At 42.9% G+C, this 62,227-nt stretch overlaps 1 protein-coding gene across 1 annotated transcript; it reads left to right on the forward strand.

Annotated features, from left to right (window-relative positions):
• The first annotated feature begins 19,909 nt into the window (after positions 1–19,909).
• LOC130272939 (serum paraoxonase/arylesterase 2-like) lies at positions 19,910–42,061 on the forward strand. The gene is made up of 9 exons (XM_056518978.1): positions 19,910–19,983; positions 22,509–22,579; positions 23,318–23,373; positions 25,648–25,816; positions 29,495–29,621; positions 35,271–35,471; positions 37,718–37,799; positions 39,107–39,235; positions 41,344–42,061. The coding sequence occupies exons 1-9, from the start codon at positions 19,910–19,912 to the stop codon at positions 41,503–41,505; spliced, it is 1,071 nt and encodes a 356-aa protein (XP_056374953.1). The 3' UTR covers positions 41,506–42,061.
• Positions 42,062–62,227: the final 20,166 nt, after the last annotated feature.

Genomic DNA, 62,227 nt, shown 5'->3' on the forward strand with positions numbered 1-62,227 from the left:
ACAGTTTAAGCAGTTTGGAATGTGAATTGAAGCTGACAGATTAACCCCTTAAGGACTTAGCCCTTTTTCACCTTAAGGACTCCGTTTTTTGATAACTTTAATAACTCTGGAATGCGTTTACTTAGCATTCTGATTCTGAGATTGTTTTTTCATGACATATTCTACTTTAACATAGTGGTAAAATTTTATGGTAACTTGCATCCTTTCTTGGTGAAAAATCCCAACATTTGATGAAAAAAATGAAAATTTTGCATTTTTCTAACTTTGAAGCTCTCTGCTTGTAAGGAAAATGGATATTCAAAATAATTTTTTTTGTTCACATATACAATATGTCTACTTTATGTTTGCATCATAAAATTTATGAGTTTTTACTTTTGGAAGACACCAGAGGGCTTCAAAGTTCAGCAGCAATTTTCCAATTTTTCACAAAATTTTCAAACTCGATATTTTTCAGGGACCAGTTCAGTTTTGAAGTGGATTTGAAGGGTCTTCATGTTAGAAATACCCCACAAATGACCGCATAATAAAAACTGCACCCCCCAAAGTATTCAAAATGACATTCAGTCAGTGTTTTAACCCTTTAGGTGTTTCACAGGAATAGCAGCAAAGTGAAGGAGAAAATTCAAAATCTAAATTTTTTTTACACTCGCATGTTCTTGTAGACCCAATTTTAGAATTTTTGCAAGTGGTAAAAGGAGAAAATTTTTACTCGAGTAAGCACATACCTCATATGTCTATGTAAAGTGTTCGGCGCGTGCAGTAGAGGGCTCAGAAGGGAAGGAGCGACAAGGGGATTTTGGAGAGAACATTTTTCTGAAATGGTTTTTGGGGGGCATGTCGCATTTAGGAAGCCCCTATGGTGCCAGAACAGCAAAAAAAAAACACATGGCATACCATTTTGAAAACTAGACCCCTTGGGGAACATAACAAGGGGTAAAGTGAACCTTAATACCCCACAGGGGTTTCACGACTTTGGCATATGTAAAAAAAAAAAAAAACATTTTACCTAAAATGCTTGGTTTCCCCAAAATTTTAAATTTTTACAAAGGGTTAAAGCAGAAAATATCCCCCAAAATTTGAAGCCCAATTTCGCCCGATTCAGAAAAAAACCCATATGGATGTGAAAAGTGCTCTGCTGGCGCACTACAGGTCTCAGAAGAGAAGGAGTCACATTTGGCTTTTTGGAAGCAAATTTTGCTCTGGGGCATGCCGCATTTAGGAAGCCCCTATGGTGCCAGGACAGCAAAAAAAAACACATGGCATACCATTTTGGAAACTAGACCCCTTGGGGAATGTAACAAGGGGTAAAGTGAACCTTAATACCCCACAGGGGTTTCACGACTTTAACCCTTTGTAAAAATGTGAAATTTTTGGGACAAAGCAGAAAATACCCCCCAAAATTTGAAGCCCAATTTCTCCCGATTCAGAAAACACCCCATATGGGGGTGAAAAGTGCTCTTCTGGCGCACTACAGGTCTCAGAAGAGAAGGAGTCACATTTGGCTTTTTGGAAGCAAATTTTGCTCTGGGGCATGCCGCATTTAGGAAGCCCCTATGGTGCCAGGACAACAAAAAAAAAAACACATGACATACCATTTTGGAAACTAGACCCCTTGGGGAATGTAACAAGGGGTAAAGTGAACCTTAATACCCCACAGGGGTTTCACGACTTTAACCCTTTGTAAAAATGTGAAATTTTTGGGACAAAGCAGAAAATACCCCCCAAAATTTGAAGCCCAATTTCTCCCGATTCAGAAAACACCCCATATGGGGGTGAAAAGTGCTCTTCTGGCGCACTACAGGTCTCAGAAGAGAAGGAGTCACATTTGGCTTTTTGGAAGCAAATTTTGCTCTGGGGGCATGTCACATTTAGGAAACCCCTATGGTGCCAGGACAGCAAAAAAAAAAACACATGGCATACCATTTTGCAAACTAGACCCCTTGGGGAACGTAACAAGGTGTAAAGTGAACCTTAATACCACACAGGGGTTTCACGACTTTGGCATATGTAAAAAAAAAAAAATATTTTTACCTGAAATGCTTGGTTTCGCAAACATTTTACATTTTTACAAAGGGTTAAAGTAGAAAATACCCCCCAACATTTGAAGCCCAATTTCTCCCGATTCAGAAAACACCCCATATGGATGTGAAAAGTGCTCTGCTGGCGCACTACAGGTCTCAGAAGAGAAGGAGTCACATTTGGCTTTTTGGAAGCAAATTTTGCTCTGGGGGCATGCCGCATTTAGGAAGCCCCTATGGTGCCAGGACAGCAAAAAAAAAAACACATGGCATTACCTTTTAGAAACTAGAGCCCTCGGGGACTGTAACAGTGTTACAGTGAGTACTTACAACTCACAGGTTTTTTGAACAGTGGGCCGTAAAAGTGAAAAATTAGATTTTTTTGCACTATATTGATAGTGTTACCCCAAATGTTTCATTTTCACATTGGGTAATAGGGCAAAAAGGACCCCAAAATTTGTAGAACAATTTTGTCTGAGAAAAAAAATACCCCATATGTGGATGTAAATTGCTCTGTGGACGCACTACAATGCTCAGAATAGAAGGAGTGAAATTTTGTTGAAATTGAAGTCGGGGGTCATGTGCATTTATAAAGCCCCCAACAGCAAAAAAAAAAAACAAACGCATGTGACACCATTTTAGAAACTACACCCCTCAATGAACGTAACAAGGGGTACAGTGGGAAATAACACCTTACAAGTTTTTTGAAAAATGGGCCATAAATTGAAAAATTAGATTTTTTTTTACACTAAAATGCTAGGGTTACCCAATTTTTAACATTTTCACAAGGGGTAATATGAGATATTGGGTTACAAATTTTTGAGGGCTTTTTCTCCTGACTATAAAAATACATCCACATATGGGGTAACATGCTGGGCGGGCGCACAACAAGGCTCAGTTTGTATTTGTGGCCTATGGCATATCAGTAGCTGATGGTTACATACATTCCGAGGAAAATACAAAAATGAATCACCCACATGTGACACCATTACAGAAAATACCCACCCTGAGGAATGGGTATAGGGGTAAAGAGGACATTTTGAACGCACAGGTGTTTCCTAAATTTATTTTCCAGGAGTGGATGAAGGGTAGCTTTTGAAAATTGCAATTTTCAACCTATGCTCTGCTTCATCTGGGAACAACTAACATGTGACTCCGAATTGTCGCCTGGAAATGCAACAGAGCTCAGCGAGAACTCTTCGCATTTGAGGCGGATGTTTGTTACGGACCTAACAGTTACATACATTCAGAGGAAAATACAAGAAAGGAGCACCCACATGTGAGAATATTACAAACAGTACACCCCCTAGGGAAGGTGTATAGGGTGAAGTGGAGATTTGGAACAGACGGGTGTTCCCTTCATTTATTTTCCAGGAATGGATGAAGTGTACTATGGGGGGAAAGAAAATTGCAATTTTACTGATATGCCAATTATTTTCCCAGAATGATGACCCAGAGTACAGCCAAAAGTAAAAATGATGCCCGCCCCAAACCCTATACTCTCCAAACCTCCAATGCTGTTGACTCTGTGTCCCATGAGCCATTTTTTAGGGGGAAGAAAAAAAAAAGATATTGGGGTATTGGGAAAAGGTTTTTTTTTTTTTTGTTTTTTTTTGGGGGGGGGGGGGGGGTAGGGTATTTTGGTATAAAATTTGGAAGTCAATGTACCCTGGACTGGTACATTGGAGCCGAATTCTTGGGAATGAAAATTAGGGCAAAGGATGGAAAATTTAGTACTCCATGGAAGTGTGATACTCCCTGAAGCAGCCTATGCAGAGCCCCGGATTATCTGGGCAAGTGTAACACTGAATGGTGGTGTCCCTCCGTCTCCCCTTCCTGTGACACACTCTGCATTTCTTCTGGGTTCGTCCCGACCTTCCAGTGTTGGGGATCACACCTGGAAAGTGTTGGCCCGGGACGATCCGGGGACCTAAAGTTCCAGATGTGCTCTGACCCGCTCCTTGGCGGTCACCAAAGATGAGGGCCCTTAGAACTACCTCTTGGAACTGCAGGTATGTCCCTGTGTTGCCAGCGTACTTGTACAGTATTAAAGAGTTGTACATGGCAACCTGTACCATGTAGACTGCAACCTTTTTATACCATACACATGGCATTTTATGGCTTGAGGACTTGATCAGAAAGATCAACTCCCCCCATATACCGATTGTAGTCCAGAATACAATCGGGCTTGAGGACCGGTCCCACGGTACCTCGCACAGGGACAGGGGTGCTGCGGTTCCCATGAATAGTGGTGAGCATAAGGTCATCCCTCTTGTCCTTATACCGGACCAACAACAGGTTCTCATGGGAAAAGGCACGGGACTCACCCCGGGGGATAGGAGCATGTAGGGGATGGGGCGGAAGACCTCTTTGATTCTTCCGGACTGTCCCACAAGCAACCGTGGATCTGGCGGCGAGGGATGTGAAGAGAGGGATACTAGTATAAAAGTTATCCACGTAAAGGTGGTAACCTTTATCTAGCAATGGGTGCAAAAGGCCCCAAACGATTTTCCCGCTAACACCCAGAGTGGGGGACATTCTGGGGGTTCAAAATGGGAATCTCGTTCCCTCATACACTGTAAACTTCCAAGTGTACCCGGAGGTACTCTCGCAAAGTTTATACATCTTCACGCCATACCGCGCTCGCTTGGTAGGGATGTATTGCCGGAAGCTGAGTCTCCCCTTGAAGCTGATGAGAGACTCCTCAATAGAGACCTCCCGCCCCGGGACTTAGGCCTCCCAAAATCTGGCCCCGAAGTGATTGATGACCGGCCTGATTTTATACAGGCGGTCATACGCAGGATCAGTTCGGAGGGGACATGCCGCATTATTAGCATAATGTAAACATCTCCGAATGGCCTCGAACCGGGGACGTGTCATGGCCATACTGTAGAGGGGTGTCTGGTAAAGGATGTCCCCACTCCAATATTGCCTGACACTGTTTTTTTTAATTAGACCCATATGCAACACGAGGCCCCAAAAGGTCCTCATTTCAGCTGCATCGACTGGAGTCCAGCCACCGGGTCTAGCTAAAAATGAGCCAGGGTTATCGTCGACGAACTGTTGGGCATACAGATTCGTCTGTGTAACCATCAAATTAACAAAGTCGTCACTGAAAAAATGACCGAAAAAGTCCATTTCAGTGAACCCGACAATGTTAATTTTGATTCGCCAACAAACTCAGGAATCACGGGCTCGTGGTCCGCTGGCCGAGTCCAGACAAGTTCACCGGTACGATGTACCAGTGAACGTGGCTGGGGGGCTTCACTAGTATGAGAGCCAGGGGGACTCATACTAGCATGGGGCACAGGGTCAAGGGCAGAGGAGGTTTGCGGCACCGCAACAGTACATGCCTGCTACTGGTGGCACGGACCGCCTATGGGTGCAAAAAAAAAAAAAAAACACGTTAACCGAAAAAAGTGCCTTTACCACAAAAAAAAAAATGCTGATCAGTGATAAATCACTGACAGCGGTGAGGTACGCCGCACACACATAGGTACGGTCGGGCCACACAATACACGCCTGCTACTGGTGGCACGGACCGCCTATGGGTGCAAAAAAGCGCTCGAAAACCCGAAAAAAAGCGCCGGCACCACAAAAAAAAACCGCTGATCAGTACTGTGGGACTGATCAGCGGTGGGCTTTAACAAACGGTGGCTGATCGCTCTTATATAACACGCTTAGGTGAAGAAGAAAAAAAGATCTGCGCCAAAAAAAAAAATGCTGGCGGCAGACCGCAGTGACCCAGCAGGGCCGGGGTCACGCAGCTACAGGTGCTATGGACCCACGGACACCCACTGAGGTACGCTAGGGGGGAAAAAAAAAAACCTTTTTTTTAACCCTAACCTGTCCCTAACTAATCTAAAGCTAGCCCTGGGGGATTTCTGTGCCAAGGGGCCACAGAAAGGGGGCAAGGGGCACTTTTTTCAACTGAGGGGATGGTGGGCAGCACGGGGCTCCGTCCTGCTCGCCAGATCTCTGTGGAATGGCGGGCAGAACGGAGCAACATGCTCCTAGCCCCAACCATACCCTCCCATTACACTGTGATTGGTGTGGCCACTTTGGCCACCCAATCACACTGTAGTGGGGGCGGTGGCAACAATGCCAGCCCCCAGTACAGCACTGATGATGATTGGTGGTGTATATTACACCACCATTCATCATCTATATCCGGGTCACAGGGTCACACGTGACCCTGATGACCCGGAACCGCTGCAGAACGCCGGTTAATACTTAACGGCGTCCTGCAGCGATCGCCGGTATAGGAGGTCCTCCGGACCTCCTCCGGCACACTGCCGGGATGTCTGCTGAATGAAATCAGCAGACATCCGGCTCCGATCCCCGGCCGGCGAGCGGCGGGGAACGGAATCGCAGCACAACGCTCATCTGAATTGACGAGCGATGCACTGCGATTGCCAACATGGGGGGTCATCATGACCCCCCTGGGCAATATGCCGCGATGCCTGCTGAACGATTTCAGCAGGCATCTGGCATCGGGCTAGGCAGCTAGCGGCGGGGGCCGGGATTTGACAGGACGTACTCAAACGTCCTGAGTCCTTAAGGACTCGGAAAAGGGGCCATTTGAGTACGTCCTGCGTCCTTAAGGGGTCAAATGAAGGTTTGAATGTCTTTTGTTGGAGATGATGTGGATAATGGGAGGTCACTTACCTATAGAAGAAGTGCTATTGGGGCTGGGTTGCAGTACCAGACACAGCCCAGGGACAGAGTGGTACTGTTTCTTTAAGAAATAAAATCACACCTTTTGTTTTAACCCCTTAAGGATTGGGGGGGTTTCAGTTTTTGCACTTTCGTTTTTTGCTCCTTGCCTTTAAAAAATCATAACTCTTTCAATTTTGCACCTAAAAATCCATATGATTGCTTATTTTTTGCGCCACCAATTCTACTTTGTAATGACGTCAGTCATTTTGCCCCAAAATCTACTGTGAAACGGGAAAAAAAATCATTGTGCGGCAAAATTTAAAAAAAAAACGCCATTTTGTATGTTTTGGGGGCTTCCGTTTCTACATAGTACATTTTTCGGTAAAAATGAAACCTTATCTTTATTCTGTAGGTCCATACGTATAAAATGATACCCTACTTATATAGGTTTGATTTTGTCGTACTTCTGGAAAAAATCATAACTACATGCAGGAAAATTAATACGTTTAAAATTGTCATATTCTGACCCCTATAACTTTTTTATTTTTCCACGTATGGGGCGGTATGAGTGCTCATTTTTTTGCGCCGTGATCTGAAGTTTTTAACGGTACCATTTTTGCATTGATAGGACTTATTTTGGACTTTGGAATTTTTTTGCGCTCGCCATTAACCGTGCGGTTTAATTAACGATATATTTTTGTAATTCGGACATTTCCACACGCGGTGATACCACATATGTTTATTTTTATTTTTATTTACACTGTGTTTTTTTTATGGGAAAAGGGGGGTGATTCAAACTTTTAATAGGAGAGGGGTTAAATCATCTTCACTTTTTTTTTCCACTTTTTTTTTGCAGTGTTATAGGTCTCATAGGGACCTATAACACTGCACACACTGATTATTGTTATCCCATAGGGACCTATAACACTGCACACACTGATCTATCACATTGATCACTGGTTTCTCATAGGAAACCAGTGATCGATGATTCTGCCGCTTGACTGCTCATGCCTGGATCTCAGGCACTGAGCAGTCATTCGGCGATCGGACAGCGAGGAGGCAGGTAGGGACCCTCCGGCTGTCCTGTAAGCTGTTCGGGATGCCGCGATTTCGCTGCGGCTATCCCGAACAGCCCACTGAGCTAACCGGCAGTTTTTACTTTCACTTTTAGCCGCGTGGCTCAGCTTTATTAGCGGCCGGGTTCCGGCTTTACTATGACGCCGGGCCCGCCGTGATATGATGCGGGGTCACCGTGGGACCCCGCGTTATATCATGGGAGTGGGACCAAGGATGTACTCATATGTCCTTGGTCCTTTAGTGGTTAATGTCATAAACTCCTTCAAATCAATTTAACTAAAGTTGCGATTAAATATTTTCCAGTGTGTAATCTGCTACTTATGTTGGTCACAGACAGATGCAACAGGGCAAAGAAAGTCCAAAAGAATAGCGAGTAGGGTACTAACTTCAACTACTGAACTGCATTGACTAACACAGCCAAGTCCGTGACTTTACAGTCTACCAGTAAGCACCAGAAATTACCTTATTCTGAGGTTCACAGCCATATAAAAGAATATACATGCAATCAAAAAGAAATATATAATATTAAAAAAAATAATGATAATTATAATGGTTCAGCCATTTTTCAAATATATTCGGCAGTAGAGAAGGCAGACCAGGCAGACAAGGGCTCTGAGTGGAGAGAATGAAGCAAAAACCTTCCAGTTAAAATAGGGTATGAGGCCCGGTTAAGACACTTGTATATCACCCAGGTTATAAGTTCCAAGGGTGAATTGGTGACCATTGACTTTGTCCTCCATTCTACTCTCGTCATTCCAACCTGTTCTTCTAGACACAGTAGTCTCGAAACTGTGGCAAAACTACAACTCCCAGCATGCCTGGAGTTGGAGCATGCCTGGATAGCCATTGGAGCCAATTGGAGCTGTGTGCCAGTGTAGTCCTAGGAAGTCCACCAGGCTGACTGGTATGGAACTACAGGTGACATAAACCATAGTATGTAATATTCTACAGAAATGTCTGCATTTTTAAGCCATACAGACTACATCATCTTCAGGAGCTAAAACCAGACAACAAACAAAAACTCTATGACTTTTCCACTGACTTTCAGGACTGATAGAAAGAGGATAAACTTGTTGACAGACTGGTTATCAGCAATGAGATGACCTCTTACCTCGTTGAAAAGGTCATTGGCACAACATTATTTGGGGCTCAGAAAAAACATTCACCCTTATGGAGCACATGAGTGACATTGAAAGTAACCATAATCTGTACAAAGAGCAGGAGCAAAGTCTACAATACCTTCTTTAAAGGGGTACTCCGCCCCTAGACATCTTATCCCCTATCCAGGATAAGATGTCTGATGGCGGGGGTCCCGCTGCTGGGGACCCCCCGCAATCTCGGCTGCGGCAGCGCAGACATCCGATGCACAGAGCAAACTTCACTCCGTGGTGGATGACTGGCGATGCGAGGTAGAGGCTCTTGACATCATGGTCACGCCCCGCTCATGACGTCATGGCCACGCCACCTCAATGCAAGTCTATGGGATGGGGAATATCAGTTTAATATTAAACTCAGCCGGGTAGTAACTCACATTTATGATGTTCTTATGCTCTTGGCGCATCACTAAGCTTGTCACGCATGACTAAGGTGACATGCCCCCGAAACGGCGTTGCATCAAAGGTGTTGAGCAAGAAGGACATCTCAGCTTAGATTCGTCTGTTTTTGCTATCAAGCTCCACTTTGTTTGAGATACTACATGAAGTTTTTGCAATAAAAAGAATAAGAGAAAGTATGAAACGAACATCGTAATCATGAGTTACTACCCGGCTGTGTTTAATATTAAACTGAAGTGCTAACGGTTTCTTGGAGCTGCACCTGGGTAGTATACAGCGTACAGAAAGAGGTGGGACTTGTAGCAGCCCCACAGTCTGTCTAATGAATGGTATCTGGCATAGGAGGTTTAAATTCCACAATCCATGCCTGATTCATTTAAACTAATGTGAGTTTTTCTACATTGCTTGCAGACAATCTTGTTCGCTTAGGGGTGACAAGGCTGCTTGCTGCGCTGAATACTCTCTGATGCTACACACTGTGCTGCACACCAACAACTGCTTGGAGTGGCCCACCCTCTCTGCCACATGATTTTGTAAAGCGGGAACTAATGGTAGCTGTAGCCAGTGAACAGCAGGCAGTGATGGACTAGTGATGCTTGTTTCTAGGCCTTGTGATACCTCTCCATGTGTTTATGTAGAGACTTAATTCCTGAAGTCGGATCCTGGCTGTGCCTTACTTTCTCCCTGCAGATACAGTACTGTGCCTGGTTTCCTGCATGTGGTAATATAGTAAAGAATGTCCACATGGCAGTATACCATAAAGTGCTAGGTAGACCACCACCAAACTGTGTCCATCCTGGCTTTTTTCTTAACCCTGAAGAAGCAACAGCATCACCATCACCTGCTCCTGCTGAGCTTACACCCCCACCACTCGTCTCTGTGAGAACTTTTGATGTCTGATTGTGGGCTCCTATTTCCCCCTCAGCATATCCACCATAATGTCTTACAGTATCCCCACCACGCCTACCACTACCAGTCCCACTAGTGCAATGCCGCACCATGTAACTGTAGAGGAAAAATATTCCACTGACAGTTGGCTCAATGTCATGTTGTCAGACTCTTCTTCTTCCTTCTGAGAAGACTTAGAATTAGGCAATCAGTCCACCAGGGCTGTGTTATCCTTTGAAACCCTACAACCCGTAGAAGACAGTGAGAACTTTTGTTTGCTGATGTGGTTGCTACTTCTACCACCAGACATCTGATTGCTGCTACCGGTACTGGTGCTAGTACTGCTACCAAAATTCTTACTGGAAAAGGACAAGGCAGGTGTGCTCTGTCCTCAACTCCATCCAAAAATTCCTTTACCAGGAATGTCATTTTTATTTTTTTAAAGATTTGGAGGTTATTTTTATTTTTGGGCGGTGATTTGTCACTCACCTACCAGTCAACTTTCACTCTCAATGGTTTAAACTGCATTGTTAAGTTACAACTAGGTAGCTATACTGTGTGTGGGATTAGACTAAGAAAATATATGTCACGGTGCTTTTGATGGCTAATGCCCATTCAATGTACAAACTTTTGATTCCATTGTTATGCTGCAACCAGGTAGGAATACTGTCTGTGCTGTTAAACCAAGATAATACATGTAAAATCGCTTTAAATAGTTAATGCTTGTTTAATTTACACTTGTTTTATTGTGTTGTTATGCTACAACCAGGTAGAAGAACTTTGTGTATGAATAAACCCAGAAGATATACATAAATGCTCTTTAGATGGCTAATGCCTGTTGACTCTGCATGCTTTATACTGCATTGTTATTTTACAACTAGGTAGATACTGTCTGTGTGAAATTAAACCAAGAAAATACACATAAAAGACTTAAGATGGCTAATGCCTTTTCAATTTACACAATTTTTTATTGTGTTGATATGTTACATCCAGGTAGAATAGTTTGTGTGCTAATAAACCCAGAAGATATACTTAAATGTTTTTTAGATGTCTAATGCCTGTTTAAAGTACACACTTTATACTGTGTTGTTATGTTACAACCAGGTAAGAATACTGTTTGTGTGATTAAACCAAGAAAATAAACATAAAAGCGCTTAAGATGGCTAATGCCAGGTGAGTAAAACTGCATTGTTATCTCACAACCAGGTAGAAATACTGTCTGTGCGCGATTAAACCAAGAAAATACACATAAAAGCATTCGATGGCTAGTGCCTGTTCAATGAACATGCTTTAAATTACATTGTTATTACAACCAGGAAGGAATATTGTGTGTGCAATTAAACCCTAAAAATATATGCAAATGCGCTTTAAATGGCTATGCGTGTTCAATTTAAACACTTTTGATTGCAATATGTTACAACCAGGTAGAAATACTAGTGTATGTGTGCGAATATACCCTGAAAATACACAAACATGCACTTAGATGACTAAGCTGCATTCATGGCGCTTTAAATACGTATTGCTTAAATACAGCCCACAGCTTTGCTCTTTGATATCTGTATGTGATCCTATTTATGGGGTGAAACACTGCTTTCTGGGATTTGTAGTGCACGATCAGACTTCTGCAGGAAAGGACAGGAGGTCACTGATATCAGCCCACAGGTTAATGCTGTGCTCCGTTTGCTGTAGAATTGTATAGATTAGGCTTTGTGCTTAGCCTGCTGTAGAGGTTACACTATGAGAAGCCTCTCTGGCTTCAGCAGTGCTTGCTCCCTTTCCCTCTGTCGCTCTCCAGAATGCTGTCAGCATAGCAGTACATGGGACTTTATCTGTGTCTAAAACCCATGCAAGGTAGCCTGTACCCTGATGTCATCTCACTGCCCCAGTAATTTCTGCTTCCTTTAGGTGCCAAAACACGGTTTCGTGAATATTTACAAAATAGCGCTATATATTCGTAATGACGAATATTCATTTTCTTTTTTTGTCTTCACAGTACACATCACAACAATCATGTGTACTATGTAAAATAAAAAGTGATCATCCCTCCCTGCTTCCAACTTGTGGTCCAAAGAAGTCTCCAATATTATTCACTGTGTGAGTCGGTGTGAAGCTTGAATATTTTGTATATGCGAATATGCAAATATTCACAAATATCGGCACTTCCAGAGGACACTGATCCCTCCCTTCTTTTAGCTTTTGGGCCAATAAGAAGGATGCAAATATAGTTGTCAGAGGTTATCAACATCCCTAGAAACCAATAGGTAAGTTGCCCACCCTTTCACTACATAAGATTCTTCCCAGCAGCGTTTTGCAGTTTCATGTGGCTGTGAGAGGAGATTAAACACTGTCTATACTGAATTGATATTTAGTGTTAAATAGGGTAGGTTATTTTAGCAGATAGGTTCTAGTGTAGGGTATAGAGTTAGTTAGTTGAAAGATATAATCGCGCATGCACACTATACGAATTTCATTAAGATTTTTGTACAGAAAAAAGTGAACAAATAAATCGAATATGCGAATTTCGCGAACATAGGACAAATATTTGTCCATATATTCCCGAAATATCGCTAATTCGAATATGGCCCATGCCGCTCATCACTAATTCCTATATCTTGCCTTGTATTCAGACCTGTTTGGGTGCTTTGTGCTCCTCCATAGTATAGGTCTTGATACATAGTTTTTTGTTTTGCCCCTGTGCCTGGTGTGTGTTCCTGTGTTTAGTCTTGTGTGATTCGCTACCAGTGTATCCTGATCTGTATAGTGTCCTTACTTCAATTACCTGTTCAATACCTTAATTCCTGGTAATCCTGCCGCTATATCTCCTGGTAACCAGTTTAGTCATTATTTCATACCTGATGTATATTGCTTTGGTCCTGAAGCTGTTAGTCAGTACGCTATATACCATCCCCAGATATCTTATCATTAACTGTTACTACTTTGCATTCCTGCTGTTAAACGATATATAATCCTGGTTCCCTGTTAACCCTTTGTGTCCTGAGCTGGTTTTCCTGACCTTTGTACAGTTGTTATTTGTTTTGACTTGAAGACCCTGTCCAGCGGAGGATGTGGATGTGCTATATAGGCGGATATGCAAGGGGTTTCTGGGTAAGGTCTGGGTGAACCAAGGGTCACACTTTCCCTGCCCAATGTGAGAGAAATACTGTGAGAATATAATGAGGTCACATGCGAGCAAAATGGAATCGTAGGGATGCCATAATACACACCATATTTGGAGGATAAATTGCACTGCACATCACCCTAAAACATCATACGAATAGTAAAGTTTAGAGATGGGAACATCATGGTGTGGGGCAGCTTTTCAGCTAATGATACTGGCAAACTTCACATTGTTGAAGGAAGGATGAATGGACAAATGACCAAGACATTCTTGACAAAAATCTGCTGACATCTACCAGGATAATTAAGATCAAATGAAGACAATGATCCCAAAGACACAGCCAAGGAAACTCTTACATGGTTTCAAAGAAACAAACAGCTGCTAGAGTTGCCCAACCAATCACTTGACTTATATATCATTGAAAATTTATGGAAAGAACTGAAGATCAAGATTCATAGAAGAGGCCAATTGAACAGTGAAGATATGTGTCACGATGCCGGCTGGCAGGTAGTGGATCCTCTGTGCCAGAGAGGGATTGGCGTGGACCGTGCTAGTGGATCGGTTCTAAGTCACTACTGGTTTTCACCAGAGCCCGCCGCAAAGCGGGATGGTCTTGCTGCGGCGGTAGTGACCAGGTCGTATCCACTAGCAACGGCTCAACCTCTCTGACTGCTGAAGATAGGCGCGGTACAAGGGAGTAGACAGAAGCAAGGTCGGACGTAGCAGAAGGTCGGGGCAGGCAGCAAGGATCGTAGTCGGGGGCAACGGCAGGAGGTCTGGAACACAGGCTAGGAACACACAAGGAAACGCTTTCACTGGCACAATGGCAACAAGATCCGGCGAGGGAGTGAAGGGGAAGTGAGGTATAAATAGGGAGTGCACAGGTGAACACACTAATTGGAACCACTGCGCCAATCAGCGGCGCAGTGGCCCTTTAAATCGCAGAGACCCGGCGCGCGCGCGCCCTAGGGAGCGGGGCCGCGCGCGCCGGGACAGGACGGACGGAGAGCGAGTCAGGTACGGGAGCCGGGATGCGCATCGCGAGCGGGCGCTACCCGCATCGCGAATCGCATCCCGGCTGGAGACGGTATCGCAGCGCACCGGGTCAGTGGAGCTGCCCGGAGCGCTGCGGTAGCGAGAGAGAAGCGAGCGCTCCGGGGAGGAGCGGGGACCCGGAGCGCTCGGCGTAACAGTACCCCCCCCCTTGGGTCTCCCCCTCTTCTTAGAGCCTGAGAACCTGAGGAGCAGACTTTTGTCTAGGATGTTGTCCTCAGGTTCCCAGGATCTCTCTTCAGGTCCACAGCCCTCCCAATCCACCAAAAAGAACCTTTTTCCTCTGACCGTCTTGGAGGCCAGTATCTCTTTCACTGAGAAGACGTCAGAAGAACCGGAGACAGGAGTGGGAGAAACTAATTTGGGAGAGAAACGGTTGATGATGAGTGGTTTAAGAAGAGAGACATGAAAGGCATTAGGAATACGGAGAGAAGGAGGAAGAAGAAGTTTGTAAGAGACAGGATTAATTTGGCACAAGACTTTGAAAGGACCAAGATAGCGTGGACCCAGTTTGTAACTGGGGACACGAAAGCGGACATATTTAGCGGAGAGCCATACCTTGTCTCCGGGAGCAAAAATGGGGGGAGCTCTTCTTTTCTTATCGGCAAACTTTTTCATGCGAGATGAAGCCTGTAAAAGAGAATCTTGGGTCTCTTTCCATATGGTGGAAAGATCACGAGTCACTTCATCTACAGCGGGCAAACCAGAGGGCAAGGGAGTAGGGAGGGGGGGAAGAGGGTGACGGCCGTACACCACGAAAAATGGGGATTTGGAGGAAGATTCAGAGACTCTAAAGTTATACGAGAATTCGGCCCATGGTAGAAGATCTGCCCAATCATCCTGGCGGGAGGAAACAAAATGTCGTAAATAATCACCCAAGACCTGGTTAATTCTTTCTACTTGTCCATTGGATTGAGGATGATATGCAGAAGAAAAGTTTAATTTAATCTTGAGTTGTTTACAGAGAGCCCTCCAGAATTTTGACACGAATTGGACGCCTCTATCCGAGACTATCTGTGTGGGCAACCCGTGAAGACGAAAAATGTGTACAAAAAATTGTTTAGCCAACTGAGGCGCTGAAGGAAGACCAGGAAGAGGGATGAAATGTGCCATCTTGGAGAATCGATCAACGACCACCCAAACAACAGTGTTGCCACGGGATGGGGGTAGGTCTGTAATAAAATCCATACCAATCAGAGACCAAGGCTGTTCGGGGACAGGCAGAGGATGAAGAAAACCAGCGGGCTTCTGGCGAGGAGTCTTATCCCGGGCACAGACAGTGCAGGCTCGCACAAAGTCCACGACATCCGTCTCCAGAGTCGGCCACCAATAGAAGCGAGAGATGAGTTGCACAGATTTCTTGATGCCTGCATGACCTGCGAGATGGGAGGAGTGACCCCATTTGAGGATTCCGAGGCGTTGGCGTGGAGAGACGAAGGTCTTTCCTGGAGGAGTTTGCCTGATGGAGGCTGGAGAAGTGGAAATCAGGCAGTCAGGAGGAATGATGTGTTGCGGAGAGAGTTCAACTTCCGAGGCATCCGAGGAACGAGAGAGAGCATCGGCCCTAATGTTCTTATCGGCAGGCCGAAAGTGAATTTCAAAATTAAATCGGGCAAAGAACAGAGACCACCTGGCCTGGCGAGAATTCAGCCGTTGGGCAGACTGGAGATAGGAGAGGTTCTTGTGATCGGTGTAAATAATAACTGGAAATCTTGATCCCTCCAGCAGATGCCTCCATTCCTCAAGTGCTAATTTAATGGCTAGAAGCTCTCGATCCCCGATGGAGTAGTTCCTCTCCGCCGGAGAGAAGGTCCTAGAAAAAAAACCACACGTAACAGCATGCCCGGAAGAATTTTTTTGTAGAAGGACCGCTCCAGCTCCTACAGAGGAGGCATCAACCTCCAATAGGAAGGGTTTAGATGGGTCAGGTCTGGAGAGCACGGGAGCCGAAGAAAAGGCAGACTTGAGCCGTTTAAAGGCGTCTTCCGCTTGAGGAGGCCAAGACTTGGGATTGGCATTTTTTTTGGTTAAAGCCACGATAGGGGCCACAACGGTAGAAAAATGTGGAATAAATTGCCTGTAATAATTGGCGAACCCCAAAAAACGTTGGATAGCACGGAGTCCGGAGGGGCGTGGCCAATCTAAGACGGCAGAGAGTTTGTCTGGATCCATTTGTAGTCCCTGGCCAGAGACCAAGTATCCTAGGAAAGGAAGAGATTGGCATTCAAACAGACATTTCTCCATTTTGGCATAAAGTTGATTGTCACGAAGTCTCTGAAGAACCATGCGGACATGCTGGCGGTGTTCTTCTAGATTGGCAGAAAAAATCAGGATATCGTCCAGATATACAACAACACAGGAGTATAAGAGATCACGAAAAATTTCATTAACAAAGTCTTGGAAGACGGCAGGGGCGTTGCACAGGCCAAAGGGCATGACCAGATACTCAAAGTGTCCATCTCTAGTGTTAAATGCCGTTTTCCATTCATCCCCCTCTCTGATGCGGATGAGATTATAAGCACCTCTTAAGTCCAGTTTGGTAAAGATGTGGGCACCTTGGAGGCGATCAAAGAGTTCAGAGATGAGGGGTAGGGGGTAGCGGTTCTTTACCGTGATTTTATTAAGACCGCGGTAGTCAATGCAAGGACGTAGAGAGCCATCTTTTTTGGACACAAAGAAAAATCCGGCTCCGGCAGGAGAGGAGGATTTACGGATAAAGCCTTTTTTTAAATTTTCCTGGATGTACTCCGACATAGCAAGAGTCTCTGGGGCGGACAGAGGATAGATTCTGCCCCGGGGTGGAGTAGTGCCCGGGAGGAGGTCAATAGGACAATCATAAGGCCTGTGAGGAGGTAGAGTCTCAGCTTGTTTTTTGCAAAAAACATCCGCAAAGTCCATATAGGCCTTAGGGAGACCGGTTACAGGGGGAACCACAGAGTCACGGCAAGGGGTACTGGGAACCGGTTTTAGGCAGTCCTTGAAACAAGAGGGCCCCCAACTCTTGATCTCCCCAGAGGACCAATCCAGGGTTGGGGAATGGAGTTGAAGCCAGGGTAGTCCAAGGAGGATTTCGGAAGTGCAATTGGGGAGGACCAAAAATTCAATCTTCTCGTGATGAGGTCCGATGCACATTAGAAGGGGCTCCGTGCGGAAACGTATGGTACAGTCCAATCTTTCATTGTTTACACAATTGATGTAGAGGGGTCTGGCGAGACTGGTCACTGGGATGTTGAACCTGTTGACGAGAGAGGCCAAAATAAAATTTCCTGCAGATCCGGAATCCAAGAAGGCCATAGTAGAGAAGGAGAAGGCCGAGGCAGATATCCGCACAGGCACAGTAAGACGTGGAGAAGCAGAGTAGACATCAAGGACTGTCTCACCTTTGTGCGGAGTCAGCGTACGTCTTTCCAGGCGGGGAGGACGGATAGGACAATCCTTCAGGAAGTGTTCGGTACTGGCACAGTACAGGCAGAGATTCTCCGTGCGGCGTCGTGTCCTCTCTTGAGGTGTCAGGCGAGACCGGTCGACCTGCATAGCCTCCACGGCGGGAGGCACAGGAACGGATTGCAGGGGACCAGAGGAGAGAGGAGCCGGGGAGAAAAAACGCCTTGTGCGAACAAAGTCCATATCCTGGCGGAGCTCCTGACGCCTTTCGGAAAAACGCATGTCAATGCGATTGGCAAGATGGATGAGTTCATGTAGGTTAGCAGGGATTTCTCGTGCGGCCAGAACATCTTTAATGTTGCTGGATAGGCCTTTTTTAAAGGTCGCGCAGAGGGCCTCATTATTCCAGGATAATTCTGAAGCAAGAGTACGGAATTGTACGGCGTACTCGCCAACGGAAGAATTACCCTGGACCAGGTTCAACAGGGCAGTCTCAGCAGAAGAGGCTCGGGCAGGTTCCTCAAAGACACTTCGAATTTCCGAGAAGAAGGAGTGTATAGAGGCAGTGACGGGGTCATTGCGGTCCCAGAGCGGTGTGGCCCATGACAGAGCTTTTCCAGACAGAAGGCTGACTACGAAAGCCACCTTAGACCTTTCAGTAGGAAACTGGTCCGACATCATCTCCAAGTGCAGGGAACATTGGGAAAGAAAGCCACGGCAGAATTTAGAGTCCCCATCAAATTTATCCGGCAAGGATAGTCGTAGACCAGAAGCGGCCACTCGCTGCGGAGGAGGTGCAGAAGCTGGCGGAGGAGATGATTGCTGAAGCTGTGGTAGTAGCTGCTGTAGCATCACGGTCAGTTGAGACAGCTGTTGGCCTTGTTGCGCTATCTGTTGTGACTGCTGGGCGACCACCGTGGTGAGGTCGGCGACAACTGGCAGAGGAACTTCAGCGGGATCCATGGCCGGATCTACTGTCACGATGCCGGCTGGCAGGTAGTGGATCCTCTGTGCCAGAGAGGGATTGGCGTGGACCGTGCTAGTGGATCGGTTCTAAGTCACTACTGGTTTTCACCAGAGCCCGCCGCAAAGCGGGATGGTCTTGCTGCGGCGGTAGTGACCAGGTCGTATCCACTAGCAACGGCTCAACCTCTCTGACTGCTGAAGATAGGCGCGGTACAAGGGAGTAGACAGAAGCAAGGTCGGACGTAGCAGAAGGTCGGGGCAGGCAGCAAGGATCGTAGTCGGGGGCAACGGCAGGAGGTCTGGAACACAGGCTAGGAACACACAAGGAAACGCTTTCACTGGCACAATGGCAACAAGATCCGGCGAGGGAGTGAAGGGGAAGTGAGGTATAAATAGGGAGTGCACAGGTGAACACACTAATTGGAACCACTGCGCCAATCAGCGGCGCAGTGGCCCTTTAAATCGCAGAGACCCGGCGCGCGCGCGCCCTAGGGAGCGGGGCCGCGCGCGCCGGGACAGGACGGACGGAGAGCGAGTCAGGTACGGGAGCCGGGATGCGCATCGCGAGCGGGCGCTACCCGCATCGCGAATCGCATCCCGGCTGGAGACGGTATCGCAGCGCACCGGGTCAGTGGAGCTGCCCGGAGCGCTGCGGTAGCGAGAGAGAAGCGAGCGCTCCGGGGAGGAGCGGGGACCCGGAGCGCTCGGCGTAACAATATGAAGACTGTTTGTGTTGAATAATTGGTCAAAATCCCTCCTGAGCAATGCATGCCACCAGTTTCTCTCTACAGGAGGTGGATTGAAGCTGTCATTACCAACAAAGACTTTTGTACAAAGTGATAAATAAATCAAAGTAAGAGTGTTCAATAATTTCCCTCTAATTTAACATTTTTACACATAACTTAATTTCTGAGCTTACTTGTTTTATTTTTATTTTTAGATATTGATTACTTGGGTTGTCACCAACATCTGGTGACAATTTCACTACAATAGCCCCTTTGGAAATTGGATATTTAGTAAGAAATACAGTGACGTGTTCAATACTTATTTCACTCGCTGTAGGTATGTATATACAGACAGTGCAAGTTCAGGAGTACAAAGCAGTTTACGCAACTCCTAACTTTCAGTCCCTCTGCTGCTGTGATCCCAGATCTAACCTCATCTGATCCTACAGCCAGGCACAGCCTGCAGACATGGGGGCTCTGCTCAAAATAACCCTTGTTGGGGTGCTCCTGGCTCTCCTGGGGGAGAGGATTACGCATTTTTGGTAAGTGACCTGTTTTTTGTTTTCTTTTTGCTTTTTTTTTTTTTTCATTTTTCCCTAACAATGGCTTTGTGAGTTTTTGGGATTGCATTGTTATATATAGTGACTGGGGTCCCAGAAATCATCCTAGTGAATCATTTGTATAATCTGAATTGCATCTTATAGACATAGTGACAAGACTGTGTATGGGATTCTTAACTGTTTTTATATCCATGGTGCTTCATAGTAACTATAGTGCTGAGGGATGGCATTGGAAATATTATTATGGGTGAAATGGAATCTTTTGCAGATTTCTTTCCCATCTAAAGAGTGAATTTTAGCTATCAATGAATACCTTTTATTTATGTTTTTATTTATTTTATTAAAAGGTCTAAAATGTCAAAAAATTCTTGCATTTTTGCAGAGGTCTTGTTAAAAATAAAAGAAGCGATCTGATTGGTTACAATGGGCAACTCAGCAACGTTTTGATAAATCTCCCCCTTAAGCTCTACCCCCGTGGTCATTATCTTGTATGGCTTGCTCCTGGCTTATAACAACCCATATAATAACCCCCATTGACCCAATTTTATCTTCCTTCGTTAGAGCTGATTGATATTTTTCTATATTACTCTATCACATGCCCACACTTTATATTCTCTCATGAACCCATTCACCAACACCAAGAATGGAGAAGCTACCAGTGAGCCTATAAAAATTATTGTAAAAGCTCATGTGAGCTCATAGAAATCAATGGAGATGCTACTGACCCCAGTTATAATTAAAAATATTGAATAACACTCCATGAATCCAACCCAGATTTTACAAGTGCTAGGTTTGGGACAGATCATGAGACTTCATACAATATTGGTATATGATAAAACATTGTGAAATGTGTACAAATATCTTCACAAACCAAAAGCCGCCTGAGCCCGTGAATCTAACATTGTGTAACACGCTTTGAGGAGAAAATCAATACAATATGGCAATTTAAAGGGCCCACGCACAGTTGTTGATTCACTGGTTGATGATTTTTATGGATTTTCTCTGAGCAATAAGGTACCCATGGCTGTTACAGTGTTATCACCTTTGGACTTGGAAGTGACCGCACCCACGCTGACTTGTGCCAATTATACTGATCCAGGTCATTTCTCAAATTATAAAATTCAACAACTTTAACGCTTCTAAATTTTGAGATTAAATCGCACTGCTCTGGACCATAAGTAGTCATATGTTTCATGTGGGTCCACTATAACTTTTTACAGGGGCCATGAAAAAACACCAAATACCCCTCAGTTTTCTCGTGTCTATTCTTTTTATCAGCTGGTGCCCAAAACTGGGCTGCACCAGTGCCTAATAGAAATATTATTTTTCAATTTCTGATACAAGACAGTATTTTGTGAGCTTTTGTTGCAGCTGACTGGCATTGAGTGCTACAAGTTATATGTTTAATATCAGTCCTTCTACATTGTAATTTCACCCATAACTATATATATCAAGGACCAAAAGGGCGGACAGGGAGAGTGAGCCCTAAACTGACCCTAAAACATCTCTCCCTGCCTACTTGCCCACTCCCCCTAAACGGTGAGTTGGCAGTGGCGTAAAAACAAATAATAAACATAGTCAGTCACAGGCCAGAAACAGAAAACTACTAGGTACTATCCAGATATACCAGACAATACAAATACTAACAAGGCGTAATATAAACTCACAAACAGAGCAGAATATAATGAATTAACAAACAGTTCAGAAAACCGGATATAAGATAAATGGCAAACAGGATAAAAATGAACAAGACTAGGCATGATATGAGTATCCGGCAGAATCCAGGAGATGAAGGGTATAGCGGAAGAACAGAGTCAAAATACTAAAACTGAACGGGTAAAATAGGACACTGTTCACATACAGGTACAAGTACAAAGATCAGATCAACCAAACAGGATATAAATATAGGACACTGTTCACACTGGGACACAGAACATACAAACTAGAACCGGATGAGTCTGAATAGACTCCAGAATACCGAACAAGAATATAACATACAGAGCACAGGGTACAAACTTGACTCAGGTGCAGTGTGAACACCACCAAAGCTGAACAGGCATAATCCTTAAACCGACAAATATGACACATACTAAAATCTACAATGAGCAAAACTATTTAACCATAGCTAAAACTCAGATAATATCACAAGATAAATACAAGGTGCAAGCTCAAGCAAACATGAAAGTGTATTGCACAAACAGACATGGTGGCATTAAACTAACAGACATCATAGTATTGCACTGAATAACCAGAACCAGAATGAAGGATTACTCTGGCTAAATAACTTCACCCGAGCTCTCATTCGCTCAGAGCATTAACTATTCCCTATCCAGGTGGAATAACAAACTGCTCTGAACAAACTAGTGTGTGAATACACACCTAAACAGAAAAATACAAAAGCAAATAAACTGACATTACAATATATCAATCTTCTCAGCTTCTCAGATTTTTTTTCTGTAGAAACTGAAATGTTTACAAAATGTCATTCGTGACTTATTTTTTTGCAGCCATAGATTCTTAGTCTTCAATGAAGTCGTGCCAGTAGAGCTCCCAGGCTGTCAACTAGTGAAAGGGATTGGTAAGTTTTTTCTAAATCTCTCATCTTGTAACGCATCCCAAGACACCATAAGTCTCTACAAACAAATCATTGAGGATCCTGAGTGTTCCAGGCAATGGGTTGGGGTCAGAACCATAGTGGTGGCTTAGACTAGGCTAAGATCCCTACCACTGATAGTTGTCCATAGAGTGAAGATTCGGTGATGGGCCCTCAGCAATATGGCCAAAACTGCTCATCTAGACTTTCAAAACAAGGTCCCCAAACATTTGAAACAGACTAAGTTCACTTGCCCTATTTTGGCCACTGTCCATTCTTAAGGACCCAGGTGAACCCCCAAAAACTAGAATAGGTTAAGATAACTGGAGTTGATCCCAAAGGTCCAACTGCATACAATGATTTCCTTTACTAAGGTTTCCCTTCAACATTTGACTTTATGCAACAATACCAATAATCTATAAGCGAGTCAGCCAAATTCAATATTGTGTACATCCTGCATTATAGTCCATGGAATTTTGCTAATCTTTACCGGAAACAGTCAGCGAGCTTATAGTAAGATGTACCCCTAACAGAGCTCCTATAATCCAAGGGGGCAAATGTTTTTCCTGCATTAGATTATTATGCAGAGCCTAGTGAAAAATAAATAGATCACCAGATCAAGCGCTGTGCAAGCAGGGAATGCTAAAAAAAATATCAGTCAGCAGAATTGTGAATGCAGCTCTGAAGTACAGAATCTCATGTGCTATTTTCTCTTCTACACAGAGGCTGGTTCTGAAGATATCGATGTTCTTCCTAATGGTTTGGCCTTTATAAGTACAGTGAGTAGCTGCAATTTCTAGATAGATGTCACATGGAATGATGTAATCAAACAGAAAAACAACATTATCAAAAGTATGAAAAGAAAAGAAAGAAAAGTGTGAAGCTAAGATATGGATACAATTGTATCCAATGTATACAATGCTCTGTGAGCTGTGCTTTAAGGGGTATTCCAGGCAAAAACATTTTATCCCCTATCCAAAGGATAGGGCATAAGATGTGTGATCGCGGGGGGCCCGCTGCTGAAACCCCCAAGATCTCCCATTCTATGCGGGTGCTGAATCTCCAGTTTCGGAGACCTCCGGGTTTCCGGGACTGGGGACGGGATGTCACTCCACGCCCCCTCCATTCATGTCTATGGGAGGGGGCGTGACGGCCGTCACGCCCCCTCCCATAGACATGAATGGAGGGGGCGTGGTGTGACGTCACGTCCCCAGTCCCGGAAACTCGGAGGTCTCCGAAATTGGAGATTCAGCACCCGCATAGAATGCGGGTGCTGCAGGGAGATTGCAGGGGGTCTAAGTAGCGGGCCCCCCGCGATCAGACATCTTATCCCCCATCCTTTGGAAAGGGGATAAAATGTTTTTGCCCGGAATACCCCTTTAACTGGGAGCATGATTATGATGTCTTTAACTAAGAGGGACTATGTGGAGACTTGACATATATCAAAGTAAACGTGGTCACATAGGACCATAGAGTTGGTCACAGCTGCAACTACAGATAACCACATGACCACATTCATTATCATTAAAGGGTACCTCTCATCAAAAAAACTTTTGATATATTATAGATTAATGTATGCAGAATAACTTTACAATTGCATGTTATTAAAAAATATGCTTCTTTCTATTTAATTTTCCACTTTGAAGAAATGACCACTAGGGGTCTCCCTACCAGTCCTGGCAGCAAGCATTTCAGACTCATGCTGGAGTCCTAAACACTATGAGCTGCCAGTCTGCTTTGTTCACATAGGAGAACACTCAGAGCTGCCAGCCTGCTTTGTTCACAGCATGAGTCAGAAATGCTTGCTGACAGGACTGATCAGGAAAAATACAATAGAAAGAAGCATATTTTTCATTAACATGCTATTGGAAAGTTATTCAACATTCATTAATCTAAAATATATCAAAAGTTTATTTGATGAGAGGTACCCTTTAAAATATCCTAATGGACATAAGTGTCTCCGCAGGGACATCTTCCCCCGAAACTCTGCGATCTCCAGAATGAAGCCCATCTCTTACGTCGAAGTTCTCTGGTCCCCACCATCCGAGACTAACTGGTTTTGGAAGTGACAGCCCCCTCCGTTAATGATTGCCCCCTAGTGATGTCCTGCCTCACCCAGTCATTGTCTTAGATGGTGGAGTCCGGAGCACTCTGAGGTATGAGACAAGCCCTGTTCTGGTGATTGCAGGAGGTTGAATGTGATAAAGCACCATAATACAGTAATCTTGGGTCAAGACATACCTTGTGCACTCAAAGTTGCTGCGTACCCTGTTCTAATCCTTTAAAGGGGTACTCCACTGGAAAACATTTTTTATTTTTTTAAATTGACTGGTGCCAGAAAGTTAAACAGATTTGTAAATTATTCCTATTTAAAAATCTTAATCCTTCCTGTACTTATCAGCTCCTGTATGTTACACAGGAAGTTCTTTTCTTTTTGAATTCCCTTTCTGTCTGACCACAGTGCTCTCTCTCTCTCTCTCTCTCTCTCTCTCTCTCTCTCTCCCTCCCCCTCCCTCCCTCCCTCCCTCCCTCTCCCTCTCCACCTCTCTCTCCACCTCTCTCTACCTCTCTCTCTACCTCTCTCTCTACCTCTCTCTCTACCTCTCTCTCTACCTCTCTCTCTACCTCTCTCTACCTCTCTCTACCTCTCTCTACCTCTGTCCATTTTAGGTACTGTCCAGAGTAGGAGAAAGTCCCCATAGCAAACCTACCCTGCTCTGGACAGTTCCTAAAATGGACAGAGGTGTCAGCAGAGAGCGCTGTGGTCAGACAGAAAGGAAATTCAAAAAGAAAATAACTTCCTGTGGAACAGACAAAAGCTGATAAGTAGTGGAAGGATTAAGATTTTTAAATAGAAGTAATTTACAAATCTGTTTAACTTTCTGGCACCAGTTGATTTAAAAAAAAAAAAATCAAATTGCAGGGGAGTACCCCTTTAAAGTCTCTGTTTTTAATTATTATTATTATTATTTATTTATTTTTTGGGGGGGGAAGAGGGGGGGGGGGGTTGGTATATAAAATATATTTCTGCTTATTCATTTACATCTTTTTAGGGCCTGAAGTTTCCAAATGTAAAGAGCTTTGCACCTGATGACCCTGGAGAGATAGTACTTTTAGACCTGGAAGATGGCGACCTCAGTCCCGTCCCTCTGCGCATCAGTGAAGGGTTTGACGTGTCTTCCTTTAACCCTCATGGGCTGAGCACATACATCGATGAGAAGGGTAAGATGTTTATTATCGGTCCCTTCCTAATAGAAACATCATGGGGGATAGGGAAGGGGATAGGGTTCGGCCCTTTTTTGTTCCAGCTTGACTGCGGCCCAGTGCACAAAAAAGGACTATAAAGACATGGATGGGGAGTCTGGTGAGGAAGAACATGACCGGCTGCACAGAGCCCGGACCTTTACTTCATCCAACACCTTAGGGATGAACTAGAATGGAGATAATGATCCAGGACCTCACAAATGGTCTTCTGGATGAATGGGAAACATTCTTACAGACACCTTCACCATCTTGTAAAAGGTAAACAAAAAACAAATGTTTTCAAATCAACTGGTGCCACAAAGTTATACAGATTTGTAAATTACTCCTATATAAAAATATGAATCCTTCCAGTACTTATCAGCTGCTGTATGCTCCAGAGGAAGTTGTGTAGTTCTTTTCAGTCTGACCACAGTGCACTCTGCTGACACCTCTGTCCGTGTCAGGAACTGTCCAGATTAGAAGCATATACCCATAAAAAACCTCCTGATCTGGACAGTTCCTGACACGGATAGAGGTGTCAGCAGAGAGCACTGTGGTCAGACTGAAAAGAACTTCACAAATTTCTCTCTAGTCTATCTGTAGTATACAGCAGCTAAGTACTGGAAGGGTTAAGATTTTGAAATAGAAGTAATTTACTCTATGGCAAAGAACAAAGAAAAGTCCAGCGTGGTTAGCTCAAGCAATGCAAATGGATTTATTCAGCAATTAGCCAACATAGATGACAGGTGACGCGTTTCGGCCACGGTATGAAGCCTTAGTCATAATTTACTCTCTAGTCTATCTGTAGTAGTCAGCAGCTGATAAATACTGGAAGGGTTAAGATTTTGAAATAGAAGTAATTTACAAATCTGTTTAACTTTCTGGCACCAGTAATTTGTTTTCCATCTGAGTACCCCTTCCAATGCTCCTGTAGCTGTAATCTGGGGGAGGCCCAATATTTTTCTCCATATAGTATACAGTCCTGGAAAGTAGAAGAGTAGATATATTTTAAAGATCCCATATACTGGTATCACAATATTTACTCTGGTTTAACACTTTTTCAAGGTCACACATTAAAGGGATACTCCGCCCCTAGACATCTTATCCCCTATCCAAAGGATAGGGGATAAGATGTCAGATCGCCGCGGTGCCGCTGCTGGGGAGCCCCGGGATCCCTGCTGCTGCACTGTGCTATCATTACAGTCATGGCTCCGCCCCTCGTGACATCACGGCCCGTCCCCTTAATGCAAGTCTATGGCAGGGGGCGTGACGACCGCCACGCCCCCTCCCATAGACTTGTATTGAAAGGGGCGGGCCGTGACGTCACGAGGGGCGGAGCCGTGACGTAACGCTGCTCCGGCCCCTGTATTGCGCGTCATTACGTGCAGAGCGAACTCGCTCTGTGCTGTAATGATAGCGCAGTGCCGCAGCGGGGATCCCGGGGCTCCCCAGCTGCAGCACCGCGGTGATCTGACATCTTATCCCCTATCCTTTGGATAGGGGATAAGATGTCTAGGGGCGGAGTACCCCTTTAAATAAAACATTTTATGTCCTAGGCACAAGGTCACGATTATTACACCATAGGACACATATCAGTGTTATTGATTTGAAGGCGGCCAAATTGCACACTGGGAAAGATTAATAGTCTTAGTTAGAAAAATTAGTGCAGAACATAAAGATGCTATAAACAGCAGCCAATATTTAGTTCCAAATGCTGGGTACGGGCTGCGGCCCGGCGGTCATGACGTCACAACACGCCCCCTCAATGCAAGTCTATGGGAGGGGGCGTGACGGATGTCACGCCCCCTCCCATAGACTTGCATTGAGGGGGTGTGACGTCATGAGGGGCGTGGCCGTGATGTCACTACCCCCGCACCCAGCGTTCTGAACTAAATGCTCAGGACGCTGGTGCAGTGGAGTACCCCTTTAAGGAAAAAGACTGGTTCCAGGCTCAATACAACATATTTCCACTCAGCCAATCACTGACCGAGGTGGGACTTCGCTGTGGCCAGCGATTTACTGAGCTACAGAGTGGCGTATTGACCACTGGGAACCAGAAAAAGGAGCATATCTGGGACCGCAACTAGACAGCAGAGAGTAAGTAGAAGGTAAGTAGAGATGCTTTATTTTTTTTAATAGTGGGAATGTTGCCTATACGCCCCCCCTTCCCCCCCCCCCCCCCCATCCCAGAGTACTCCTAGATAACTGTAACCATAACTATTTAGTGCTGAAAATTTAAAGCTTAAAGGGGTACTCCGGTGGAAAAAAAATTCAAATCAACTGGTGCCAGAAAGTTAAACAGATTTGTAAATTACTTCTATTAAAAAATATTAATCCTTCCAGTACTGATCAGCTGCTGTATGCTCCAGAGGAAGTTGCTGCCGTTCTCTGCTGCCATCTCTGTCCATGTCAGGAACTGTCCAGAGCAGGAGAGGTTTGCTATAGGAATTTGCTCCTACTCTCGACAGTTCCTGACACAGACAGAGGTGTCAGCAGAGAGCACTGTGGTGAGATAGAAAAGGACAATAGTGTTGCTCCCGAATATTCGCAATTTGAATTTTATTCGCGAATATAGCCCTATATATTTGCAATTACGAATATTCGTTTTTTTTTTTTACACATAACACATCACAGTGATCATCCCTCTCTGCTTCCAGCTTGTGTGGTGTAAAGAAGGCTCTAATACTACTGTGTGAGACTGGCGTGCGAATTTTTGGCATATGCTAATTTTTGTATATGCCCATTTTCGCATTTTAGAAATATACCACGAATATTACGAATGTGCGAATTTAGCAAATATATGATGAATATCCATCCATATATTCGCAAAATATCGCAAATTCGAATATGGCCTATGCCGCTCAACACTAAAGGACAACTCAACTTCCTCTGTAGCATACAGCAGCTGATAAGTACTGGAAGGGTGAAGATTTTTTAATAGAAGTAATTTACAAATCTGTTTAATTTTCTGCAGCCAGTTGATAAGAATTTTTTTTTTTTTCCACCCGAGTACCCCTTGAACCTACTGGTGGCAGAAAAAGAAGGAAGGTAGGGGAATAAAACAGGACTTTAATTTTAGATATTACCATCGAGAAAGATAGTTCTGCATAGGCGCTGTAGACACAAAAAGGCAAGAGATATTTAGATATTGTGGCAATTGGTGATTTGTTTCCTCATAAAGGGCCTTGTTTATCAAAACTGTCCTTGTTGCCCATAACAACTGGTCAGTTTTCATTTCTGAACTTTGCTGCTAAGGCTGCTCTGTGATTAGTTGCTATGGGCAACATGGATTGTTTTTTATGAGATTTTTTAATCAGTGTTTTTATGACAAACACATCAACTAACAGAAATTGGGAGGTTCCATGATGTCATCAAAGTGTCTCGGGGCCTGGAATTTCACGTGGTCTTAAAATCCAAGTGAAGTTTTTTTTTTTTTTTATCATTTACTTGGGTTTTTGTATATTCCATCTGGTAGGGGGCAGTGGTGGATCCGTCACATAACAGGAACACCATTGGTCTCAATAGACTATGATAGGACCCGTTGGCTTGCCATCATGGTGTCCATCATTTTGCTAAAGTCTCCAATGCAGATTTGCTCTTATACTGTCTTTCCCATAAGTGTTTATAAGTTCTCTTTTTCCCCCCCTCTATTTTCAGATGGTACAGTCTATCTCTTTGTCGTGAATCATCCGCAGTTACAATCCATAGTGGAGATATTCAAATTTCAAGAGGAAGAACGTTCTCTTCTCCATCTGAAATCGGTCAAACACGAACTCCTCAGCAGGTATGAGAACCATACAACAAAAAAGTTTCCACGCATAGCTTACTTATTGTTTATTCTTCTTAAAGGAGACCCGCTACTGGAAATGTTTAAAAGACCTTTTAGTGCAAATCATATATGTAATGTGCTCTAGGCTAAGGTAGACGTCAGACCAGAGCCCTATAGATTTATACAGGCCCCATAACCCCCTAAAAAAATACAGGTTCCAGACAAGCCCTCAAAGTTAAAGGGATACTCCAGTGGAAAACAAGCTGAGTAGTTATTTCCAGTCTGACCACAGTGCTCTCTGCTGACACCTCTGTCCATGTCAGGAACTTTCTGGAGCAGGGGAGGTTTGCTATGGGGATTTGCTCCTACTCAGGACAGTTCCTGACACAGACAGAGGTGTCAGCAGAGAGCACTGTGGTCAGACAGAAAAGAAAATTTCAACTATCTCTGAAGTATACAGCAGCTCATAAGTACTGGAAGGATTAAGATATTTTTCATAGAAGTAATTTACAAATCTGTCTTTCTGGAGCCAGTTGATATGAATTTTTTTTCCTCACCGTAATACTCAGATCCAAGACCAGATCCAACAGGTTTACAAAGACCTTAGACCACTGCCATATTTTTTTTCAGACCTGTTAAATAAATACAAACCTCAGACTCTGTAAATAAGTACTGACTCTAGATAAGGCTCCATAAAGTAAAGCAGATTCCTTCTTAAGTTAATGCGAACCCCAGACAGGTCTACTCTGAATTAAAGAGTACCTATCTTGATCTTAACCAATAAAAACTACAGACGACAGGGCAAAAAATTAGCCCTCATATAGCCCCGTACACGGAAAAATAAAAAGCTATAGGGGTCAGAAGTTGCCAATTTTAAACATACTAATTTTGGTGCATGTAGTTTATAAAAAATTTTAATAGCGAAGAAGGAAATAACGCTGGCACTACCTTGCTTAGAAAACCGTCTTGTGCGGGATGCGGCAGGTACACGGGAGAACGCCAAACAGGATCCGGATGGTGCTCCAGCGGACCAACTGCAGTAGAGATAATTGTCTCAGGTGTAAGAACACACGTCCGCGGCACTCGTCTAGGATCCAAACTTTATTAACAGCTTAGGCAGAACACAGGCAACAAATGTTTTGCTCACAGAGCTTCTTCACAGCCTCTGTGAAGAAGCTCTGTGAGCGAAACATTTGTTGCCTGTGTTCTGCCTAAGCTGTTAATAATGTTTACATCGCGTCAGTCCCGGCGCTCATCAACAGCCGGGACCCGGGCTAATACCACACATCACCGATCGCGGCGATGTGCGGTATGAACCCTTTAGAAGCGGCGGTCAAAGCTGACCGCCGCTTCTAAAGTGAAAGTAACCCAGCTGCTCAGTCGGGCTGTTCGGGACCGCCGTGGTGAAACCACAGCGTCCCGAACAGCTTGCAGGAAACCGGGAGGGCCCTTACCTGCCTCCTCCGATCGGCGACTGCTCCGTGACTGAGATCCAGGCAGGAGCAGTCAAGCGCCGATAACACTGATCACAGGCGTGTTAATACACGCCTGTGATCTGTGTAAGAGATCAGTGTGTGCAGTGTTATAACCTATAACACTGCAAAAAAAAAAGTTAAAAAAAAGTGTTAATAAAGGTCATTTAACCCCTTCCCTAATAAAAGTTTGAATCACCCCCCTTTTCCCATAAAAAAAATAAAACAGTGTAAAAAAAATAAAAATAAACATATGTGGTATCGCCGCGCTTCTAAAGTGAAAGTGAAACTATCCCGGCTAGTCAGTCGGGCTGTTCGGGACCGCCGCGGTGAAATCGCAGCGTCCCGAACAGCTTACAGGACACCGAGAGGGCCCTTACCTGCCTCCTCGGTGTCCGATCGACGAATGACTGCTCCGTGCCTGAGATCCAGGCAGGAGCAGTCAAGCGCCGATAACACTGATCACAGGCGTGGTAATACACACCAGTGATCAGCATGAGAGATCAGTGTGTGCATTGTTATAGGTCCCTATGGGACCTATAACACTGCAAAAAAAAAAAAAGTTACAAAAAAAGTGTTAATAAAGGTAATTTAACCCCTTCCCTAATAAAAGTTTGAATCACCCCCCTTTTCCCATAAAAAAAATAAAACAGTGTAAATAAATAAAAAATAAACATATGTGGTATCGCCGCGTGTGTAAATGTCCAAACTATAAAAATATATAATTAATTAAACCGCACGGTCAATGGCGTACACGCAAAAAAATTCCAAAGTCCAAAAAAGCGTATTTTTGGTCACTTTTTATACCATTAAAAAATGAATAAAAAGTGATCAAAAAGTCCAATCAAAACAAAAATTGTACTGATAAAAACTTCAGATCACGGCGCAAAAAATGAGCCCTCATACCGCCCTGTATGTAGAAAAATTAAAAAATTTATAGGGGTCAGAATATTACATTTTTAAACGTATAAATTTTCCTGCATGTAGTTATGATTTTTTCCAGAAGTACGACAATATCCAACCTATATAAGTAGGGTATAATTTTAACCGTATGGACCTACAGAATAATGATAAGGTGTCATTTTTACAGAAATATGCACTGCGCAGAAACGGAAGCCCCCAAAAGATACAAAATTTAGTTTTTTTCTTCGATTTTGTCGCACAATGATTTTTTTTTCCATTTCACTGTGAATTTTTGGGTAAAGTGACTAATGTCCCTGCAAAGTAGAATTGGTGACGCAAAAAATAAGCCATAATATGGATTTTTAGGTGGAAAATTGAAAGGGTTATGATTTTTGAAAGGTAAGGAGGAAAAAAAGAAAGTGCAAAAACTGAAAAACCCTGAGTCCTTAAGGGGTAAGGTGAAAATAGCCTGAGTCCCTAAGGGGTTAAGTTATCCAAATTAAGCTATCCAAGTTTTAGATGTGATCCTCTACAGCTGCCAGGCAAACACTCTTGGTTCCTGGTCCTCTCAGCTACTTTCTGTTTCTTGAGGACACTTTGTCCCCTGAGAACTGTCCCACTCAGCCAATCATTGGCCACAGCGTTGTCTGTGATTGGCTGAGCAGGGATGATATGTCATCAGGAAACAAGAAGCAACCGAGAAGACCTAACAGCATCAGTGCGTCAGGAGGAATGGGGTAGGTAAGTATGTTACTTCTCACACCACCACGCAATGTATATATATATATATATATATATATATATATAATATATATATATATATATATATATATATATATATATATATAAATATATGTGTTATTAATTTATAGTGAATGGGCTGAGGCCTGCATTAATTTAGGGGGTCTGGTTTGGAGTCTGTATTATTTTAAAGGGTCTGGTCAACTCCTTTAATACACATTGGCCCTCATTTACTATACTAAACCCGACTTGTTTTGTCGGGTTTTTTTGGCGCATCTTTGTCTGCGACATGATGCAAAAAATTTTCCCGACGGACCCGATGTGGATTCTCCCAAACCCGAAAAAGGGACGTAACCCGACATTTCTGAGCTTTCTCACGTATTTATAAAGGTTTCAGCTCAGACAGCTCAGAGGAGTTGGAAACCAAAACCAACAAAACCCACGTGCGACAAACGGGATGCGACATAATAATAAATACCAGGGAAAAAAACCATCGGGTAAGAAAGCAAGATAGACTTACAACCCGATTTTCTAAGTAAATGAGGACCATTGTGTTCCCAAATAAATAGACTCCCTTGGCCACACCCCTAAATAAAGAACAGACCAAAAAGCAAACCCCCTGAGTAAATACAGACCCCAGACAAGACTTATATTGGCTTTGTCTTAGTTATTTAAAGATATTGATCTACTCAATTTACTCAGTTCAACTCTCATCATGGGGGACATTTATCAAAGGATTTAGTAGTTTGTTTGTTTTTTGCTTAAAATTGTGCGTGACTACTCGATTTTTTGTGTGACTTTTTGATTGTGCAGTGTCCTAGGCAAAAAAAAAAAGAAAGAAACTTGCTTACCAAAGCAAAAAGTGATTTTTGACTTGCAGTGGTCAGAGATTTATCAAGTGCGAAAGTCGCAAAAAAGAAATTTATCAACTGAACTAAAAAAAGGAATACATAAGCAAACATTGATAAATGTCCCCCCATATCTGCTCTTCAATATCATGGATGTTTAAGTCAAAGAAATGAGCTGCAATCCGATACACAACCCATTGTTAAAGGGGTACTCCCTTGGAGAACTTTTTTTTTTTATTAACTGGTGCCAGAAAATTAAACAGATTTGTAAATCTGGGATCCGGTTTTCCACCCGACGTGCTCCAACTCTATCGAGCCTGCTTGTTCCTAGTATGGTTTGTGTAGAGGAGGAGCAGTCAACCTGGCTGAAAATTAAAGGTTTCCATAAGTGCGGTAACGCAAGGTGTGTGGTGTGCCCCTATGCAACAAAGGGTAATAAAATAGAAGGCACAATAGATGGTAAAATCCATATGATTCGCGAGTTTATTAACTGCGATAGTACCTTCATTATATATAGAGTCACCTGCACTACTTGCAAAATGGATTATGTAGGTAGCACTAAACGCACCTTAAAAAAGAGAATGCAGGAGCATATCAGGCATGCTGCAGGTCCTTTGACACCTAGCATGTCTAATGTCTCAAAACACTTCTTTCTCAAACATAATTCAGACATATCGTCCTTGCGTTTTTATGGCATTGAAAAAATCAAAAGAAGTAAAAGAGGAGGTGATCTTATACGTATTCTTCATAATAGAGAGATTATGTGGATTTACTTGTTGAATTGTACATATCCGCATGGCCTGAATAACAAGACGGACTTAATACTACATTACTAAAAAGTCCACCACTGGTTTTGTTTCTCATAGCTGGTATATAGTCCTATTGGATTTTATATGTGAATTTTTTAATGATACATGTATTTTCCTGGTTTTACTTGTGTTGGATTGCACACTGACATAAGATGTCCCTCCCCTTCCTAATGGAAGGGATGGCCTTGCAGTATATAAGGCATTCTCATTTGAGTATTGGCAAGCTATGAGTAAGGGTATAGCAACCTGAAACGCGTCAGCCTTGTTCGGGACTGTTTTTCCATGTGCAATATTTCTATTTTTGTATATGTCCGTGTCTTTCTGCCACCATGAAGGTTTTTAACGAGGATTCGTGAATAAAGCTTTGAAGATTTCATTCAGCCGTGCTGGCCTTTTTCTACTTTTTTCAGATTTGTAAATCACTTCTATTAAAAAAAATCTTAATCCTTCCAGTACTTTTTAGGGGCTGTACACTAAAGAGAAATCCAAAAAAGAAATGCATTTCCTCTGATGTCATGACCACAGTGCTCTCCGCTGACATCTGCTGTCCATTTTAGGAACTGTCCAGAGCAGCATATGTTTGCTATGGGGATTTTCTCCAGCTCTGGACAGTTCCTAAAATGGACAGCAGAGGTCAGCAGAGATCACTGTGGTCATGAGATCAGAGGAAATGCATTTCTTTTTTGGATTTCTCTTTAGTATACAGCTCCTAAAAAGTACTGGAAGGATTAAGATTTTTTAATAGAAGTGATTTAACTGTTTAACTTTCTGGCACCAGTTGATTAAAAAAAAAAAAAAAAAAAAGTTTCCACGGGAGTACCCCTTTAAGCAGATCCTTCATTCCTATCCTGAACAACTTTTTTAATTGTTCTCTTTTTTGTCTTTCTTTAGTGTTAATGATATAGTTGCTGTTGGGCCTGAGAGCTTCTACGCCACGATTGATTTTTACTTCACTAATGCCAACATGAAATTTGTGGAAATGTATCTTGGCTTTCCATGGACGGGTGTTGTGTATTACAGCCCTGGTGATGTCCGACAAGTGGCCACGGGACTTTACAATGGCAATGGAATTGCTATTTCAAATGACAAAAAGTAAGTGGTCTCCTACTATGACTTTTTGTTGCTGACCAGTCATGTAGCTTAAAGGGGTACTCCACCCCTAGACATCTTATCCCCTATCCAAAGGATAGGGTATAAGATGTCTGATTGTGGGAGTCCCGCCGCTGGGGACCCCCGCAATATAGAATGCGGCACCCACCTGTTTCTGCTCCGGAAGCGCTGGAGGGTCTGGGTCCCGACCACGGGAGCGGAAGTTCGTGACGTCACGACTCAGCCCCCGTGTGACGCCCCGCCCCGCCCTCTCAATGCAAGTCTATGGGAGGGGGCATGACGACCGTATAGACTTGCATTGAGAGGGCGGGGCGTGCCGTCACACGGGGGCAGAGTCATGACATCACGAACTTCCGTTTCCGTGGTCGGGACCCAGACCCTCCAGGTGGGTGCCGCATGCTATATTGTGGGGATCCCCAGCAGCAGGACCCCCGCAATCAGATATCTTATCCCCTATCCTTTGGATAGGGGATAAGATGTCCAGGGGTTGAGTACCCCTTTAAGGTTGAAGAGAAATACATACACCATAGATATTTTAAGAGTGTATCTACCATGAATCTGCTATAAGACTCATGGGGGAAATTTATCAAAACCTGTCCAGAGTAAAAGTTGCTGAGTTGGCCATAGCAACCAATCAGATCGCTTCTTTCAATTTTCTTAAGCTTTTTCAAAAATGAAAGAAGAGATCTGATTGGTTGCTATGGCCAACTCAGCAACTTTTACTCTGGACAGGTTTTGATAAATCTCCCCCATGGAGTGGTGGAGCCAGGTTAGACTAGACCGGTTACTGTCATTTGTCCCTGTATATCCTTGCAAAGCCAAGGAAGGGGGGTACAAGAACTTTTCTTCAAGTTATCACCCCTCTTACCAATCACAGTTTGTTACTGTCCTCTCTCCCAATTTACAGCCTCTACTAACAAGAGGGGAATACAAAGAACCTTTCTTCATGGTATCACCCCTCTTACCAATCACAGTCTGTTACTGTGGTGAACCAGGAGAGTAGTGGTGTCTGGGGTGTTGCGGTGATGTAGGTGCAGGGTCTGGTGGTATTAACCCTTGAATGTCGTGATGCCAGGGTGCGGTTTGCTTAGAGTTAATGGTCCTACCGCCAACCAGCCCAGTAACGGTAGGGAATAAACGGAATGTCGACAGCATACTTTATGAATAAACTGAAGAACTTTACTTGAAGATTTTATGCAACAGTCTTTATACATAACAGTCTCTTAAGAGGTGACCGGAATGCAGGTTCCTCACAGGTTTTGCTTGGACTTTGAAGCAATGAGCTTTGATGCACGCCATGGTGCTACTAATTATAATATTTTAGCTGGTAGTAGTCACACAGGATTTGATAGATTGAGCTTGGTAACTCACGGTTTAGTGGCTGCAGGTTCTTAGGCTTTGGCCTGGATGAATGGAGATTTCTGCTGAGACGTTTGTGCTTGGCTTTGTAGCGCAGGAACAAGAGAGTGAATTTACAGAGTACAGCCCTTTATATAATAGGGGGCTGGACTAAGCTCATTGGTCAGCAAACCTGTAAGTCCTGAACCCAGTGAACTCTGGGTACATCACATGACCCTGGAAGGTCCTTGAACAATAGTACATCATAACTGTACATCACATGACCCGGGAAAGGTCCTATACATATATATTTCCTATACATTAAACAATATATTAACACAAGTTGTATGAGGCGACCAGGGGTAAGCCCTGCAGGAGAGCCCTATGGGAATGAAGACACTCTGGCTGAGGGGACTTTAGACAGGGACATGACCAGGTCCTGTACAGGGACACCACATTACTGTCCTCTCTCCCAATGTACATCCTCTACTAACAAGAGGGGAATACAAGGAACCTTTCTTCATGGCATCATCCCTCTTACCAACATCCTTCCAGTGTCCCCAGGGAAAGGCTATAGGACCTTTACTTCATGTCATCCCCCCTTAGTTGATTACACTCTGCTTCAACCAAAACAATTGTTTACTACTTGTCTTGGATGGTTACCGTCTATTTAGTTGTGGTGAACACGCCATGATATGTGCATGTAGACATCAATAACATGTATGAACTCTGCACATGCTAAACATTAGTTTTTTACGAGTTACTGTATGTTTTAGATTCTTCTTTGTGCAAAATTGATGCAAACAAAGTATTCATATCATATAATGTGAAACATTTACTGTATTCATTTACTGTATTCATTGTTTTACTGTAACATTTGTACCTTGTAGATACATCTACGCTGCTGATTTCACACATCATACAATTAATGTCTTTAAAAAGAATAAAGATTGGTCTCTTACCCCAGTAAAGGTAAAATATAGTTTATAATGTAGTTCATAACTGCAATATCTATCTCATATCTATCTATCTATCTCATATCTATCTATCTCATATCTATCTATCTATCTCATATCTATCTATCTCATATTTATCTATCTATCTCATATCTATTTATCTATCTATCTCATATCTATTTATCTATCTATCTCATATCTATCTATCTCATATCTATCTCATATCTATCTCATATTTATCTATCTATCTGTCTCATATCTATCTATCTATCTCATATCTATTTATCTATCTATCTCATATCTATGTATCTATCTATCTCATATCTATGTATCTATCTCATATCTATCTATCTCATATCTATTTATCTATCTATCTCATATCTATCTATCTATCTATCTCATATATATCTATCTAACTCATATCTATTTATCTATCTCATATCTAGCTATCTATTTATCTCATATCTATCTATAAATCTATCTATCTATTTTCCATTAAATGCACATATACAAGTGTTAATGCATGGTGGTACATACTATATATGCTGCAGATTCTCCCAAGGCCCCTTTTTAATTTTTTTGTTGTATACTGCAGATTTTTTGCTAGTAAATCAATTATCAAATCCACATTGGAAAATACACAGTGTATATATAGTGCATGTGAATATACCCCTAGGGGCCCTAGAGGTTGTGCACACTGCAGAATTTCTGCCACAAAATGTCTCTGACATCCAGGTGGGTATTCTGTAGTGTGCACATACCAGTAAACCATGTATTATCTATCTATCTACACTTTCTATCTATCTATATAGAACAAATAGGAACGGCACAACCAAAGTCCAAAAGGAAATAAGAAGTCGGGGTGCCCGCACACTTGGAACCTGGGTCCACTGGTTCCTCAATCAGTACACAGAACAATATGATGCAGCACGCCACAATGTTGCAGAAAATGGTGGTTTATTCCATCATGTGCATAGACAACATTTCGCCAGTCTCACACTGGCTTTTTCAAAAGCCAGTGTGAGACTGGCGAAACGTTGTCTGGCGAAACGTTGTCTGGCGAAACATTGTCTATGCACATGATGGAATAAACCACCATTTTCTGCAACCTTGTGGCGTGCTGCATCATATTGCTCTGTGTATCTATCTATCTATTTATCTATCTATACTTTCTTTCTATCTAGTGCCACTCTTGTCAATATCATATCACCCCTCTACGGTTGGTCTATCTTCCATTTTTCTGAGTTTCCTTAAACCTCTGATGGTAAATATAAATATCTACAATCTCTTCAATCTTTTTATTTGTCTCCATTTCTACACAAGGTGGTGGATGTAAATAGCATTTTGGATAATCTGTCAGTGGATCCAGTGACCGGGGATATCTGGACAGGTGCTCATCCAAACCTATACAAACTCTTCAACTACAGTCCGGACGATCCTCCAGGTTCAGAGGTCAGTCCATCAGTAATGATTTATAGCAGTGGTCTCCAAATGGTCTACGACCTACAACCTACAACTCCAAATGGTCTACGACCTACAACTGTTGCAAAACTACAACTCCCAGCATGCCCAGACAGCCGTTGGCTGTCTGGGCATGCTGGGAGTTGTAGTTTTGCAACAACCGGAGGTCGACAGTTTTAAAACCACTTATATATACTATTATAAAGTATAATTATAAAGCATTATATAGTATAATTATAAACTATTATATAGTATAAATAATATAATAGCATTTCATTCTCCTCTTGTCCTTGGGTGGAATTTAGATTTTCGTGTTCTTTTTAGTCTGGGAGCAGTTCTGTCCTGTGCTCATTATCGCCCTCTGCTGACTAATGCATTTTGGACAACCTGCAAGGAGGAGGCAAAGGGGCTGACAATTGTTGCGGCTTATAAAAGTAGTTGTCAGTTTTAACCCCACATCTCAATGATCTTCTTGACCTAAATATCCACATTCAAACAAATAACTTTAGTAAATCTGCCCCATGATGTGTTCCGTCTGGGGCTCACAGAACCCGAATGTGAGGCCATCTTGGTAAATTTGATAGAACTTTTTCATAACAATACGAAGTACTATACTTTCCCCAAAATCACACACGCTACCTGCATAACAGAGATAGTGCCTCCATAACAATGCCCTAAAAGGGACATTCTTGGTGCCACAGTGTCCCCATAATACAGCTGGATACATGACCCCAAAACATAGCCAGCCAGTATCCCTATAACAGTGCCTAACACATAACATAACCAACTGCAGTGTTCCAAAAAAAAAAAAAAAAAAGGGCCAGCCACAGTGCCCCCAAAAGCAAGCAGCTGCAGTGCCTTCATAACAACGTAAATCTGAAGTAGAGTTTAAAAAAAAGACCGTTGCGCCCCTTGTGGAATATTGCGATCTTTAAGGTGTAGCGTGTAGAATATTACATCTTACCATATGGTCTTCTGAGAGCACAACACCTTTGCAGACATGCAGACTCGCTCGGAGTTAGTAGGTCCAGTGGGGTGGCTGCCCCAGCGTCCTTGACCGTGACCTCCAGGTGACGTATAATGTGGAAAAAGGACAAAATGTTAAAGTAGACGTCCTGTTTGGCACCTTCCCAAATAAATTAGATGTGCCAAAATGTAATGAACAAACTGGCGTTTTATTGGTTAAAATGCAACTTAGATGTTTTGAACCCAGACCGGGTTCTATGTCGGGCAGTAGGTGTACATAGATAAAGGGCAAGCCACAGACCCTCATAACAAAATAAGTCACCATGCCCTTTAAAACAGCCAGTGTCCCCATAACAGTGCAAAACACAGGATCAACCAAAACAAGGCCAGCCACAGGGCCCCCATAAGTGAGCCAACCACGGTGCCTCTATAACAGCCAGTCACAATGCTTCATTACAAAATGAATCACAGTGCCCACTTGAGTTATCTGTCGTGCTGTCACAGTGTCACCAAAATACAGTCAGATACAGTACCCCAAACAGAGCCCACAGATATCCCCGTAACAGCGCCAGAAACATAACAGAATCAACCAGAGTATTCCCAAAACAGGGCCACCCACAGTGCCTCCAAAGTACAATCAGAAAAAGGACCCAAAAACAGTCATCCAATAGGTCAGCCACAGTGCCCCCATAATTGGGCCAACCACAGTGCCCCCATAACAGCCAGTCACAATGCCTCATTACAAAATGAACCGCAGCCCCCAAGGAGTCAAGCTCTCAACACATACCTATCCGCAAAACCCACTACAGAACCAGTTTCAGTGCCACCATAGCAGAATCAGATACAGATGCCCCCATAACAGAATCATTCACAGCTAACCACAGTGCCCCCCAAAGTCCTGCTGTATGCTGTCCCCTATTTGTGATGTGTTAGACAAAGAACATATGAGATGACAGCTTGTCTATTCTGTATTGCCAGGAGTATCTGTCAGCATATAGGCATGCGGCCCCATCACTATACAACTGCCTGCTGTTGGCCCCTATTTGGCACATGCCACATATAACCTTCATGCTACTTTCTTATCTGGAGTCCATTCATGTATTTATTTAATTTTCCATTATTTTCCATGCCAGGTGATCCGTGTACAGAATATTCACTCAGATAACCCCATTATCACAAGAGTCTATGCAAACAATGGGTCAGTGATCCAGGGGTCATCCTGTGCCTCCGTGTACAAGGGGCAGCTACTGGTGGGTACAGTATTCCATCGAGCCCTGCACTGCCCGCTGAAGTGATGCTTCCTATAAACCTGCATACTAATGTTCGGAATTTTTTACAAACCAAAATAAATTCTAATTTTACCAAAACAACAAAAAAATTTGTTTCTTTTTCTTTTTGTAAATTTAGATGAAAAACATGCCATCACATATCCCATAATAAACCCCAGGAAAGTCTGACACGTGTTCCTCCTGATACCCCTCTTTTGTAGAAGAATAGTGTCCTTTGGTTTGCTTTGAGTAAATGTAAAAGATGAAAAAGAATAAAAGTGCAAACAGATTTGGTTCTTCTGTTCTGGGCCCTGATCAGTCACCTTTGTTTCCAGTATGGTGTGCAAACAAAGTTGTTTGGTTATCATACGCATTTTGAATGTACATTATTCTTACTCATAGCTATTCAGGTGTATGGTAATGTGACGCCTGCAAAAGAAGAAAGCCTTCTCATGTTCTAACCTCCACAAAAGGCTGAATACAAACCCCAATCTATGTAATTTCGCAGCAAAGTGAGCACAGCACCTGCAGAAGTCTGATCCTGCACTACAAATCCCAGCCAGCAGTGTCACATACAAATATCTCTACAACTGAGAACTGCTGTAGGCTTACCTGTGTGGTGAACCAGGAGAGTTGTGATGTCTGGGGTGTTACGTTGATGTAAGTGCAGGGTCTGGTGGTATTAACCCTTAGTTGTCGTGACGCCAGGGTGCGGTTTCCATAGTGTTAATGGTCCTACCGCCAACTGTCCCAGAAACGGTAGGGAAAATAGCGGAATGTCCACAGCAGACTTTATGAATAAACTGAAGAACTTTACTTGAAGATTTTATGCAACAGTCTTTGTACATAGCAGTCTCTTAAGAGTGAACCGGGATGCAGGTTCCTCACAGGTTTTGCTGGGACTTTGAAGCAATGAGCTTTGATGCAGGCCACTGTGCTACTAATTAGAATACTTAAGGTGGTAGTAGTCACACAGGATTTGATAAATGGAGCTTTGTAACTCACGGTTTAGTGGCTGCAGGATTCTTAGGCTTTGGCCTAGATGATTTGATATAGTTGTGCTTGCTTGTTTGATAGTCCGGAACTAAGAGAGAGAATTCAGTGGCTACAGCCCTTTATATAATAAGGGGCTGGACTAAGCTCATTGGTCAGCAAACCGGTAAGTCCTGAACCCAGTGAACTCTGGGTACATCACATGACCCAGTAAGGTCCTTAAGCAATTATACATTACAACTGTACATCACTTGAAATCATCACATGACCTCGGAAGGTCCTAAATATCTATACAACCATTATAATAAATCACGTGACCCTACCCGGGTCATACATATATATTTTAAACAATATACATACATTAAACAATATACATAACTTATATGAGGCGACCATTGGCAAGCCCTGCAGGAGAGCCCTATGGGAATGAAGGGACTCTGGCTGAGGGGACTTTAGACAGGGACAGGACCAGGTCCTGTACCGGGACACCACACCTGTATTATAGTAATACTTATTTAAAGGGCTGTGAATGCAGCAAAGCCATTAAAAGCGCCTTTACTTAATTTTTTGTTGTTTAAAGGGTACCTCTCATCAAATAAACTTTTGATATATTTTAGATTAATGAATGTTGAATAACTTTCCAATAGCATGTTAATGAAAAATATGCTTCTTTCTATTGTATTTTTCCCGATCAGTCCTGTCAGCAAGCATTTCTGACTCATGCTGGAGTCCTAAACACTCAGAGCTGCCAGCCTGCTTTGTTCACAGCCAAACAGGCTGTGAACAAAGCAGGCTGGCAGCTCTGAGTGTTCTCCTTTGTGAACAAAGCAGACTGGCAGCTCGTAGTGTTTAGGACTCCAGCATGAGTCTGAAATGCTTGCTGCCAGGACTGGTAGGGAGACCCCTAGTGGTCATTCCTTCAAAGTGGAAAATTAAATAGAAAAAAGCATATTTTTAAAAACATGCAATTGTAAAGTTATTCTGCATACATTAATCTATAATATATCAAAAGTTTTTTTGATGAGAGGTACCCTTTAATCGCATGCACAGTGTACCTGCTGGTTATAAAATATCCGTGCAATAAAAAAAAGTGTACATTATATATGCATAAGCCTTTTAAAGCCCCTTTACTTACATTTGCAGGGATTTATTTGCGCTCACAGTATACCTACCAGCTGAATGATAACAGCACAATAAAAAGCATGTACATTGAACATGCATTAGCCATCTTAAGTGCCTTTACTTACATTGCATACACTGTATACCTTTAGATGCCTTTAATGGCATACACGGTATACCTACTGGTTGTAAAATAACAGCACAATAAAAAGCGTGTACATTTACCAGGCATTAACCTTTTAAAGTGCCAATATGTATAAATTCTTGGTTACCTAAAACAGACTTTTTACTAACCCAGTTGTAAGCTAACAGCGCAATAAAAAGCGAGTACATTGAACACACATTAGCCTTCTAAAGCACCTGTGCATATATATTCTTGGTTTATTCAAACACATATTATGTTTACCCGGTTATAAGATATGTATATCTTATATAACATGCTTGCATATAACATACAATAGCCTTCTAAAGCACCTGTATGTATATATTCTTGGTTTCAACATACTTTTGTTTTTTCTTCTCAACTTTGAAAAAACATAACACTTAACATTTTTCACCTACAGACCCATATGAGGGTTGGATTTTGATTTACTTTGTGGTGCAAAATTGAACACAAAAAAAAAAAAACACCATTTTGTAACTTCCGATTTTACACAGTGCAAATTTTGTAAAAATGCTAAATTATCTTTAATAATCAAACCATGAAGCTTTATTGTTGCACGAAGTCAAAGTACAAACATATCAGTTCAGCATAACCAGTAACAGAGGCCACAACAGCCTTAACTCAAAATAATAATAATAAAGAAAAACAACAAAAAAGGAAAAAAAAAAGAAAAAAAAGGAAAAAGGGAAGGGAGAGACAAAAATAAATCCATAGGTACTTCTACAGTATAAGGTAGATAATAGTGACATAGGGTAGCGTTGAACTGCTATATGCGAGCAATATAAGGCAGAGCTCAAGTAAAACATTCCTGCATATTTAAATGAACATACATATACACGGCCAGACTCCTATAGCATAAGGCCATCTCACCCCCCTACGCCCTCCCACTCAGATCAGTAAGTGGTGAGACAGTGACGGACTGGACAGTGGTTAGAATCGAGCCAGGGTTTCCACAACAATTCAAATGCCTCCACCCCGTCCTCCCTGATAGCCATCAATTTCTCATTAAGCATTAACACATTAATTCGATCAACCACTCTAGAAAAATCCAGGCTAGATTGCTTCCATTGGGAGGCTATATAAATCCTAGTCGCCATGATAAATTGGGTAAAGCGGAAAGTACAAAATTGCATTCTAGAAGGCTTATGTCCCAACAGACAGAACTCTGGAGTTCGAGGCACAGTACCCGGGATCAGAGATACAATAAGATCCAACACTCTTGTCCAGAGGCCCACCACCGTGGGGCATCCCCACCACACATGAAACATTGTACCCCTCTGGTTACAGCCTCTAAAACACAGTAGTGAGCACTCCGGAAAGACAGCGTGGAGTCTCGTGGGGACCATGTAAGTACGGTGTAGGACCTTCAAAGCATAGAAGGAATGCCTCTAGAAAGGTGGGGCAAGTATAAGGGACCCTGTCTGTCAGTGTATGAAGAAAGGAGAGTATTTGAAGAGCCCTGAACGTCTCCCGATCAGGTAAACCTTTAGAGGACTGAAGGGAGGGGATGGTGTGTAAACTACGGCCATCACAAAGGTCATGCAATCTCACCAGTTTGTTATCAATCCACCATTGAAAAGAGGAGCGATGTAGGCCAGGAAGGAAAAAGGGGTTAGAGAGGAAGGGGAGCAGAGGGGAAGAAGGAGATTGTAAAGAGAATTTAAAGCGAACCCGACGCCAGAGAGAGAGTGAGTACAGCGCAACTAATGCAGAACTCGGAACCTTAGTCCCTATAGGGCCAGTCGTCCACATCAAAGCCATATAAGAATAGGGTGTCAGAAGCCGATCCTCCAACCTCGTCCACCTAGGAGCCCCTCCTCCCGCAGCCACCTGTGTCAATTGAGTTATGCGTGCCGCATAATAGTATTTCAATAGATTGGGAACTGAAGAGCCTCCCCTCTTTTTATTATAGTGCATCACCGTCCGGGATATTCTATGTCTCTTATTGTTCCAGATGTAATCAAACATGTCCCGCTGCATGGCATCTAATTCTTTTCTATTCACTGGAATGGGCAGGGAACGAAACAAGTATAATAATTTGGGCAGGGCCATCATTTTAACTACATTAATTCTACCAATCCATGAGATATATGTAAAATTCCATCTTGCTAAATCGGATCTAATTAATTTATAAATCGGGATATAATTCAATTTATAGAGAGTGTGTATAGATGTGGACAATTTCACTCCCAAATAGGAAAGACCCAAGGTGGCCACTGTAAAGTGAAAGGATTGATGTTGGACCTCTAATGGAATACCGCAGTATAGAATTTCCGACTTGGTCACATTCACTTTAAGGCCAGAGGAAATGGCAAATCCTTCCAGGACTTTGAAGAGATTAGGCAAAGATATTAAGGGATTCGTCAATGTCAACAACAGGTCATCAGCAAACAAATTCAACTTATACACTGAGGACCCAATCGTCATCCCTCCAATATCAGGATTGTCCCGTATCGCCTGCGCCAAAGGTGCTAAATTATCTTTATTCTGTAGGTCCATTTGGTTACAATGATGCCCAAATTATATAGGTTTTATTTCGTTTTACTTCTTTTTAAAAACTTTTTAGCATGTTTAAAATTGTCCTTCTGACCTTTGTAACTTTTTTGTAGGTATAATTTTTGTGACATGACCTGTAGTTTTTATCAGTACCCTTTTTGTCTTAATGGGACATTTTGATCAATTTTCATACATTTTTTAGTGTATACAAAGTGACTAAAAATACACAATTCTGGACTTTGATATTTTTATTTACATACATGCAATTGACGGTGCAGTTTAACTCCTTTTGGACCATTTTCATCAAAATACCATTTTGTAACTTTTTAGGGCTTCTGTTTCTACCCACTTCATTTTTGTTAAAAAAGGATATCGAATTTATGTAGGTTTTATTTTATTTAACTACTTTAAAAAATCCTAAATACATGCATTAAAATTTGTATGTTTAAAATTGTCATCTTCTGACCCCTATGACTTTTTTATTTTTCCGTATACAAGGCGGTATGAGGGCTCATTTTTTGCGCCGTGGTCTGTAGTTTTAATCGGTACCATATTTGTTTTGAAGGGATTTTTTTGATCCTTTTTTATTAATATTTTTGTGGTGTATGATGTGACAAAAAGTGCACAACTTTGGTATTTTTCACGTGTACGCCATCGAACGTGCGGTTTAACTAACCTTATATTTTAATAGTTTGGACATTTATGCACGCAGAGGTACCACATATGATTATTTTTTATTTTTTATTACATTATTTTATTTAAAAAATGGGAAAAGGGAGGTGATTTAAACTTTTAATAGGGAAGGGGTTAATTAATATACTGATCAATAATAATGAAAATGTAATAAGGAAAATTTCAGGATATTACTGACAAGTTATCTTTGCGCATCCAAATATGTAAGATCAAAAAATGTTAGTTTGGTTGAGGAGTATTTTTAACCCCTTAATGACCACACACATAAATGTACGTCCTGGGGCAGAGGTACTTCACGCACCAGGACATACATTTAAGTCCTGTACATGACCGCAAGCATCGTAGCGGGGACCCGCCAATAATGGCAGACATCATTATATCCGTCATTAACCCCTCAGGTGCCGTGATCAATACAGATCACGGCATCTGTGACCATGCGCGTGTTTAAATGGATGATCGTATCGCCCGCAGTGCTGCCATGGGGATCCGATCATCTAAAATGGCGGACAGAGGTCCCCTCACCTGCCTCCATCTCCTTGGGTCTTCTGCTCTGGTCTGAGATCGAGCCTATGCATAGCACTGAACAGTATTAGCAATCAAATGATTGATATCAATAGTCCCATTATGGGGACATAAAAAGTATTGAAAAAAAGTTTTCAAAAAGTTAAAGAAATTAGAAAAATCCCCTCCCCCAATAAAAACGTAAATCATCCCTTTTTACCATTTTACCCCCAAAAAGCGTAAAAAAAAATGTTAAAAACATATTTGGTATCATCGCGTGCGTAAATATGTCTGAACTACCAAAATATAATGTTAATTATCCCGTACGGTGAATGGCGAAAATGTTAAAAAAAAAAAGTCCACAATTGCTGCTCTTTTGTCACAATTTATTTTAAAAAGATAATAAGTGGTTTAAAGTTTCATAGACGCAAATGTGGTATCTATAAAAAGTACAGATCACGGTGCAAAAAATCAGCCCTCATACAGCTGCGTATATGGAAAAATGAAAAAGTTATAGGTGGTCCGAATAGGGCGCTTTTAAACTTACTGATTTTGTAAAAAAAAAAAAAGTTTGATATTTTTAAAAAGCAGTACAATAATAGAAAAGTATGTAAAGATGGGTATTGTTTTAATTGTATTTACCCACAGAATAAGGAAAACAATATTTTTACCATAAAGTGTAAAGTGTTTGCAAAATTGTGGTTTTTGTTTAAATTTCCTCACTAAAAAAAATTTTTGTTTGGGTTTGCCGTACAATTTATGGTAAAATGAGAGGTGTCATTACAAAGTACAATTAGTCACGCAAAAATCAAGCCCTAATATGGGTCTTTGGATGAAAATATAAAAGTTATGAATTTTAGAAGGCGAGGAGGAAAAAACTAAAACGCAAAAATAAAATTGGCCTGGTCCTTAAGGTCAAAATGGGCCAGGTCCTTAAGGGGTTAAAAATCAGCGTGCATTACGTAATGCATAATTTAATTGTTAGCCAGTGTAAAAGCTAAACCAGTGTGGTTGTTCCTAACACTTTGCAGGTTAAAAAGTTACTGTCATTTGAAACAAATTTTTTTATGTAATACTTACTTAAAAACTGAGAATGTTGCAAATATACTTTATGAAAACACTTTTTTATTTTTATTTTTGCTAAAGATGTTATTTTTTTTTTCATTTCCACTAAGTGTCTCTGTCACTTTAATTTTGAAAACCAATCTTGGTTTCCTAGTCTCTTAGGTCTTAACCTCTTAAGGACCAATGACGTCCTGGGACGTCATGGCACCCTGGGCCTTAAGGACCAATGACGTCCAAGGACGTCATGGCGTTTTCCGGTCCCTGCCGCTCGCCGGGCAGAGATCGGAACCGGATCCCTGCTGAAATGCTTCAGCAGGCATCCAGGGCAAACGCCGAGGGGGGCCATGTAGGGAAATCGCCCTTGCGATCTGCGGCGATACCGGGCTGATCGGGTCTCTGGGACCCGACCGCTCGGTAATTTTGCATGATCCCGGCTGTCACAGACAGCCAGGACCATGCTGGAGGCTAGGAGCGTGGTGGCAAGCCTGCCACCTCCTCCGATCCCCTGCGATTCTTCGGTTAGTTAACCGACCAATCGCAGGGGGGGGGTTACTTCCTCCCGCCCTGCCCGGCCCCTGGAAGTCCGGAGAGGACGGGAGGAAGACCGGAGGACGCGGCGGGGGACGGGGGAGTGCTGGGGCCCGGCCCCGGTACTTACCTCGTCCCTGAAGACCCGGATCCCGGCGATGAAGGCGGCGGCGGCGACAGGTGAGTTCCTCTTCAGCCACGGTCGGGCCCTTTACAGCAATGCACGTCGCCGTAAAGTGACATGCATTGCTGTATTGGGACCCAGTATACTACAACTCCCAGCATGCACAGACAGCCCTTGGAGTCTGGGCATGCTGGGAGTTGTAGTTTTGCAACATCTGGAGGTCCACAGTTTGGAGACCACTGTGCCCTTCCAGATGTTGCAAAACTACACATCCTCAGCATGCCCTTACTGTCCAGTCATGCTGGGAGTTGTAGTTCTGGAACATCTGGCCCTTCAGATGTTGCAGAACTACAACTCCCAGCATGCCTGGACAGTAAGGGCATACTGGGAGTTGTAGTTTTGCAACATCTGGAAGGGCACAGATTGGGAACCACTGTATTAGTGGTCTGCAAACTGTAGTCCTCCAGATGTTGCAAAACTACAACTCCAAGCCTGCTGGGAGTTGTAGTTCGGCAACATCTGGCTCTAAAGATGCTGCCGAACTACTACTTCCAGCATGCCTGAGAATGTTTGGGAGTTGTGGTTTTGCAACAACTGGAGGCACACTTGTTGGGAAACATTGTCTGTTTCCTAACTCAGTGTTTCCCAACCCGTGTGCCTCCAGCTGTTGCAAAACTATAACTACCAGCATGCACTGATAGACTGTGCATGCTGGGAGTTGTAGTTTTGCAACAGCTGGAGGTTCCCCCCCTGTGAATGTACAGGGTACATTCACATGGGCAGGGGGCTTACAGTGAGTATCAGGCTGCAAGTTTGCAATGCAGCAAATTTTGCACGGCAGCTCAAACTGGTAGCGGGAAACTCTCTGTAATCCCCCGCCCGTGTGACTGTACCCTAAAAACACTACACTACACTAACACAAACTAAAATAAAAAGTAAAAAAACACTACACAGCCCCCCTCCCCTCCCCAATAAAAATGAAAAACGTCTGGCACGCCTCTGTTTTCAAAATGGAGCCTCCAGCTGTTGCAAAACAACAACTCCCAGTATTGCCGGACAGCCGTTGACTGTCCAGGCATGCTGGAAGTTTTGCAACAGCTGGAGGCACCCTGTTTGGGAATCACTGGCGTAGAATACCCCTATGCAAATCCCTAATTCAGGCCTCAAATGCACATGGCGCTCTCACTTCGGAGCCCTGTCGTATTTCAAGGCAACAGTTTAGGGTCACATATGGGGTATCGCCGTACTCGGGAGAAATTGCCTAACAAATTTTGGGTGGCTTTTTCTCCTTTCACCCCTTATGAAAAGGTGAAGTTGGGGTCTACACCAGCATGTTAGTGTAAAAAAAAATTTTTTTTACACTAACATGCTGGTGTTGCCCTATACTTTTCATTTAGACAAGAGGTAGAAGGGGAAAAAAGCCCCCCAAAATTTGTAATGCAACTTCTCCCGACTACGGAGATACCCCATATGTGGGCGCAAAGTGCTCTGGGGGCGCACAACAAGGCCCAGAAGGGAGAGTGCACCATGTTCATTTGAGGTGATTTGCACAGGGGTGGCTGATTGTTACAGCGGTTTTGACAGACGCAAAAGAAAAAAAAAAAACACATGTGACCCCATTTCGGAAACTACACCCCTCACGGAATGTAATGAGGGGTGCAGTGAGAATTTACACCCCACTGGTGTCTGACAGATCTTTGGAACAGGGGACTGTGCAAATAAAATTTTTTGTACAGCCCACTGTTCCAAAGATCTGACAGACACCAGTGGGGGGTAAATGCTCTCTGTACCCCTTGTTACGTTCCTCAAGGGGTCTAGTTTCCAAAATGGTATGCCATGTGGGGGTTATTTTGCTGTCCTGGCACCATAGGGGCTTCCTAAATGCAACATGCCCCCCGAGCAAAATTTGCTCTCAAAAAGCCAAATATGACTCCTTCTCTTCTGAGCATTGTAGTTCGCCCGTAGTGCGCTTCAGGTCAACTTATGGGGTACCTCCATACCCAGAAGAGATGGGGTTACACATTTTTTGGGGAATTTTCTGCTATTAACCCTTGCAAAAATGTGAAATTTGGGGGGGAAACACACATTTTAGTGATTTTTTTTTTTTTACGTATGCAAAAGTCTTGAAACCCCCGTGGGGTATTAATGCTCACTTTATTCCTTATTACGTTCCTCAAGGGGTCTAGTTTCCAAAATGGTATGCCATGTGGGTATTTTTTGCTGTCCTGGCACCATAGTGGCTTCCTAAATGTGACATGCCCCCAGCAAAATTTGCTCTCAAAAAGCCAAATATGACTCCTTCTCTTCTGAGCATTGTAGTTCGCCCATAGTGCACTTCAGGTCAACTTATGGGGTACCTCCATACTCAGAAGAGATGGGTTTACAAATTTTGGGGGGGTATTTTCTGCTATTAACCCTTGCATAAATGTGAAATTTGGGGGGAAACACACATTTTAGTGAATTTTTTAAAAATGTTTTAACATATGCAAAAGTCGTGAAACACCTGTGGGGTATTAAGGCTCACTTTATTCCTTGTTACGTTCCTCAAGGGGTCTAGTTTCCAAAATGGTATGCCATGTGTTTTTTTTTCCTGTTCTGGCACCATAGGGGCTTCCTAAATGCAACATGCCCCCCCAAAAACCATTTCAGAAAAACGTACTCTCCAAAATCCCCTTGTCGCTCCTTCGCTTCTGAGCCCTCTACTGCGCCCGCCGAACAATTTACATAGACATATGAGGTATGTGCTTACTTGAGAGACATTGGGCTACAAATATAAGTATACATTTTCTCCTTTTACCCCTTGTAAAAATTCAAAAATTGGGTCTACAAGAGAATGCGAGTGTAAAAAATGAAGATTGTGAATTTTCTCCTTCACTTTGCTGCTATTCCTGTGAAACACCTAAAGGGTTAAAACACTGACTGAATGTCATCTTGAATACTTTGGGGGTGCAGTTTTTATAATGGGGTCATTTGTGGGGTATTTCTAAGATGAAGACCCTTCAAATCCACTTCAAACCTGAACTGGTCCCTGAAAAATTGTGATTTTGGAAATTTTGTGAAAAATTGGAAAATTGCTGCTGAACTTTGAAGCCCTCTGGTGTCTTCCAAAAGTAAAAACTCGTCAATTTTATGATGCAAACATAAAGAAGACATATTGTATATGTGAATAAAAAAAATGATTTGGAATATCCATTTTTCTTACAAGCAGAGAGCTTCAAAGTTAGAAAAATTTTCTATTTTTCATCAAATTTTGGAATTTTTAACTAAGAAACGGTGCAAGTATCGACAAAATTTTACCAATAACATAAAGTAGAATTTGTCACGAAAAAACTATCTCGGAATCAGAATGATAGGTAAAAGCATTCCAGAGTTATTAATGTTTAAAGTGACAGTGGTCAGATGTTCAAAAAACGCTCTGGTCCTAAGGTGTAAAATGGCCTGGTCCTTAACCCCTTAAGGACGCAGGACGTAAATGTACGTCCTGGTGCGGTGGTACTTAACGCACCAGGACGTACATTTACGTCCTGTGCATAACCGCGGGCATCGGAGCGATGCCCGTGTCATGCGCGGCTGATCCCGGCTGCTGAACGCAGCCAGGGACCCGCCGGCAATGGCCGATGCCCGCGATCTCGCGGGCGTCCGCCATTAACTCCTCAGGTGCCGGGATCAATACAGATCCCGGCATCTGCGGCAGTGCGCGATTTGAATGAATGATCAGATCGCCCGCAGCGCTGCTGCGGGGATCCGATCATTCAGAACGCCGCACGGTGGTCCCCTCTCCTTCCTCCGTCCGGCTCCCGGCGTCTCCTGCTCTGGTCTGAGATCGAGCAGACCAGAGCAGGAGATCGCCGATAACACTGATCTGTTCTATGTCCTATACATAGAACAGATCAGTATTAGCAATCATGGTATTGCTATGAATAGTCCCCTATGGGGACTATTCAAGTGTAAAAAAAAATGTAAAAAATGTAAAAGTAAAAGTAAAAAAAAAGTGAAAAATCCCCTCCCCCAATAAAAAAGTAAAACGTCCGTTTTTTCCTATTTTACCCCCAAAAAGCGTAAAAAATTAATTTTATAGACATATTTGGTATCGCTGCGTGCATAAATGTCCGAACTATTGAAATAAAATGTTAATGATCCCGTACGGTGAACGGCGTGAACGAAAAAAAAAAAAGTCCAAAATTGCTACTTTTTTAATACATTTTATTTAAAAAAAATAATAAAAAATTTATTAAAAGTTTTTTATATGCAAATGTGGTATGAAAAAAAAGTACAGATCATGGCGCAGAAAATGAGCCCCCATACCGCCGCTTATACGGAAAAATAAAAAAGTTAGAGGTCATCAAAATAAAGGCATTATAAACGTACTAATTTGGTTAAAAAGTTTGTGATTTTTTTTAAGCACAACAATAATATAAAAGTATGTAATAATGGGTATCATTTTCATCGTATTGACCCTCAGAATAAAGAACACACGTCATTTTTACCATAAATTGTACGGAGTGAAAACGAAACCTTCCAAAATTAGCAAAATTGCGTTTTTCTTTTTAATTTCCCCACAAAAATAGTGTTTTTTGGTTGCGCCATACATTTTATGATATAATGAGTTATGTCATTACAAAGGACAACTGGTTGCGCAAAAAACAAGCCCTCATACTAGTCTGTGGATGAAAGTATAAAAGAGTTATGATTTTTAGAAGGCGAGGAGGAAAAAATGAAAACGTCAAAATTAAACTGTCTGAGTCCTTAAGGCCAAAATGGGCTGAGTCCTTAAGGGGTTAAGGACTCAGGGTTTTTCCGTTTTTGCACTTTCGTTTTTTCCTCCTTACCTTTTAAAAATCATAACCCTTTCAATTTTCCACCTAAAAATCCATATTATGGCTTATTTTTTGCGTCGCCAATTCTACTTTGCAGTGACATTAGTCATTTTACCCAAAAATGCACGGCAAAACGGAAAAAAAAATCATTGTGCGACAAAATCAAAGAAAAAACGCCATTTTGTAACTTTTGGGGGCTTCCGTTTCTACGCAGTGCATATTTCGGTAAAAATGACACCTTATCATTATTCTGTAGGTCCATACGGTTAAAATGATCCCCTACTTATATAGGTTTGATTTTGTCGCACTTCTGGAAAAAATCATAACTACATGCAGGAAAATGTAGACGTTTAAAAATGTCATCTTCTGACCCCTATAACTTTTTTATTTTTCCACGTACAGGGCGGTATGAGGACTCATTTTTTGCACCGTGATCTGAAGTTTTTATCGGTACGATTTTTGTTTTGATCAGACCTTTTGATCACTTTTTATTCATTTTTTAATGGTATAAAAAGTGACCAAAATACGCTTTTTAGGACTTTGGAATTTTTTTGCGTGTACGCCATTGACCGTGCGGTTTAATTAATGATATATTTTTATAGTTCGGACATTTACGCACGCGGCGATACCACATATGTTTATTTATTTATTTTTTTTACACTGTTTTATTTTTTTTATGGGAAAAGGGGGGTGATTCAAACTTTTATTAGGGAAGGGGTTAAATGACCTTTATTAACACTTTTTTTTTACATTTTTTTTGCAGTGTTATAGGTCCAATAGGGACCTATAACACTGCACACACTGATCTCCTATTCTGATCACTGGCGTGTATTAACACGCCTGTGATCAGCGTTATCGGCGCTTGACTGCTCCTGCCTGGATCTCAAGCACGGAGCAGTCATTCGCCGATCGGACACCGAGGATGCAGGTAAGGGCCCTCCCGGTGTCCTGCAAGCTGTTCGGGACGCCGCGATTTCACCGCGGCGGTCCCGAACAGCCCGACTGAGCAGCCGGGTCACTTTCACTTTAGAAGCGGCGGTCAGCTTTGACCGCCGCTTCTAAATGGTTAATACCGCACATCGCCGCGATCGGCGATGTGTGGTATTAGCCGCGGGTCCCGGCCGTTGATGAGCGCCGGGACCGACGCGATATGATGCGGGATCGTATCCAGAGTAGGAGAATATCCCCATAGCAGACATATGCTGCTCTGGACAGTTCCTAAAATGGACAGAGATGTCAGCAGAGAGCACTGTGCTCGTGATGTCAGCAGAGAGCACTGTGCTCCAAAAAGAAACAAATTTCCTCTGTAGTATTCAGAAGCTAATAAGTACTGGAAGGATTAAGATTTTTTTTTAAGAGAAGTCATTTACAAATCTGTTTAACTTTCTAGCACCAGTTGATTTAAAAAAAAAAAAAAAAAAAAAAAAGAGTTTTCCACCAGAGTACCCCTTTAACAACAAGAAATTTGGACCTGTTTGCTGACAGGGGGCTATGGTTATCCCTCTGCTTCATCCTCAGTGCAGTGTATAATGCTGCTTTAACCAGTGTGAGCTGAACCCCTGTAAGATCCAGCCAGGACTAAGACAACATGCAGCCTTTTCAGAAGAGGAGCATTTCTATGCACACTCGCAAGCAATGCAAGGTTCTAAATTATTTATATGCAAATTGATTTCTGTTGTTGATCTATTTCTTGTGTATGTGGTGTCCCGGTACCGTATTTCATACTGTACCTAGTGTAGAGGTCCCCAAAGTCAGAGTAACTACGTTCAGGTAGGGTTCCTCAGGTGGGACAGCCCCTAGTTGCCTCTCCTCGAGTCTAATTCTCTAATGTAAATACCTGTATATATTTAATAATAATATATTTTATAATAATGTATAGTACTTACCTTGTTTAGCGTCGCAGGACCTTCGGTCATGTGACCATGTTAATATCCTCTATGGTATGTTGTAGGATCTTTGGAGGTCCTTGGGTCCCGTGTTACCCACAAGTCTTTGTAATGGTGATTGACATCAGTATGGACCAATTAGGACTAGTCCAGGCCCTGCCCATATAAGGGAGCTGTGTCCAATTATCGCTCTCTTGGGTTGCTGCTCTCGTGGATGCCGGACTAACAGGACGGTTCTGCGCAACTTTCAAAGACACGCTAGGCCTGAAAACCTACCGGCCTCGGCTGAACCAAAACCATGAGTTCTAATCTAAATCCCCGCTAATGCTAGCGTGACTACTGGACCGCAACTAAATCCCCTAAATCCAGTGGAACAGCGCACAGTACCTAAAGACTCTAAATGCTAAAGTCCTAACCATTGTCAATCTCCAAAGTAAGCAGTTGTATACCTAGAGACTGTTCTGTTATTGAAGCTTGCAGAAAACCTTCAGTAAAAGTTAATCCTGTTTCAGAAAACCCTCTGGTTGTGGACAATCTATTATTATATACCTCCCTATCGCTCTTGGGAAGGGTGGCGGTAGGACAAGCATTACTGAGGAGCCCGCACCCTGGCGTCACAAATAGCAAGGGTTAACAAGCATCCTTTAATTACCGCACAGCTACGCTCCCCATACCCTACATCCCCCAGGCTATCACATGTATTTTTATTAAATAGGTTCCACATGGCTGCTTAAGAGTTATCTCAAGCATGCACTTTGGTCACAAATCTTTGCAAATATAAAAATTATTATTTTTGGTACAAACTGAAGGTTTTTCTTGTGTACTTGCACCATATAGGTTCCACATGACTTTTACCAGCCCAGGTTCCTTAGTAATATTTCGACATGATGATTTTGAACTCCCAATTACTAAACAATGTCTGATTTTGTTCTGGTAATTTTAATTATATTGTTAGTCATTTTAACTGTGGTCTTTTCTAATTATTAATTATGGAAACAGTAAAGTTAATTGAAATTATGAAAGGAAGCATTTCAGCACCATTTTACAGAACAGTGAAGCAAGAAGGCCAACCCACAGAAACACCCGCAACAATGTCACCTCTTATCTGTTTGTTTCTTTTCACAGAAACTGATATGTTTTACTGATAGGTAAAAACAACTGTTAAAGGGGTACTCCGCCCCTAGACATCTTATCCCCTATCCAAAGGATAGGGGATAAGATGTCAGATCGCTGCTGCAGCACCCCGCCATCATTACTGCGCAGAGCGAGATCACTCTACATGTAATGACGGGCAATACAGGGGCCGGAGCATGTTACATCACAGCTCCGCCCCTCGTGACATCACGGCCCGCCCCCGTCAATACAAGTCTATGGGAGGGGGCATGGCGGTCGTCACGCCCCCTGCCATAGACTTGCATTAAGGGGATGGGCCGTGATGTCATGAGGGGCGGAACCATGATGTCACTCTGCTCCGGCCCCTGTATCGCCCGTCATTACGCACAGAGCGAACTCGCTCTGTCCTGTAATGATGGTGGGGTGCCGCAGTGGCGATCCCCGGGGTCCCCAGCAGCGGGACCGCGGCAATCTAACATCTTATCCCCTATCCTTTGGATAGGGGATAAGATGCCAGGGGCGGAGTACCCCTCTAAACACATGCAAAAGAGTGAGGAAAAAAGCACTCAATGTTGCGTCAGGTGAACATAAATGATAAACATATCAATAAAACTGAAATCAAAATGCAGTGTAAGGATAGGTCCATACTGCCTTCCTGCCCCCGTTAATTAAATCTGTCAGCATCCTGCAGAAAATGGGACACTAAGATATACATTTGATGGGAGCAACGGACCCTATTCTCTTCTATGGCTGAACTTAGTCACCTAGTGACTCCTTTCAGGATGTAACAGAACCCATTTTTTTGTCCGTTTTAAACAAATAGCAGATACGTCCTAAACAAAGTCACAGGGTGACCCAATTTGTCCATTGAAGTAAACGGGGTCTGCTGCTTTCATTAACCGTATATGTCGGGATCCTGTTTTCGGCAGGATGCCAGCAGATGCAATTTACAGGGGGCAGAAACACAGTGTGGACCTAGTTCTCAGTGGAGCCTTAAAGTTTGCTGCACAACATTTGGAAAAACCTTGGGTTCTGGTCAGCAAGCCCGGGACAATCAGCAGCTAAGGCAGGGCATTTGATTTCTCTTCAGCCTTCTAACTGGGCTCTTGATTTCCCCCTTGCTCTTGTGTGATTCACTACCAGTGTATCCTGATCTGTATTGTGTCCTAACTTCAGTTAACCTGTTCACTACCTTCATTCCTGGTAATCCTGCCGCTACATATCCTGGTAAACAGTATGGTCAATATTTAATATCTGAAGTACATTGCTTTGGTTTGAAGCTGTTAGACAGTACGCCAAATAACTTGCCGCAATATCTTCTTGTTACCTGTTTTTTACTACTTTGCAGTTCCGCTGTGTTATGTAATTCTGGTTCCCTGTCTGTTTGTTATAACTTGTCCCAACTTGGTATTCCTGACCTTTGTACAGTTCTGTTATTTGTTTTGACTGTTATTTGTTCCAGCATAGGAACTTGAAAAGCAGAGCAAAACTTCAGAGGTAGCAGGAATTTGTGTGGCGCTGACCGGAACGGACACAATGCAGGTGCAGTGACGAGATAAAATTCAGTATTGACCAAGATGCAATGCGTTTCACTGCACAAGCGCAGCTTCCTCAGGCATCTATGATTACCACTTCTTCAAATCAGTGTACCCATGCCTCACTGCTTCCCCATGACGATATCCCCCCGCGCAGAGGCAGGGGAGAGCGCAATCACCGCTTTCCCCTGCATCAAGGATGTAGAAAATCTGTAGGGAAACAGTGAGGCACGGGTACACTGATTTGAAGAAGTGGAAATCAGAGGCAGGGGAGAGCGGTGATGGATAGCGATCTCCCCTGCCTCCGCACTCCAAGATACATATTTCTACATCCCAGCTGCAGGGATCAGGGATGGAGAGAGCCAGCAGCGGGGACACACATTTCTACATCCCCCAGTTTTATAGCAGCGGCGAGAGCGAGCTGCAGCAGCGGGGACACAGTTTTCAACATCCCTGTTCTCCGCCTCTCTGCCCCGCTCTTTCCACTCTCATGTAGAGGATACAGTTTGCTATATTTCGCTGTGAGAGCGCAGAGATCGGGGTGTAGTGAAATGTGTCCAGGGAGCTGGCGCCAAATACTCAGCAGAGTGAGGCTGCACCCCCCTCAACAACCAATAGTATGGGACAGGTGTGCGTGTCTCAGCCAATCAGAGTGGCTTTTCTGACTCAGCATTTATCATCAGCTGCTTGGACACATTTCTCTACAGGAAACCGTTTTCTTCACTACACAGTGAAACCCAGATATACAGAAAACCCAGATTCGACCCTAACTTTAGAATTTTCCAACTCGGCAAACACTCAAGCTTTTTCGCGTGAGCTGATAAATTGCGTGAAAACCTGAAAGCATGTTATTTGTTGGCAGACGGAAGAAGCAGGACGGCCAGGGGGTGGTGAGATGACGATGGGACATGAACATATCACATGATAACCCAGGTCATTGGCACAAAGGCCAATAGGACACAGCAAGGGTGGGCGGGCATTTTTACACATATAAGAGGACAGTGACATCCCCCACTGCATTCAGAGCGCTGGAACTGCTGGACATCTCGAACTGCTGGACAAGAGAAGGAAAGAAAGAAATATGGACAGTTAGTGATTAAAAAGAGAAGACACAGATTAGAAAGAGAGACCTTGCGAGTGTGAACAGGTTTCAATCCCCATGAAAGACTCTTATAGGGGCTCCTATACACCAAAACAGCTTATAAGAGGACATCCTAATCACAGCCTCTGAAGGGCTCATCTTTTGCTGCCACAAATCCAACGGCTGCTTCAAGGCTCATACATGCATATACCTAAACTGAATAGAGTTCCTGAACCAGCTACAGTAGCCAGTGAGGCACATTAATCTGTGTCAACTACCCACCAAGCATTTTCAAGTTGCAACTATACATCTATAGGGCCTGTCAACACAGTTGTGAATATAATAGATTTCTGCAAATCCCTTCAGTTCTAATTATTCTGTCATCTCTGTCACACAAAATGCAAGTTAAAGTTACACTTATTTAGCCTGTAGTGTTAATACCGTTCTGGTGCATTTAATATTGTCCCACAATCACCTTAAGTACTCATTGTGCTGTCATCTCTGCCACGCAAAAAGTGTTCACAGTGTTTAAACTTAGATTTGACAAGAGAGGTTATGTGGTTTCACTGGAATATTTGTCATACGAATTCTGATGAGGAGGACTCTGACAATATGACGGTGTCTAAACTTACATAGGGAAGTGGAAAGGTCTATCCTAGACGGTGTGCTTCCTCATTTCTGGCTTTGACTCCCCCCCACCCCACCCCCACCTGCTAAGCAGAAGGATAGAACTAGCCAGGAGGAGTTGTGTGGGGATAGTCAAGCTTTTGAGTGTGTTGGCAAGATGGTGGAGGTAGAATCAGTAATTGAGCGCAGCACAAGCGGAGCAAGTAGCCCAAGAAGTCCATGCAGAGAGGAGTGGTGTGGATGATGAGGAGTTTGATGTTGACAATGATGTGGTGTTGGGCAGGATGTCGGAACAACCTGGGCATGAGCTGACGTTATCAGAGCAGGAGGGTAGTGGCAGTGTCAGCAAAGAAGAGAGTAGCCGAGGTAGGCGAAGAAAACCTGTGAACTGTAACATATGTAGGGTTGCTGGTCCGATAAGCGTAGGTGATGGCAATGCTGCTGCATGATCAAGTTCTATTTAAAAAAAAAAAAACAGAGGTGAGGCACAGTCAGGTGGTGCAGGTAAGGTAGAAAAGAAGTTCAACTCATCATCCAGGCCTGGGTCACCTGGCTGGCCAAATTTGAATTAATTTTAATGGTTTCTCAACCTGCTGCTGTAGACAGGCTACTACTCCTTCCTCCAGTAAACCACTGCGACATGCTGATGGTTTCTGCTGCAACATCCCTGCAGCCAGCCAGGCCTAAGTCAAATTTGAATTAATTTTAAAGGTGTCTTAACCTGCTGCTTTACGCAGGATACTACAACTGTAATGGATTTAATAAATATAATCATATATATATATATATATATATATATATATATTTTTTTTTTTTTTATTGGTATAAAATGTCCTATTTTACATCTGCTTAGTTCTTTTGCTCAAAACTAGCTGACCTGACAGATATCATAAGCCTCCCCCCAGTGAAACATGAAAATCAAGATTGAACTGTTTGCAGAGAGATAAATTAATTTCAAAATGACATTGCTTAGCGCTTAGGAACAAACAAGTCAAACTTGGGCATGACAAAACTATGTACACGTATCTTAAACACACACACACGTCAATAATAATAATGTGGGTGGTTATGTTAATTCTGAAGTCTATATAAACTGTGAAATGCTGTAATAAAGGAAGAATTTCTGTACTGAACTACGGGTCAGTGTGTTATTCATTTACTTCCATGAATGCATCAAATAATAATTGATTTTGATGGGAACAGATATTTACTAGGTCCTGAAGGAGAGTTCCACTTCACAACTTCCTACAGTAAGCCACTATAACATGTTCCGCTGGTAGTTTCAGCCAGGTCTATGCACACACAACTCATGCATGTCAGCATCACCAGTCCAGGAACCATATAATTGAATTTTAATTTCAAAATGAAAAAACTTCATTCAAACATAACAAATTTAATTTAAAAACCACCACCTTCCTGCTTCTACCAGTCTACCTTCTCCTGCTGTACACTATTGACATAACGCCACCATCTCATGCTGTACTCTAGTAACATCAGTCAGCCACCACCTGCTGTACGCTGGCTACTACCAGTAACACCAATCCACCATCACCCTGCTTTAAGCCAGGCCAACCCATCATCCACAAAAAAGAGAGAATTTTTGGCACGCTTGAAAATAGCCACTGCATCTTCCCATGTCTCTGTGTGCATATTAACACCGTCAGGCACCTAATGACAACCAGGGATATTTTATGCCACTTTATTATGATCTGAATAAGCCTAAAAAATGGGTGAGCTGTAATAGTTATCATGGATTTAGTCTTGAGAAGAGACGTTTAAGGGGGGATATGATAAACGTATATAAGTATATTAATGGCCCATACAAAAAATATGGAGAAAAACTGTTCCAGGTTAAACCCCCCCCAAAGGACGAGGGGGCACTCCCTCCGTCTGGAGAAGAAAAAGTTTAGTCTCAAGGGGCGACACGCCTTCTTTACCGTGAGGACTGTGAATTGATGGAACGGTCTACCTCAGGAACTGGTCACAGCAGGAACAATCAACAGCTTTA

The sequence above is a fragment of the Hyla sarda genome, chromosome 5 (assembly GCF_029499605.1).
Source record: "Hyla sarda isolate aHylSar1 chromosome 5, aHylSar1.hap1, whole genome shotgun sequence".
Classification (NCBI taxonomy): domain Eukaryota; kingdom Metazoa; phylum Chordata; class Amphibia; order Anura; family Hylidae; genus Hyla; species Hyla sarda.

What these genes read in the sequence shown, in the direction of transcription:
- LOC130272939 (XM_056518978.1), top strand. Translation starts at nt 19,910, where the DNA reads ATGGGGGCTCTGCTCAAAATAACCCTTGTTGGGGTGCTCCTGGCTCTC. An exon ending in GAGAGGATTACGCATTTTTG is followed by an intron (nt 19,984 to 22,508) that starts GTAAGTGACCTG and finishes ATTTTTTTGCAG; the next exon opens with CCATAGATTCTTAGTCTTCA. An exon ending in GTTTGGCCTTTATAAGTACA is followed by an intron (nt 23,374 to 25,647) that starts GTGAGTAGCTGC and finishes ACATCTTTTTAG; the next exon opens with GGCCTGAAGTTTCCAAATGT.